Source organism: Xiphophorus couchianus, chromosome 2 (assembly GCF_001444195.1).
Source record: "Xiphophorus couchianus chromosome 2, X_couchianus-1.0, whole genome shotgun sequence".
Taxonomy (NCBI): Eukaryota; Metazoa; Chordata; class Actinopteri; order Cyprinodontiformes; family Poeciliidae; genus Xiphophorus; species Xiphophorus couchianus.
Genome location: NC_040229.1, coordinates 15,723,880 through 15,784,403, shown reverse-complemented (window position 1 = coordinate 15,784,403; position 60,524 = coordinate 15,723,880). Strand labels below are relative to the sequence as shown.

The following is a 60,524-nucleotide window of genomic DNA, read 5'->3' as shown; positions in this document are numbered from 1 at the left end:
ACCCTCTTCACAACACACACCAATGCAGATTCACAGATGAGCTCAAGACATGACCTAACTTGTAGGGAACTAATTGGAAATTTCTATTAAATCATATGGAGCATTACTTAAGTCCAGAGTATCTTGCGTGTCCATGTCCACTCTTTTGTGTCCATGTTCCCTCAGCTGTTTTTCTGTCATACATCAGGGAGGAAATTGTAGAAAAACAAAAAGTGTTGTTTTTCTACCAACAAGAACAAGTGAAAGTGTTTTTCACTTTTTATTTTCACTTTTTCAATTACAGATAGTCTCAGATTTAGCAAAGAACTTTTTTTTGCCTGGGTCTATATGTGGTGACTACACCACTGCTATAAACACCATTCAGAAGTAGGTCAAACAAGCTGGGGTGGTGTTTACGCTCACCACAATTACACGCAAATATTTACAAGAGCTCCTTTGCTTAACTGTATGCTTATCAGCATTGATGACCTACAAGATTGCTCTAAGATGTTTTTCACACATTTCTTGGGTATTTTATATTGATCTTAATTAGTTTTACTGGAAAAAAATTAACACAGAAATTGGTTCACCTTTGGGCTTGCTTGTGCTTACAAAATGATCTCTCTGTCACCATAGTAACAAGATAACAACAATATCCTATTTGAAGTCGTAAAACGGGAGCGTCCAATGAAAAGAAAAATAAGGGCACTTGCACATACACTGTACCATTAAAGCAAACAGTTGCTCACATTTGCTCACATTTGCTGGGAAAACATGGAACAATGACAAAAATATTTGTGTTAGACAGTTGTACAAAGATATTTGTACTGCTAGAGAGCAAGAAGAAAGCAATCGGAACTCATGCTTGTTACATCACTCTTTAGAAATATTTTTGCCAATTTGGGGAACCAATCAAGCACTAGGAGCAGAAGTCCCAGCCAGAATATTGTTTACAGTAAATAGGGGATAATGTGCTCAAATACTGTCCCTCAAACAAGCATTTTTTTTTTTCACTTACTCAAATCAGTCTTTTGGTGTGTCACAGCCAAGCTGCTGTGGTTCAGAGGAAACACAGTGAAACTTCCCTGAATCTTCAATGAAACCTTTATGAAACCTCTTCTGGAAACAAGAAGAAACTGACAAAACGCAACGTCTCTGCTGATCAACTTGTTCCACTTCATTTCATTTCAAACTTGTTCCACTTCACTCCACTTCAAAGGAGCTTGTTGGCATTGCAGTGTGGAAGTGGTTTGTGACACCTGTAACAATAGTTTAATCTGTATCACATTCTGATATAGCTTAAAAAAAACTTTTTTTTTACCTATAAAGGACTGATGAGAATAATATAACATGAAGTACTCTATAAATGTTTCAATAACCGACAACCTGCCCCACATTCTGTCACAGTACAACAGACCTTAATATACAGTATATTGTGAAAGAATAGCAGATAGTGGAAGGAAGGCACCATTTATTTCAAATATCACTGCATACATTGGTTCAACAAGTAAGTCTGAGTTCAAGCTTTTTAATTACAAAAATAAGTTTCCATAGTTTCTCATCTGCTGTGAAGCTGCTTGTTTATTGTCCAAAACTGAAAGCAGCAATCAAACTTTCCAAAACAATAAAACCTGTGATCTTCTCCAAGTACATTCCCCAAAACACCAGTATGTTTACGATACCTGTACTTTCTCACACAAATTGCAATAAGCAAACACCCTCACACATAACACAGCTTTATTAGAAATACAGGGGAACAGCATTAAGAAACTAGTGTAAGATGTTGACAGTTTGTTGTAAGTTTGTAATTTTCTAGTAATCATTTTGATTCTAGAGCTCAACTATCTGTATGCACACACATCCCTAAATTTTTGCACATCTGTTTCCTGCTTGAGAGTAGTTCTTAGCACGTTGGTCACTGTAGGGAGTATCCTCTTTGACGATGATGACCCTTTCCATGACTCATGCTATTGTTTTAGCACAACTCTCTTAGTCAGCCCTCTCCTGAGTTATGAGAAGTTACATAGGAATGCTTTACGTCTGTCTTGCCCACTTTTCTTGCTCAGTGTAAAGTTCCCTTGGGTTGTTTCATGCTTCTTTTCATTCCAGTAAACTTGCCATTATAGTTGAGCAGAATGTTCCTCAGTTCCTCCCTCAGAGATTGAAACAAAAACAAATGCCGTCTAGGGGCATTTTCTTGTCAATTTGCCCCTAAAATAAGCAAAGCAATCTGAGGTGACAGCTCATGATAAAAACTAGGGGTTTCAGTGAGCAGATTTAACAGAAGGGTGGCGGATAAGCAGATCCACAGACCCCTGAGTGGTAAGAAGATTATTCTTTATCACACAGAATGCTCAGGATATTCACTTAATGGCAACAACAAGCAGTAGACTGATCTGCTGTAATCAAAGAGAAGTGTAAACAAATAACTCAAATGTAGAAAAAATCTCAAACCAGATTACAGAAAACAATACTGGGTTGCAGTCAAGTATTGAAATAAATTGTACTTTTTCTTTTAGTTTCAGAAGCTATCAAAGCAATCAAGAGAACTTTAGGAAGGCATTATAGAATGATGCATAACCTAAACAAAAAATCAAAAAATGCCTTATTTTTTCTAATATGATCTGATTAATCTTAAATCACTGCAAATCGACTTCCTTTGCGATCTTGCTTTTTTTGCTGTTTTAAAAGTACTTTTGGATTTGGACTCTCAAAATCTAGAATTTCCCTTTACTGATTTGTTGTAGATTTTGAAAGTTTACCAAGCATGATTTCTTGCTATGAAGTTAAATAGTCACCAGAGGTAGCCTGACTGCCATTAGGTACCGAGATGAGATCCTCAGACCCCTTGTGAGACCATATGCTGGTGCGGTTGGCCCTGGGTTCCTCCTAATGCAGGACAATGCTAGACCTCATGTGGCTGGAGTGTGTCAGCAGTTCCTGCAAGATGAAGGCATTGAAGCAATGGACTGGCCAGCCCGTTTCCCAGACCTGAATCCGATTGAGCACATCTGGGACATCATGTCTCGCTCCATCCACCAACGTCACGGTGCACCACAGACTGTCCAGGAGTTGGCGGATGCTTTAGTCCAGGTCTGGGAGGAGATCCCTCAGGAGACCATCCGTTACCTCATCAGGAGCATGCCCAAGCGTTGTAGGGAGGTCATACAGGCACGTGGAGGCCACACACAATACTGAGCCTCATTTTGACTTGTTTTAAGGACATTACATTAAAGTTGGATCAGCATGTAGTGTTATTTCACTTTAATTTTGTGTGTGGCTCCAAATCCAGGCCTCCATTGGTTAATACATTTGATTTCCATTGATGATTTTTGTGTGATTTTGTTGTCAGCACATTCAACTTTGTACAGAACAAAGTATTCAATGAGAATATTTCTTTCATTCAGATCTAGGATGTGTTATTTGAGTGTTCCCTTTATTTTTTTGAGCAGTGTATATATATATATATATATATATATATATATATATATTGTATATATATACTGTATATATATACTGTATATATATAATATTATTATATATATTATTAAATGCAAGGAGATTGCTTAGATATGCTTTGGTTTGATAAGAGGTCTCTAATATATTTTACAAATCATCTGGTCTAAATGAGAATTAGAACCATATTTGATGGTAATAGGGTGTGATGCACTTTTTTTCCCCTCAGAAAAATAATATGCAGCTGATTTAAAACATTTATGAGATTTGAACATTTTTGGAACTATATTTCAATCATTCACACAGACGTACAGACTGGGACAAAATAGCAGCCCAGAGTTATGAAATGAGGTAATGAATTCACAAATCAAAACAAAACCTCCGTCACTAATTACCTTTATAATATCACACTTTATACATTAACTTTTAGGTGGAAATTTAGCTTCACAGAAAATTCGCTATGGCTTACTGCAAACAGTTATAGCTGCACGCTGGAGCTGCACGCGCTACATCTCCGCCCCGCCCTGAGCTCGTGGGGTCCCCCCTCTGATCTAAGCCCGCGAGCAGATGAAAGAAAAGAAGCCGTTAAAGGAGGCGGGGTCAGCTGATTGCGTCACAGAACCCCTCCCTCTCACTTTAAATTTACAATTTCTATGGGTTCTGCCTGAGAGTCCGTGTGTGCGGTGCGCGCTCGAGCTAATGAACAGTTTTCGCTAAAGGAGACACACCTCGAGCCGAAGAAGTGTTCCGGAGACGCACTAATGGTGCTCGAACCACTTTGTCATTTTAAATAATAAACGAGCAGAGTTGGGAAAGTCGCGTCGGGTTCTACTTTGAGGTAGGTGTGTATATATGTGTGTGTGTCTGTGGTGATTTTTTTTCCTCTATCGTGAGGGGTTGTTTTACAAGCGCACTAACAAAAGCAGCACGTTTCAGCTGTCTGTCCCACCCCGTCGCTATACAGAGTAAGACACCGGAGGTTTTGGGAGGGGGAGATTAAAAACCAAAAAGTGACGAGTTTGGATGGAGTAGAGGGAGAATGAGATGGCAAAACACAAACTCTTGCTTCATTGTCTGCTATTGTTGCGGCACAGGACTGTAGACACGGGACAGCAGAGCACAAACACTTTGGGCTGTTATTGTTCAGCTCATACAGACAGTAAGATATTTCTCCAAACCGGATGGCAGTTTAATCTTTAGGGGGGAAATGAATGGAGGAAAATTGGCTTGTTTACTATCTCTGTTAGGCAGATACATAGAGATTACATTAATAAACATAACATGTGGAATCATAGTTTAACTCAGTTCCATATATTAAGGAATCGTTTAGTTGGAGGTAAGTCATAAAGCTATATCCAGAAGAAAATGCATGCATATTTTTCACAAAAGGTTTATTTTTTATTCATCTTAGTCAAGTGGAGTGTGTGTTTCACAAAGCAATGAGTACTGCTCTCTGTCACAGAGTTGACAAGCATGTGCTGTCATCAGGCAGCCTGACCAACTGTCAGGTGCTGTTTCTGCATTGTCTGGAAGTTGTGAAATTTCTGTATGCTTTCTGTCAAACTTTAACACTGAGCAAACAAGGGCTGGAGGGGGGAACCCAACTTGTGCCAGAGTCTGTGTATTTTCTGGGTGGAGACTTTAGGGCATTACATTCTTGCAAACACTGGTAAACTTACTTTCAGGTGAAGTAGGTTTAAATCTGGATTACAAGGGGAGAAGTGGCAAAAGAAGAGGGTATGAGTAAGTTTTGAGCAGCGTGGTTGCACTTCGTCTGTGTGTTTAAAAAGAGGGGGGAAATTCTCGCACATGTGTTAGTCATTTGGAGAGGAGTTTGCTGAACGATTTACATCTGTTTTCTGATCTTTGAACCCCCTCCTTCCTTCTCCTTTCTCTTGTTTCTCTCGGCGAGCGTATCTTGCTTGTCCTGCGCTTCCAGTAAAGGCAGATGCTGTCACCGTGTGATAGGTGGGCGTTTTTCAGCCAAACTGCTTGTCTACTCTGTTATTATTATTGCACTCCAAGGAATTTAAATATGTGAATGAAACTGAATAGTTTCCTAGCTGAAAATGGAAAGCATTAATTTGTGGCTCTGGTGAATGTGTTTGCACAGAATTAGGGTTTAGGTTAGGGAATGTGACCTCGAGAAAAAAGTAGAAGTTCTAAGGTGGGGAATAGGTGTGTGTGCGTGTGTGTGCGCGCACGCGCGCATAAGAGGCGTATAACCAGCAGCCACACGTGTTGATGCTGTCCACCATAGCCCAGCTGATCTGTATGAGGGCATAACATTTCCATTGCTCAGCAGAAGGCCCTGATCCTTACAACCTGCAATGCAAACCCCAACTGTAATGTGTGAATGCTTAGGGTGAAGCTATGAACTTAGATTTTTGGTGACATTTTACGTGCTGGCAGTGAAAACTACCTTATTTTTGTTTATTTTCTCTTATTAGTGAGCGTGTAAATGTGGTTTTGACGTTACCCCACTTCTTCTGCCTGTTGGTTTGATTTGATACAGAAATACTTTGTGTGCAGACATTTGTTCCTCTTTCATCTGTTAAAACTGAGAACCAAAAGCCTGTTTTTCATTGATACCAAACTTGTATGGTTGATGCCAAACCTTTACATAGTTTTTGCATAAAAATACAAATTTAAACTTGTCTGCTGATTAGCTGCTAGATTTTGCAGAGACGGTGTGACAACACTATGTCATTAATTATCAAACTGTTGAATTTTTCTACAACAGATTGCTCGTCATTGCTCATTTTTCCCCAAACCAGTAAAGCAGGTTTAGTTTAGTTCGAAAATAGAAGTCTTTTCCTTCAATAATGTCAAGTTACAGATTTTGCGTAGAACATTAAGGCACCTTTTGATTTGTTATGACATAATTTTAGTATGTCTTTCTAGTTTCCTTCAGCTGTACTAGATCTGTGACCAGGCCTCACGTTTGTGGTAGAGATGCACAAATCAAGTTTGTTCTCCCCGTTACTGATTTCCAGTTTTGATTGACAGCTGGCCTACCAATTCCCTTTTTCTTCTTCTCATGACCATAACACATAAATTAGGAAAAATAATTGCTTCCACTTTCTTTGATTGAGGTAGTTGTTTTGAATCAAACAAATGAAAGAATTACAGGATCATCAACACCTGTGCATCATTTGATATTTGAGAAACCTGACCCATTCCAATCGCTGGCTGATTTACTGGTGCATCTCTACTTTGTATGTCAGTTGACTGAGACATGAGGCAACACAAATACAAGTGATGCAATGAAACCTCCAGCAGGCCAAAGAATCTGTTTACTTTAGTGCAGTTTTGTTGCTATGGTGCAAGATGATCACAATCCAGGAATTGATTGATGGCCAGCTGATCACAGGCTTCTCTGTGTGTTTGTTTGAATGCCTAAGCAGGGAGTGGGGTCAAACAATTCATGTAAAAGCCAGGCATGCAGTGACTTGTTCAGTTGATTAACTTATTGAGTAGATACTCAGCATGCATACAAAGTACTGAAGCCAAGGCATGGATGTGCGCACCTAAAGACAGTGATCTTTCCAAGAGAACTGCATTGATTTTCCTGCTCTTATGTCAGAGCTTCAATCACAATAAAGCTCCATTACTGCATTTGCTGGTTTTGCATCATGCCCACGCGTGGACTCTAAATGCTTCCCTCTTTGAGGCTTGTTAGGCTGAAGGGAGGTTGGGGGTGAATGCAGCTTGTATTGGAGTAAGTACTGTGAGAAAGAATCAAAATTTATGACTTCATGTACAAGCAGGAACATGCAACTAGATAAGAAAGTGCTCTCTTTCTTATTCAGAAGGCAGGAGTCTGACGTTTTCAGTTTTTATGTTATATTAACAGCAAGCGAAATCTGAATGCGGATTTAAAAAAACTACATCATTACTTTCTCTTTTAAATACTATTATAATTGTTCATGTCCTTTTATGGTGTACTTTGTAAGGCACAAAATCTGAGTGAACAAAGAATCTTGATGTTTGGTTTCTTTGTTACTTCACAGTCTGTGTGCACGTGCACACTTCTTGCACCCCTATATGTTTGTTTGTGTGTGCCTTTCAGGTTTGTCTGGTTGCTCAAGGTAACACTTGTTATTGGGGTTTTCTCTGCTGGCATGTAAACAAAGGAGAACCTTCCTACCACTCCCCGGTGTACCCTACAGCCAATGAGATTTGAGGTCCCAGCTGGGTTCAGCCAGTAGGCAGCCGGGATGGGCGGGACTCTGCTCCATGAGGAGAAAAACAGCAGTTAAGCACAAAGCTTTGAATCTGGAACTGGAAGACACAGCCATAACAAAGACTCTTTCCTTACAATTAAACAACCCTTCACACTCCTAAGCAACACACAACATGGCAAGAGAAATATACTACCCATCAGAAGTATTCACACCCCTTGAGCTTTTCAACCGGAATTATTTGTATTTATCTATAATATATCAATCTTTAGGACAGGCAGCTGAAATAGCTGCATGAGGAGGTTCAAAAAAATATTAGGCAATATTGGCTAAAAAACGTATCACAATATAAACATTTCTTATCAGTTGATAATTGATTAGTTTTGAACATCCAAAATACTGCCAAACTAGTTACGTGACCTTTTGTCTTTTATACACAATTTCCTCTTGAGCTGTTGTACTCGTTTTCTCCTTTCTCTCCACCCTGTTCCTTTTTATTTTTAAGCAGTTGTGGGGCATGGTAGCAAAACATAAAATTGCTCTGACGACTGAGGAGTACTGTATGTATTCTGTGAATCCCACAGACTCTGCGTGCAATGTCGGCGGATGGTTGACATTTCATAGTCGAGCGTCCTTATTACACAGATTTTTCATGGCAAATTCCTTCATTTCCCGCAACATGAATGGATGGCAAGTTTGAAGTTTGGGCGCCTAGCCCTGTTTCTTCTCCACTGGGGTAGACACTGCACACCTCCAACTATATTTCCCAGAATTCTATGAAACTCTCGATCAGAGTACCTTGATCACGTCTATCACAATAGATATCATTATTGTTTTGTCACCCAGCCCTTCCTTTGGAGGACTTAAGACAAATGTAAAAAAGACATGTAAAGCCTAATATTTTCCTTCTGATACATAGTTATGTGCTACTTTGTATTAGTCCTTTACTTGCAATTTAAATGACATACATGGAAGTTTGTGGTTGTAACATGACAAAATGTGAAAAAGTTCAAGTGGCATAACTACTTTTTCATTACAGTGCATTAATATTGCAGTTAGAAGCCTAATATGAAATATTTAAGCAAATGTTTACATCAAAGTCCACCTGTTTTTGTAGTGTTGTCCCTGTTTGTCTGGATTCAATGCAGTTGTCATGCTCATCTGTCTTCTGATGAATCCACCTGTTCTCCATAAATCTAAATATATATACATATAGGAGCATGTGTCAGGGCCAGCTGTGAAACGGTACAGAACAGCTTTTTGTATTTAACTCACAGTTGTAACCTCAGTCATCCTCCCCTCTTCCAAACTGTGACCCTTCACCAGTTATTCAGGACAAGTGTTTAAGCTAGTAGTTTGACTCCCACAACCAGGTCTATGCGGGTGCTCTTGTTTCTGTTCATGCTTGCTGTTGTGTGCCCACAGCAATAATCAGTATGCCGGATCATCACATTCCTTCTGTGTGACTCAAAGTCATGTCTGTGCCTTTTGAATCCATCCCATTCTGTCCATAATCTGCCTGACTGCGGGGCTTGTACATTCTTCACACAAGCTATTGCGTGAAATGACTTAAGTCAGCAATGAACTGAACTGAAATGCCAAATAGTTTTATTTTTAACTTTAAAAAAAATTGTGATTAAATTATGTTTGCCTGTGAAACATTGGAACAATAGAAGGTAAAGCTGTGGCATGTGATCATATCTGATAGACCTGCATGATTGGTCATCTAAAAACTACATGTGGTTGCAGTCAGGCTAAACAGATGAATGAAATTCTTCTGGAGTGGTAGAACCAGAGCTAAAATAACACAACACGTTACATAGAGTAAGACCAGTTACCCCAACACCAGGTGTTGCCAATTCCTAAACATCTGCATTTCCATTAACGGGTATGAAATGCTTGCATTATCAGTAGAAATTATAACCACTGACTTTCAAGAATTCCCCTGAAAAATCACGTTTTTAAGGTCCTACCCTTGTGCTACAATACCTAAATACTCAACATGCTCCACGGCTATGAAAAAGTTTAATAAAGGAGGTTTAGGGGTATGCTTTCGATCAAAAAGGGTGAATAGGTTGGGGTTAAAACAAAAGTTAATACAGTTAAGAACTAGTAACTAACTTACAGTTGAAACCAGGAAAAGCTCAGTTAAACATAAGAATTAGTCATATTTCCAAATGTGAAAGGTTGTTTAATTGGGGAACAAAATTTTATTTGCATGCAATGTTTTAAAAAGAGAAAAAGTAATGTTATAAATAAATGTTCCTTTTTCTTGGGTCTGTTATCAGAAATTTACAGATTGTGCTGTAGAACAGTAGAGTTTTTATCACTTACTATTTCACTTTCAAAGCTTTGTGACCTGATTTAACAATGCTCTTGACCTCTGCATAAAGACAACTTCTTACTCTCTACTTAGATCAACTCTATGCTGTTTCAAGAAATCTTATACTTAGTGTCTGTTTATAAAGGTCAAAACACTCAATGATGCCTTTTTGGCATATTTGAACTTATATCATCTGCACAAAAGAAGTTTTGGTCAAAAAAAGCAACAAAAGAAAAGTGTCTTTTGCAGATAAGTTCACAATAAAAAAAAGTCAAAGCACTCTGTTTTGTTGACTAACGTGGGTTTAAAAAAGGCAGGCGGGCAAAATTTGCTTTTTTGAATATAATAGGGCAGTAAAACAGTGCTGCGGTTGACCTTTAAAAAAAAAGAAGTCGTTAGGTTGAACAAAAGCGGGAACAAAAGAGTCACATTGAAGTCTCTGCAGGTATTGTTTAATTCTTCCTAATTTTCAATGGCCTTTTATGTTTATGAAACTTATGTAAAGTTTACCTTTGAGTTTGGAAGTATGACACGTCTCAAATTCTAGTTCTATGATTTTGTTCTATGACCAGCAACAAAATTATCTGCATCAAGTCTAGACATTGCACTGATGAGATAATGAAAATTGTTATTCTCACAATAGAAATTGGTAATGTTTTTTTTCCCCTAAATGGGCTTTCTGATATTTGAAATAGGTAATTTCTTCAGCTATACAGTTAAGAGCTGAAGCATTATACAATCTTATTGTAATGAGCAGGGATGCAGAAAGGTGCTTCCTTGCTTCAACCCAAGTGATTTCAATTGACAGGTATTTGCTGAACTGCAATCAACTAAATCCAATGTGCAGGGAAACATCTGAAACATGCTGGGCAGTGCGCCTTGAGGACCAAGGTTGGGAAACACTGATTTAAAGAACATCTGTTGATGTTGGTTCTCAAGTCATAAACAATCCCACTAAATAGCACATTATTAAGGCAAACCATCTACTAAGTCAGCATTTAAAAGCTTTGTTGTCAATTCCAAACAGCACATCTTGTAAGGAATGATGCACTGGCATGAAGATTTAAGTCCAGATCCAGTAGAAAAACTAAAATTGCATGTGAAGTCTGACAAAACAGTTTGCTGTCTAAAGTTAGTCTAAGAGTCGCAGAACTTTGCATGCTTTGACTGAATGCTCTTCAGCAGCAGGCCATAACGTGGCTGGGTTCCATAGCTCGCTATAAAGCTGCCCCATTGCTCCTTAAATACTTTATGTATCTCCAGACATAAACATACTCCACAGCTGGAAACTGAACTGTCACATGACTCAATGAATTATTGTGGGTGTTGCAGCGCATTTGCTTGTCGGTGCTCAGTGAACCCTGAAATATCGGACTGTAAATTTCCCACACCCCATTCATCTCCCCGGTGACATTGTTGCATTGTGGGAGAAGAGATGGCTGTTCTGTAGAGGTCAGTACATGACGAAGCCCACAGAATTCCCCTGCCCTTCTTCTCTATTGCTACATACCCCTAACTCTAAGGAAGGAAATGCAAAACAGATTTCATCCCCCAAACTCCCAAGCATGCTTTTGAAGAGACATATTTCTCTCACTTCCCCCCCACCCCTTAATTTTTAATACTCTATAGCCAAATCCAAATCTATGACTTTTAATACATTAGACAAAGATAACGCTAAATTTTGAAGAACCAATCCTAAACTTAAAGTAATCTCTACTAGAGTAGTGCTCACATATTATAAACAGCCAGCCACATTTCTTCTGGGACATGTTTTCACAGGGTAGTTTTGTGAATGAGCATGTATGAGCACAGGATTCTTGGAAATGATCTCATTGTTATGGCTCAGCCTTCAAATCTCAGTCACTCGTTGAGTTTTTACAGGACTCTAACTTGCATACACTTTTGCTCTCCTTCCTTGTGTCCCTCCTGAACTGTCAATTTAAAAAGTCATCTATCTGTGCCTCCTCTTATTTATGGCTCATTGGCCGCTTCATTAACGGACAGGCTGGGAGATGCATAGCCGGATCCGTCCAGTTTGTAGCACACAGCAAGAGGGAGGACAGTTTGTATGTGACACCTCAGGGAGAGAAAGAATAAGGGGTGGGGGTTGCTTTAGGGGGGGTTTGATGACGCATTTTCCCAGAGGGGGTGGACTTCCCATCTGTGAGTGGGTAGGCGGATAGATTAGGGGAAGACGGAGAAGGGATAAGAAGCAAGGGACTGAGAAAGTATAGGTAATAGAAGACATGTGAAACATGTTCTAAACTGATTCGTTTACCACTCAGTGTACTGAAAGTGTTTCTTTCTCATAAAACCTCTATAAACAAATGCATTGGTTGTTAAAATCTTCACGGTTGACTACGTGGGTGTGGTCTCCCATGTGTTCATGACCAATGACAGCTGACTACCCAACCCCACCCTTTGCTGATCTGTTTGTCCCCGTTTCCTTGAAGACAACTGTGGGCTCAGATGGTGAAGAGGGGCACAAACTACTCTCATAATCCTGATCCTCTCTGTTCTGGAAATCTGTAGAAGGAAGAAAAGAGAGGCCATTTAAGACTGAGAAAGACAGGCTTAAAGACAGTCCTTTTTCCCAGTCTGCCTACCCTGGCAGAGATCTCAACATAATTCCCTCATATAATTTATTTTCTCTTGCTTCTTCTTCCTATTGATCGACTTTCTTTCCTTGTGTCTCCATAGTTTTTATATGGCCAGTCTAGATTCTCATCTCCATCCTTTTTTTTTTTAGCCTTCCTTCCGATCACGGATGATCTGTGAGAGCAAAGAGTGCCTTTTTGTATTCATCATTCATCAGTTTCAGAATGGACATATAAATGCAAAAGACTTAAATGAAAATTATGTCACTCATTTCTGCCACCCTATAAAACTTTCTGTTTAGCAGGTTGAATTGGATCTCAGTGCAACTCTAAATGCATTACGGATACAGACTTCAGCAGCCATGATTTGCTCACTATGTGCATTATGCCAATGTAACAGTTTACTTTCCAAAGTGATTTAAAGTTTTACAACTAAACATGGCATCAATGATTGTTGCACAATATAATAAACTGCAAATGAAACTTACAGAAATGTGATGTTTGGAAAGTTCTATTTCAAATGCTATGCATTAAAATTGTGCTTTCCTGTTAGATTTTGCAATTTGCGTGATCTTTTGCATCAATTGATGTCATCGTTGCACAATGTAATAACACAATGATAACGCTATGTTTGTTTAATGTCATGCAGCACTCTTGGAGCTCAAGATGGATCCTATAGCTTCTGCTTTTGGTGAAAATAATGATGTCTGTTTTCTTTTTTTTAGATCTGACTTACTGATCCCCGTTTTGACTGATTCATTTCCCCCCTGAGGTCTACAGCACTTAAAAGTGAAAGATGTGCTGTAGGTACTTTGATATAGTTTTGAATTCAATTAAAAAATTAAGAAATGGCTAGTTGTTGGTTGATGTCAACAAGCTGAAAATGGTGTGAGTTCCCACTTTTTGCTATTTTTAGTTTAAGTAAAAGGGACATTGTACATAGAGGAATATTCTCTATGTACAGGAATCTCACTTGTTCATCTGGATTATGAACAAGTGAGATTCCTGTTCAGTTAAAAATCTAGACAGAAAATGGTGAGATACTTTGCTGAATTAGTTTTGTTTTCATTCTTTTAAGTCATACATGATTTTACAGAGAGATAATCAGTTGTGATTAAAAAAGCAGAATGTCCAAAAAAAAAAAAAAAAAAAAAATATATATATATATATATATGTATATATATATAACATTTTTGTATTGCTGAAACACAATCAGAAGTCTCAATACCAATGCACAAAAGTGTGGGAAGGTGCCAAATTGGTAGATTTTAAACGAATACGGTAGATGCTTAGTTGCTTTGCTTCCCTAAGCATAATGTTACTATCCTTTCAGTAGTCTAAAATCACTTTTTATCACCCAATTTACTCAACTATATAATGTTCTCACCTCCCAGAGGAAATGTTAGTAAGTCTTGTTAAAAAAAAAAAAGGTTTTGGTAGCAGCATGAAACGTAATAAGGACTTTTTTGGCCTTCTCCAAGAAGCTGAAGACTCCCAAGATATTTTATTAGCTAAAAGATTATATCAGCTCAGAGCCTTTTGCATTATGCACTGAAGTTTAATCTGTGGGGTAGATTAGGCAAATTAAGTCTTCCACAGTGTCTGCTATGGCCCTCACTGAAGTGTTGGAGCTGCACTGATCAGACAGCAGTCTACAAAGGAGTCAATTAAAGAAGTGTGCTTAAACTGCATGGAAGTAAAAAGACAGTTTGTATTACATGTTTTATAAGTACTTTAAAATAATCTCAAAAGTAATGTATTGCACATAACTATTTTATTTTCTCACATTGGTTTAAAATGGTGGACTAGGTCCTCCCATCTGATTGAATCAAACGTCAGTCACTGAGTTAGGATGCGGTGTGCAAATGGCAACGTTTCACTTTACCCACTTTAAAGTGGGTAAACACATTTTATGAGCTGCTACTCAGAATAAAAATAAACTGAAATGATCAGAGCTGTAACAATCACATAAAACGTTTGTGTAATCTGTAGCTGTTCTAGAGTCATTTCTGGTGGTGCTTTTCCTATATACCCATTTATTTATTTTTATTACTGGGAAACTTGATATAGTTTCTAGTGGTTAATCTTTTTTGTTGATTAACCACTACAATTAAAACACTTTAAGCTAATAAGATAGCCATTTTAAAAACTGTTTTTTAAGGACATTTATTTCAACTTAACATTTATAAAGTCATACATTGCAGCTGATTCATTTATCACTCATTCTTCTTTAGAGCTGTGAAATCGAATGAAAATATTAATAGTACTGTATTTCTACCGCTACTTTTAGAAGCACAGAAATTAGCATGTATGATAAATGTAGGCTGCTGTTGGCTCTTGCAATTGAGCTAACCACAAATGATGCAATCAGTTGGCACAGCACAGGCACTCTGCCCCTCTAAGATCGCTCCCTTCTATTAGCTCTAATGCAGACTGCAACCATTGGGCATATTTTCACACAACCACAAATGCAAAACCGACTGTTGATTTACTTCCTTTTCTATCAAACAACCTTGCTTTGTATTTCAATTTTATTCAGAAAGAACAGAAGAATTATGTTATTTAACTAACACCCTGGATGAACGTTTTGTAACTGTTTTTTCCCCCTTCTACTTCTGTTTGCGGTATTCAAAATAGGATATTTTCTATCATTAAACTCTTAAAGTTTTAAACAAGATCCCAGTCGAGTCATTTGGAGGACTGAAGGGAGGGTTTGAAATTAAACGTCCTTTTCTGTACTCGGTGCTGACCCACTTGTTCTTCTTAGTTTCTTTTGGTTTAACCTACAAACCATCTCGTCTTATCTCTGAATGCTCGAGCATAGTAAGTTATCTGAATTATCTTCTTTGTGGATATCTTGGAGATTGTCCCTTTGAAAGGCTCATTATATTTTTGCCTGTCTCTCTCGTTAGGGTGTGTCTCCAAAACTAATAAACAATCTATTTTAATGGAATCCTGGAAACTGAAGTAATCCTTCACCCACAACGTCTGCAGTTTTATGTACATCATAAATTGCTTTATTTAATGCATGGATTGAGTTTCAGAGAAGTGGAATGAAATTATATTTTCCAAATACAAACTTTTCTTGGACATTTTGCTGTTCAAAACGTCACAAAGCATAAAAGCTGTATGCCTTAAGAAGCCATCAAAAATTGTCTGCATGGACTTTTCTGTTTCTAGCGGCTAAGGGGCACCAAAAGGGACATAAAATAAAACATCTTAAACATCTAATTATAAGTCTGGCTTTAAGAATCGCTCCAATTTGAGGGTGCAGGTTCCTTTTGAACTCCCTATGTTACTTCCTCTCTCTCCCTGGGGCACAGAGGAAGTAGCAGCAGATGTGTTATGCTATAACAGACACCGTGACAACACTACTGGTCTTTAAGTTCCTTCTGCATTAACACAATCCACCCAGGATGTACTTCACAGCTTAATGAACTGCTACACATCCTCACCATCTTAGTTTTTCCTGTGACCACAATGTCTCATAATACAAAGAGGCAGTCATGTTTTTTTTATTAATTACAAGAGTTGAGATGTCTGGTTTTTGGCAACTGATGTAACATGTTCTAAACATAGTAATAAAAGTTTAGAGTCATGCTTTTATGATTTAAAGCTGTGGTTCCCAAAGTTTTATTACAAGTGTTGCATTGGTAAAGAGCATGTTATTTTTCCAAGGTGTGCCATCCTGACAAACATTTTTAAAACCTTCTCATTTTTTATTTTAGATGCATTCTCTAGTCCTGTCTTCAGATGTAAACTTAACACAGCACAAGTAGTTGCTCTCATTTGTTCTTGCTTTTCCACTATCTGTCTGTCTCCATACATGCTGGGAACCATAGAAATTTTCTACACTTTATTTTATTTATTTATTGAAGCTAACATTGGTCTGCTTGAACATCTGGTTTCTTTTGGCTTTTTGTTTTACATTAAACAAAGCCATTAGCTAAAGCCTGAGGTCCATCTGAGGAGTGATGAAGCTCAGGTTCCACCACTGCTACTTTCATCATAGTTTATAAAAACTTTATGGAATGAATTTGCTGAAAATGCATCAGAAGATTTCTGACTGAGGCATTTAAGACATTTCATAGAAACTACAAAATCATCGTTACCAACTGAAACAATATGTTGTTTTACTCACAGCATAAATTCTGTTTAGAACAATGATATTATAATTTACTTTGCTTTGTTCATGTTGGACTTTTTTGTTATGTAACCAACATGATTTAGTTGCTGTGATGCAGTGACAGTGACCTCTAGTGGTTTCTTTGTATCAATACACTGATCTTCTAAATCTAGGCCATGTTTTGAATTTGTGGATACACTCCCCCCTCATGCTTGTTATCAGCACGTGTAGTGAAACGCGTTTTTGGTTGAAACTGGCTGTGATTGGCCCGCTCACTGTTTGTTTTCAGTCTGTCCTCATCGGTCACAGACTGTGACCTAACAGAAGCTGCATGACGAGGCAACATCTTGAAATCACAAGCACTGGCAACAAAAATGCTGTTGGTTTTCAATGATTCCTCAGCCAGCCTGGGAACAGACTGGCTGACTTTGTCTGCTAATGAAAGATGGTTACATCTGATTTATACAGCCACTGTTTATGTTCTTTTAAAAGGAGGCTTTTTAATCACACCATGTCCAGTATTGTGCTCACCAACAGTTCTTTGTTGTATAAATCAATGACTGAGTACAGAAATAGTTTCCTTATTGATGAAGGATTGCTCCCAATTGATTGGTAGAGATGTCTATTGAAAGTGAAGGGGACAGAACAAACTAGGGCGGGAACAGAGACAGAGTGTGTGTTGGTGTGTGTATGCGAAAGAGAGGCAGAGAGAGAGAGAGCTAGCTATAAAACAGACTTTGGACTCCAACCAGCTCAGTCAGAGACAGCTGTGCAGAACGAAGCTCTGCTTCTACGCGAGGCTCATAACATTCTGACAAACGCAACGTGTTTAATTCCTTCTCCTGGAAAACAGATTTTTAATCAGAATAAGCCAGGATGGCGACCATGTTCAGATATCCTGTCTTTCCTCATCTGCAGGGTGAGTTACTATAGAAATCAGTTCTGTACAGTTTGTACATTTTGTTTTTATAGTATTTATTAGTGGATTTCTTAAATCTTTTGTAATGCTTTAATACATTTTAAAGGAGGAAACGGAAACTGACTTTTATGCTGTTCCATATTTAAGATGTGCAAACAGTAGCTTCAATAAAAAGTTATATATTGTGAGGTTAAGCATACTCTGATAAGGATAGCAATCCAACTTGCAGTAAAACTTAACCATTCTTGATTATATTACGTTTGATGAATAAATGAATGAGAAACATTTTCCCAAACACCAACTGTGTCGGTAATTGTTAAATTGCATAACTTCCACCTGAAAGTGTACAAAAAACTTTTATTTTAAATGTTTTTATAGAATAAAACTGTTAATTATGGATCTTGGCCAAATCTTTATATTTTAATATTTATGTATATGTGGGAATTAAATGGCAATTATTTTGTGTAGTTTATTTTGGCTAAAGGTCCATAAGCAACATCTGGAGTTTAAAACCTGCATCAAAATTTATTTGTATCTAATTATGTGCTGTCTGGGTAAATCTGTTGTGTTGCAGATGTTTCTTTTACCACATGACAGGAGAATGAAATGTTCAACCTCACCCAGTCTGGAACAATTATGTAATGTCAGCACCAAGTCCCCTGAAGTCAATTCAGAAACTTATGTCAGAGTTTTCAAAACAGGTTTCCATTAGGATTTGAAAAGATTGATTGGTTTATTTTTATTGATTTTTTTTTAGGGGTTTCTCTCTGATATTTATACACAATATTATGATGTGATTGCAGGACTCTGGTTTGCTAGAGAGCATGATTATTGAATACTCATTTCATTTATATAGGTCTGTGTTTATTGTATTAAATAAACCAAAAATGAAAGCTCAACTTTAAAATGTCTATAATCTCTATAGATTTTTAAGTAAACTAAAACAAAATCTCCATATTTTAAAATAAAAATATAACCTATATTAATATTATCATTATGTCTTATTATCAGTTTATATTATAATCACACTAAAACTTAAATGTCAAAAAATTGCTAATATGAGGGGTTTTTTTTTTTTGTATCTAAATCCTTTTTCCAGCTAGACTTGTCACAACTTGTCATTTTCTCATTATCCTCTGTCTCTGCAGATCCGTGTGATCCTGGAAGGAGTGTCATGGCAGAACCGGACTACCTGGAGGGAGACTGTGATGAGCTCATCCAACCCAAAAAGCTGATTAATCCAGTCAAGAGCTCCCGAAACCACCAGGACCTACACAGAGAGCTTATTATGAACCAGAAGAGGTAGGGCGATAAATAAAAAAGCTTCCAGTCCCTTCTTTTTCTCTAATGCCCTCATTCCTGTCTGTTTGCTTGTGGGTAGGAACAGCTTTTATCAGTTTGTGACTGCAATAAAATATATCAAATGTGAATCCCACGTATTTTAAAGATAGTGATTTATTCATTTATGGCTCAGTAAAACTTTCTAGTTGGTCATTACCTTGGTAATGCCATAACAATCATAAAACGGGGAAAAAAACATTAGACTGCATCCAGATCCTCGATAATTTAGTTTCATCTTTACTAATGGAGGATGACTGAATCCAGTTAACATCCCTGCTGGTGTTCTAATCATCTGCACACAGAGCTGATGCTTTTGCTGTGACACTTTGGCTGAGCTCACTGATTCAACCTCCAGCAGCATCGTTAATTGGCTTAATATGCAAAACTTTCACCAGATGTATTGCATTAAAAAAACGTATTGTCAAAAATAGTTATGTAAAAGTCCCACGCAAATGTAAAAGCACCTGATTGCTTGTTGTTTTAAGGCGATAAGAGCGCCCATATGTGTGAATGTAAATGCACATGTTCCAGCACCTGTGATCATCCTTTCAGCACTGAATGTTTTTTTTTTTCTCTCACTGTGCAGCAGTGGCCACTTTGTGCCTGAGCTATAAATAGCAGTGTAAATACTCATGATGCTGACAGCTGCTCCATCACAGCATCCCTGCTCTGTCTTTGAACAGGTCAAATACTGGGATCCAATTTGTAACAATGAAATTACAATAAGATTTAGTGGGAAAAAAAATTGTAATGCTATGTTGACTTTCTAAATGGTGCAGAGTATTGTTTCTATGGATCTAGACAGGCTGAAGTGGGATTTTTGGGGGAGACGAAATGGTTTGATTGGGCTTTTAGCACATTCTGATATAAAGAAATGTTGCCTTCACAGTGGATTAGTCATAGTGATAATGGTGTGGAGGAGAGGCAGGGAGGGGTGCGTGGATGGATGGATGCATGGATGGATAAAAAAGAAAAGAAAAAACATGTTATGTAATCAAGATTACAAAACAGTCTCCAGCTGAGTGCCTTTTCCTGCCTCTGCTACCTTGGTGACAGTGACCCTACCCCACAGAAACCCTTAAAGAGTAATGTGTGAGAATGTCAGAAATGGAGTCCCTTTTTGTTAGAAGATGTGCACTTGGATGAGGCTGTGGGTGGGAAAGGGGGGTTGAACGGCTACTGATTATGTAAAAGCAGAGTGATGTAAGTATCGTTACAGTCTGTCTGTCTGTACTGGAAACCTTAAAGCTGCCCAGTCACGTCTCTTATCGTCTGCTTCGCCTCAGCATTGCTAAGTGCTTTCATAAGACATGAAAAAACAGGCAGATTAACTGCAGCAATGACTCTACAGAAAGTGACGTCTTTTTGTAAATTAACTCCCGCTGCATCTTGGAACATTTTGAGCCCAGTTATGTAATCCGTAGGATCAAATCATGCATTTAATTAGGATGCTGCTGGTGCTGTACTGTGGGCAGGTAGAAAGACTTTCAGTCAGGACTCGGTTCAGAAGGCAAACGGTCATGAGAGAAATCTGATCATCTGAATCAGAAGGTTTTTAAATTAAAGTGACAGCTGGACTATTATGAAGCACAGTCTGTCACAGTAATAAGTGACAGGCTGAGCTTTGTGTGTTGTTTTTCTCTTTTCCAGTCAGTCTCTCTCCTTATTCTTCTGTTTAACAATCTCAGCTCTCCTCCCCCATGTTTTCTTTAACTTGGAGAAGTTTGGTAGATTACATAACTTTGTTCCTCTTGGCAAAATGATCTCACATTTTTTTAAGATGACTTTCTTAGTCATGTACCAATCCCTCTAGTTTCCCTTTAGCGTATTTGAGAGAATAGTAGGATAGTTTACAATATGCAAGCAACTACAGTGCTTTGCAGAACTATTCATACCCCTTAAACCTTTGAGTATTTTGTTGCTTTTCAACCTGAAGACTTTCATGTATTGTCAGGATTTATTGTGACCAACACAAAGTAATGCTTAGTTGTAAAGTTGAAGAAAAAGAATGCACATTAAAAAATAATTCTTCATAGAAATAAAATGTTAAATTATAGTGTGTGTAAATGTCCATATCCGCCACTTTCTGCATTTGTAGAGCTAGTAAAAACATACCCCAAAATACTACAAAAGCTTGATTCAAGGGAGTAAATATTAACCTCGAATTTTTCTGATTTTCATTTGTCAGAGATTCTGGGAAACAATATATTGTTTTTATTCATTCATGTCAATCAATTATGTGCTAATTTTTTAATGCATATAATCCCACTTAGACGCATTGAAGTTAGTGTTAATGGAATAAAACGTGAAAGAATTGAATGGGTGTGAATACCTTTGTTTCTCAGGCACAATCTCCAAAAATCAGAATTTTTTTGAAACATAATCGTCATGTAATCCAGATGATGTAACACAGATATAGTTTACTAACTAGAACGAGGTCATGATGTTCATCTGTTCTGAATAAATCTCCTGGAAAATCGCCCCCTAAATGCGGTCCCGAAATTCCATGAGCTTGTAGTACCACAGATTTGTTTAAGCTTGTTTCGTGAAACATGTTGTCTCATACTGATTTGTTGCTCTCTCTATCTGTTGTAAAGGGGCCTTGCTCCTCAGAACAAGCCAGAGCTCCAGAAAGTTCTAGAGAAGAGGAAGAGAGAACAAGTTATCAAGGCCCAAAAGGAGGAGCAGGAGGCTCACAAGAAGAGAAGCGACCTGGAAATAGAGCTCATGAAAAGACAACAGAAACTAGAGCAGGTAAATCTTCTAACATATACCTCATTTCTTTACCTCTCTAAGTTCATTATTAATGGTACACTGATTTATTTGGTTTCTTTATTTCCGTTGTCCAGCTTGAACTGGAGCAGCAGAAAAGTCAGGAGGAGCAGGAAAACACCCCTGAGTTTGTGAAGATGAAGGGCAACCTGCGCCGCACCAAGCAGGAAGCCGGCGGTGAAGAGCAAGCCACCTAAAATCCAGCCGGGGTGTCTGGGTCTGGCTGACTGAGAAGCCAAGGAGTGTGTGTTGTGTCTGTGGCAACACGATGGTAACCTGACCAAGATGAGCCTCTTGGCGTTCCCTTACCCAGCTGTTCCTTCCTGCAGCAAGGAGAGATACTTTAGAGACTAAAGACCCCCAACCCCTTCTTTCTCCCTGCAATGGACCGCCAGCACTCGCTCCTGTCCAGCAGTACGCAGCATCCCCACTCACAGGAGGCACCTAACACAGACATGTTACACGCTTTTCAACACGGGCCAGCAAGCTTCCAATGAGCTCTAGTGGAGGAAAGGAACCAAACCCAATCTGTCTTTGCTCTTTTTCTCCTCTGCGAGCTCTCGTTTCTATTTCCTGTTATCAGTGTTGTCATTATTGTTTTTGTTGCTCATATTCACAATCATAGAAAAATCAAAAAGTGGACACTGGATGGACTCTTAAAGCTGTGTAAAATAAAAGCCAAACAAATGTGCTTTTTGTTATTTATGTTGGTAGCTTTTAGCCCAGGTGTAGGGGAGGACACTTTTAGTCATTCTGTGTTTTATTTTGTTTTACAGCATGGCATATAAAGCCAGAACAGGACAAAGGGAGTGTGAGGTTGTGTGAAAATATGCTTTATTGTTTTGTTTTTTTTAATGTACATGATATTTCCTCAGCTAATGCAATTTTAAGCAATAGTAGAACTCCTAGGCATGAGAGGGATTTTTTTCTTTATATATTCTATTGTTTTGTATGAAAAAATGTGTTCCTTAATAAATAATTTACATTTTATTTGGCTAACATGCATGTTTGTGTTATGTGGGGGTAAAACCATGTGAGGTAGGTATTGGGAGAACCTGCTAATCCAACACAGGAGGGCCGCAAAGACAAAGACTCTTAGTTGACAGTCTCGTCTATTCACTTTGAAATAGGACACCAATCCCTTATAATCCTGCAAGGAATAAGTGGGTATAGAAAATGGTTAATTCTAAAATAAGTATCCCTAACAAGTCAACAGCCTGATGAACACTGCTGGTTTTCCATTTGATTTCACACACAACTGTTAATTATAGTGGAAATGGAGATTTCTTTTAAAAAATGTATCACAACTGTAGGATTTGAATCAATTATGTTCATAGTAAAATAGCATATACATACATACATATATATATATATATATATATATATATATTTAAAGAATATAATTTCTGTTCACTAACATGGAACTTAAAATCTGAAGAATTGCATTAAGCTTGGATTTGGGAGTTGGGATGGAAAAAAAATACGTTTCATAAATTGAGTTTTCTATGAAATTGGAATTAAATCTAAGATTTTGATACAAAGTATCAAATAAAACAAGAGTAATCAACTAAATTTTAGTAATTAACCTAGATTTTAATGAATTTAAAAAAAGGCCTTTCAAATCCAGTTTGCAGTAATGAGAAGTGTAAAATAAGTTATGAAATCGTGAATATATTTTCATCATAGGTGGTCGCAAAAGTTCAAAGTAAAATTTACACATGTAAAATATGTCAGCATATAATACTGTATCAACAAAAACACAATTATCCACTTTAGGCATTTTAGATTCCATAAAAAAATCTTAGCACTGCTTTAAAACAATGTTTACTTGTACCTCATCCATGGCCAGTTGATGGCAGCAAAGCGCCTTTGACATCTCTTAAGACACCGCAGAGTAAGTAGAGTCCCTCGCTCATCAGATAGCGGCAGAGATGGCCGCCTGTGGTTTGTTCCGCTCATTTTCTTCCAACTTTTCCACAGTTTGGCCTTTACTTGCCCGCTCACCGCTGCTCTCTCCTCTGAGACTGGCACCTACAGCTTATAATGGGAGAACACTAGCTTCTTCAAGCCGATTATCAGCAGGTATCTGTCCCTGGATTTGTTTAGACTAGCACGTTAGCCCACAGTCTACATAGCAGCACCAACAGGAGGGGGAAAGGACATGGTAGAATGTCAGCTCTGCTACATGTATGGTTATCACATGCACCAAAGATTACAGAGTCTGTTGTTTTGTCTTACAGCACTTAAATTCACAGACAAACACGAATGGATTCGAGTAGAAGACAACGGAACAGGTACAGTCGGCATCAGCAACTTTGCACAAGTAAGTTTCCAATGTCCCACATGCCCTGAAGTAAATGATTTCAGAGTGATCTTTGACCGTGTTGTCGGTCACTTGCAGGAGGCGTTGGGAGATGTAGTCTACTGTGGACTACCAGAGGTGGGAACACAGCTTGCCCAGCAGGGTATGAAGTTTTCTACATGGTTTTGTGAACCCAGTTGCAAACACTGGATAGTTTTAGCTGTATTTTTATTTTTTTTATTTTTTTTAAAACATCACATGTTTCTGCTTCATAGGAAACACCAGCTAAATGCCAGAAAAAAATTAATTTTCTCTTACAGGAAGACTTTTCTGGTAAATGGTTAAAATGACTGGTTGCTACCAGCCATGTTTATAATACTGGTTCTTGAAAGAGTCATTTTAGTTTAGATATGTCAATTATCTAAACTTGACATACTGCTTTTGAACTATATCAATGAGCTTACGTGGCACAGTTTAATGGATAAATCATGAATATATGTATAACTTAAATCAACTCAGAAACGTCTTTTAAATAGAACCATTTATCTTTTTAAATCATTTACAGTTCAAATAATTCAGAATAGAAAACAAAGTTAAAACTGTATTTAAAATTATTGATTTGTATTTATATTCATGTTTCGTTTATTTAAACAGCTTTGTTTAAATTTATTAGAGTAAGACCATTTTGTTTGTGCTATGCATTAGCATATGGTACACAAAATGGGCTACTGGGCAGGGATTTCCCTACAGCTAAGATATGAAAATAATAACTAAAAAGATTAACCATTTATGTACATATTTTCTCAGATGAGTTTGGAGCTCTGGAAAGTGTCAAGGCAGCAAGTGAACTTTATTCACCCTTGACTGGAGAAGTTGTAGAGGTAAACACACTACTGGCAGACAACCCTGGTTTGGTCAACAAATCCTGCTATAAAGATGGTGAGTATGCTCACAACCTAACACTGCACGTCTGTCTAGCTGACGCCTTAAGCTCTGTAAAAGGGAGATTATTGTGTTTAATGAAAAAGTATGTTGAGTTGCACTGTTTCTTTTTAATATGTGTAATTTCTAAATTGTTTCTCAGCTCTTGATGTAAAACATACCAATCCATAACACTGGAGCATTTAGTTAAAGTATATCTCAACTGAACAAATGAATGTGCTTTCTGAAACACAAGCCTGACAGTTTAGTTTTAGGTAATACTGCTGTGTGTTCAGGTAAAGAAAAAAAAACACATATCTCTCTCTCTCTCTCTCTCTCTATATATATATATATGTATATCATGTGGCCTCGATAAAAACAATATTTAGTAAAACATATATATATATATATATATGTATGTAGATATCTATATAGATATGTGTAGATATATATATCAAGAAAGCAAATGTTGCTTTTACTAAATATTGTTTTTCTTGAGGTCATATTATTCTTTTGTTGGACAATAGATGGCAGCATTGTACAAGTATATCATTTTACTAACAATAATAAAAACTTTCCTTTTTTACTCCTAAAAAAGGCTACATGAAGCCAGTTTGAAAAAAAAAAACAATGCAGTGTATTTTGCTCTGAATTATAATTTTAAAAATGTGATGCCAACTAAAACAAATCTCTTGGGTTTCTTAATTTCTTGAAATATATTTTAAGAGCTTTACTGTTTTGCATATGGAAGAAATATTTTTAACTCATGTCTCAAAAAGCAAATCCGTGCAACTTGTTGATGGTTAAATCACATCTTACACTGATTTCCTTTAGGTTGGCTGATGAAGATGACGATTGCAAAACCCGCTGAGCTCGACTCTCTAATGGACGAGGCAGCATATGAGAGATACATCCACTCCATCGAGGACTAACCTTAGGTTGTTTAACGGTTATTATGCTCCTGCGTTATTTCCATCATTACTGGCAGGGAGGAGCATTTGATGTGCCTCTCGGTTCCATCACAACGCTTAGCATCCAGCAGCAAAGGTGTACAGCTCTGTACTGGTGATCTGCCTGGGCTGTAGAAATGTGAACTTTAGAAAGTCTTTACCTACTGAAAACGACTGACTTTAGGGGACTTCTCAGTCTGCACTGACTAAAAATCCTGACTTCTCACAGCTGCACAATTTTTAAGCCGACGAAAAGAAATCAAGTCATTTAAAAAAGCTTCCAAGCATTTCAGTCAAACCTGAAATTCAGCCTTTGTATACGTAGACTTAAAAAGCACTTTGGTCTTTATGGTATTAATTTGGTTTGTGAACACTGTGGATATGGGACCTGTGTAATAGAAAAATAAACATTTCCTTACATGTTCAGTTTTTGTGGATTTTATTTCCGAACTTTCAGACGGTATATTTAAAACAAAATCGGTTTACAGTTTGTACATCTTTGGTTGTTGTTGTGGCTGCACCAAGTCATACAACAAAACATCCAGCTACCAGCATCATATAAGACGCATAAAAAATAGTTAATCCAAAATGCAACAAGATAGGAAAATAACCACCTCAAACTAGACCAAAGGCATCCAGCAGCTTTGGCTTTAATAATTGATTTGACAACAGAATAAACTGTTCAGGCTTTAATGCCACATTAGGAAGAGATGCATCTGTTGGTTAACAGGGACTATAGTAGCAGTTTATATTATGTGATTTTATATAATAGCTTAGGGAATCTTTGATTTAAAAAAATGCAGCTTTACCACCAATGGAGGAAACAAGTTCTCAATATTCTATCATATTTTTATGTGAAGAATCCACACAAAGTAACAGGTATTTGTAGAATGAAAGAGAAATTACTCACGTTTAATTTTTTTGGGTGCTTCCAGACAAAATTCATTGTGCCTTCAGTAGTCGTGTAAATGCTAAATAGAGTCCATCTGTGTTCAATCTTGGTATGAATATAGTTGTTCTGAGAAGATCTCAGAGGTTTGTTAGAGAAATAACGGTATCATGAAGACAAAGATCAAATTGGAATGCTTCAAGGACAATGTGGAAGATTTTAAAGGATTTGTAAATATTTTACAGAATATTGTTCACACTCTGGCACCATCAAACCTATCAAGACATCTCCAACCCCCTGAACTGACTGGCCAGGTAGGAGCAGTATTAAACAAGGAAGCAACAAAGAGGCTCTTATTAACTTTAATGGAGCAGCAGAGATCTGTAAGTCAGGTGGGAAAATGGTTGTACATTCCAAAGATACAACTTTTGTAGATAAGTGGTGAGACTACAGACACCAGATTGAAGAAGATGATGACACCAAAATTGGATTTCTGGCCAATACGTACATTATGCATGGTTGAAACTTAATATTGGACATCACCCTGAACATCCCATCCTCAGGGTGGATGGTGGTGGCAGCTTCATTTTGCTGATGCAGGAATAGGGAAACTGGTTAAAGTTGATGGGAAAGTGAATGGAGCCAAAAGCAATCACTGTTTTCCAGGAATAAAAGCTATGGGAAGTTAAAAATATCTTGAGATTTACAAGAGTAACCCCAAAAACAGCAAGAGATGCAGTGGAATGGATTAAATCAAAGTATATACACGTCTGAATGGCCCAAAGTTCAAACCTAAATCCAACTAAGAATCTGTGGCAACCTGAAAATTGGTCTTCAGAAAATTCGTCACAGATTCTCTTCATTGTAACTACTTTGCAAAGAAGAATGAGATTAAATTTCCAAATCAAAGGACTATGCATCAGTTTCCTTCGACTTCATAGTTGTGCACTACATTGTACTGATGTGTTACATAAAATCCCAATGCAGTACATTGTGGTTATAATGTAGAAAAATTTGAAAAAGTTTTCTGCTGTCTCAACCAACATTGTAGTGTGCATGTAGAGGGATGGAAGCTGCTTGTGGAGACAGCTGTTCACTGTAAAAAATACACCAGCAATGCATGTATTTTATGTACATTACAATTTTGTAACTTTGATCCTTGAAGTATTTCATGTTTCTTCTCTGGTTCAGTTCCTTGAAGCGATGGCACCACCGGGTACAACAGAGAACTTGTCCTTGGCTGTTGAAGTCCTTCTGGCCCTTCCGCGGTTTGATGGAGCCAGAGGGAGCCCCTCCATTCTGCGGTAATCCCTCTCTAGTCTCTCCTGTCTGTGTGCTCCCTCGCACATCACACTAGCTGTAAAGTCTGTCTCATTTAGGAACGCTATGGTCTCGTCCCTCTTGCGGCTCACGTATCCTTTCAGGACAGCGTTGTAAGGGTTTGAAGCAGCATCTGCGTCCGGGTCTTCCAGCTGGTGTTTGAATTCCATGCGGGTGATGACAGGCAGCAGGAACTGTTTCCCCTCTGTCACCACAGCCCCGTCCCAGTGAGACACACCTAGAGCCTCAGACACAAGGCGTTTGGGCAAAGGCACCAAATCACAGCCTGAGCGCTTGTCAACATACTGTTCAAACTGCTTGCGCACCAGAGCTACATCTTGTAGAGATTTGCTCCTCTGCTCCTCTAGATTGGTAACTATTCGTTCAGGATACGTCTGGCCAAACACCACACCTAAGAGGCAACAGAAAATATGAAAGTGAGTTAGGGCCCCTGAATCAGAAGTCGTTCAACCTGAAAACATTTGATAAATTTCTCACCTGTTCGCCGCAGGATGGATGCAGGACATTTCCAGGGTTTGTGTATGAGCTCGTCTGGCAAATCTGCAAGCTCAGGACACCATTTCCTGACATAGCTGCCGTACGGGTCACAGGTCATTGCTGCATCAACTGGATGCATCACGAAGTTCCAGTGATCCAGGCCACACATACCACCGTTCTGCCACATCATAGCATCGATAGCAACATCTGCATCCACGAGGGTGTCCTAAACATGAATAAATACTTGATGCAGTTCAGTAAGTTTAGGTAAGTTAGACTTTTTATTGTTTTACATGTTTCTCCCAGTCAAAGGTAGGGAGAGTAAAAGTTTCTTAAAGCTGAGTTCTGCAGGTTTGAAGATTTCTAATTATAAGGATAAAACCAGAGCTGATCAAATGCAGCTCAAGTTTATAACAAACCAATGAAATAGCCCTTACAAAGTTGTAAGCTACAAATCAAATACACATTAGCATTACAGCATTAGCATCATCATCAGCCACCTCTGGTGTATGAACAGCAATATTTTGTTGCTTTGTTCACCTCACCGGAATGAATACCTCATTCCTCAGAGCTAAAATATGCAATTGCTGAGTTATTTTATTCCTCAGTTTTTGTAGTGTATTCTGCCAAGCCTTAAACCCCAGGTTGGTGGGCCAAGTTCCCAACATAAGAAAACATTTTTGTATCTGCAAGATTCTTACCTGGAACCAGCGATAGCCCTCTTGCCAAGGCAGATGGAGATACGCAATGAGAAAAGATGCCACTACATGTCGCATGTAGTTGTTCATCCAGCCTGTCAGCCATAGCTGCCTCATGGCTGCGTCAACCAGAGGGTAGCCGGTTTTACCTTTCTGCCAAGCCTTTAGGTGGCGACAATCAGTGCTCCAACGTAAAGCCTGCAAGTAACAGAAAATTAATAATTCTTTGTAATTAATACAAAGAATTATATACATTGATAATGTGCTAATATAACAGTGTATCTTAACCTTGTATGGAGGTCTGAGTGATTCCCAGGGCAGATCAGGAAACAGTGTTAGCTGCCAGTATGCCAAATCCCTCCAGGCCAGCTTCCGTTGGAACTTTGGGGGTCGACACCTGGCTCCTTTGGCATCCCATAGAAGCCAGCGTGGACTGAGCTGACCGAAGTGCAGGTAGGGAGACAGACAGCTGGTGTTCGGAGCATCTGCCCTGCCTGACTCTTTTTCATATCTATACACACCTAGAAATGGAAAGAATAAACATACGCAACTAGTTAATAGCTTTCTAAGTAAAACTGCAATGCAATTTATGTTTACTAGACACAGAGACGCTTCACCATCATGAAGAAAAGCTTCCAGTCGGGCATGTGCTCCGTCTTCACTAAAGTCCCAGGACTTGCGAATGTTTTCAGCCCAGTCAATCTGTAGACAAAAATAAGACAACACCATCACATTAAAACTGCAAACCTCAATTTCATTAGAATATTAGGTGATAAACCAACACTAAGTGGTATGCTTTTTCAATCAGTAGGAAAATGGAGAAGGCTTCTCCATTTTGTTTCAGAAATAACTAAATAAAATCTAAAATTGTGATGTGTATCTGTGTTTAGTCCCGCTTTGCTATAATACCTCCAGGTAAAATCCAGTATAACCAATTGAATTCTGAAGTCACTAAATCATTAGAGTTGTCCTCTGTGTATTTTGATATCATCATAGCTGTTTGATAAGGTTTCAGAAGTTTGTTGGAATACATTAGTGTACAAACAGCATTATAAAAACCACTACCGATTTGAAGGACAGCTTAGTATTTTAAAAAGTGCCAACCTTTGAAAATCTCACCAGTTCAATTTATCATCTGAAAATGTAAGCACTGTGGCTCGTTTGTAAAGCTACCAAGACATAAGTTCCAGCTAAAAGGAGAGATAGGGCAAGGAAGCAGCAGAGAGGCTTTTTTAATTTTTGAATTGTTAACGAGTTATTTAGTTTCTCTGCTCACAATTGTGCCGTCCTTCCTGCGTGGCATGCGTGCGAGGCCAAGCTTATCCAATGGGACACCTTGTGGCCAGCGGGTAGGTGAAGGAAGAGACACTGGTGGGTCCAGAGGAACACCTATAGAAGCTCCTGGGTTTTGTCTGCAGCAGTTCATGAAATGAGACACTGAACCTAGGCCTACATCACAGAGAAAAAAAGTACAACCTGATCAAAATGTTTACATTTCATTTTAGCTTTAATATAAAGTGAATTTTGTCAGGACAAACCTCTGAGCCCCACACCCTCTGTGCTGACAGAAAACGGGTCTCTGAGACAGTACGAGTGGAACATTTTACATTCAACACCTTCTTTGTGCAGGGCTGAGAAAACCACATCATCCCTCTCCTTCAGCCATGGTTCGTACAAAGCATTAGCCATCACAGTTTGTGCCCCGGTCTCCTTTACTAATGTTTTCAGCGTATGCAGAGAAGATCCGTCTTTGTTCTCATCTCCACTGGCTTTGAGAAAGATGAGATGACTGCCAATCCGCTCCAGGGATGCACAAAAGCAAGACAAAGCCTGATGAAGCCAGTATTTACCTGTTACATAAAGGACGTTTAGTTAGTGAATACATTAGAGATTAAGATTGTATCAACTTTCAGCTGTGTGAAAACAAAATTATATTTAATTTTCACAAAATTAAATTAAACAGATATTTTCACAAACAAAATATCTGAGTATTAGGGCAACTTACAAGCTCCCCCCATAGCAATGGTGACCCCTGAACCCTCCTCCTCCTCAGGACTCCAAATAAAGACAGGAATGACAGGTGCACCCAGTTCAAGACATCTGATGAGTGCAGGGTTATCACAGAGTCTAAGGTCTCTCCTGAACCAAAGTAAAACAGGTGGTGGCGCTGATGGAGAATGTTTTAAACCTACAATCTGCTGGGCAGCTACTTTTCGCCGTTGCCGCCTATTTTTAGAACATCTCGGTTTCTTTGATAGATCCTCCTCCTTCATAACTTGGCCACTTACGGATGCTGTGTTTGGAATAGAAAATGAGGTAGAGGAATCTGGAACATAAAGAGCCTGGCTTGTTCCAAGTGATTTGTTATCAACACCTTCAACATGTGTACTTTTATAAGTTTGGTTCTCTCGGAAGTTTTCCTTACTACCAGACATTGACTGTGCCACAAAGGCACTCTTTTCTCTGCCAGGTACATCTTCTTGTTGGGTGCAACTATTTCCTTGAGTTTTTGCGTTTGAATTGCATAGAACGCTGCTTGCATTGCCTCTGACTGCAGGATGCAGGGTCATTTGGTTAGGGGTTGATATCTGCTGATCCTTCATATCCAGAAGAGAGAGAGCCAAAGCAAGCTCCAGCTCATCATCCTCCATCTAGAAAAAATACAAAAAGTGTGGGTTTTTAATGGAAACAAAAAGATTTCAAATATATTTGCATAAACAATTTTTCTTTTTGCAGGACTACATCAGAAGTGTTTGACTCCAATCATTAAGGGTCACTGATATATACGTTGTAGATGTTTTATGGTTCCGACACAGTTAATTCAAGTGACTGAAATACCTCCTCAAGTTATCCAGAGGCCTGGTAATGAGCCAATCATTAGTCAGGTGTGTTGATCTGCCACTAAGGCCCAAATTTAGAGACTTTGCGCTTCAAAGTCTCAGGTACAGTGTCCTAAATACACTGTACCTTAATTGAGCAAAGTAAAAGTAACAATTTTAGCACAAACAAGTTTTAATTTAGACATGTTCCAAATTCAACCCAGACAGGGGTCTCCATCTCCAATACTCAAGAGATACGGCTTGCAACTTTTACATACATCTCTGCTCAATCAAATGGTTGAATTATCTCTTCAGCATGCCATCAAGTTCAGCAAAGGCCCGGTGACGACACAAACATTTGGTTTAGATGTGCTGGAGCAGGGACGCATCTAAAAGCTGCAGAGCAGTAGCTCTTTAGGACTGTAGTTGGAGACCTCTGACCCAGACCATTGTGCTGTCAACTCCAACAGATGCTTAGAGTGATCACAGACGTCAGAAAAACAGTGTGCCAAAAGAAACTTTAAGAAAAACTGACTATCGCTGCTGACAGTTTCACAATACACACATTTAGTTAAACAAAAAATAAGTAAGCTGTGTGATGCTGTTTATGATGAGATGCAGCTCATGGGAGAATCTGAATTAACCTTTTGATAGGTACATACCATGAAACAGGTTCTACCACATACTGACTGATTAGGACTGAATACAAACACACGCCACACCTTTTAGAAATATTTATTTATTTATTTATTTTAATTAAACATGCAAACAAAAAAAGCAAATGCATTAAAAGTTTAAAATAATGTATAACTTACTTTACACTTTACAATTATTCACTCCTTTGTGTTGAATTAATACTTGAAAAAGAATTATTGCACAGATGTTATTGACGAGCCTCAATTAGTGGTAACTTTTTTTCTAGCTAGCAAGAATAGCAATAACTATGAAACAAAATCGATGAAAAAGATCAAAACTAACAAAACAGTTTGATGTTACTTAGTTGTAAATTTGTAAACTATAGTTGGAAAGTTTTAAACTTGCCTGTTGCTATTTTGCTCCGAGGTTAATGGCATTAAATTATTACTGCAACCCATTTATTAACTATGTGCCTTTTGAGTAACTGTTTGCTTTAATGTTGCTGCTTTTTAAACCCACATTATAACCCATTAGCTACTTCCATCTAAAAAGTGGACACACTTTTTTTAATGTAGTCTTTTTTTTCCCTCACTGACCTTTGAGAAATATCCCTGGTAGATGAAACTGAGGACAGAGTGCAGCCGGATGTTGGCCGTGGACAGTGGCTTGATGATGGACAGAAACTGCGAACGCGTCTCTTGGTGCCCCAGGATGGACACACACATCGCGAAGAAGCCCTCCGGATCTTCTCGACCCACCAGCACCTCCCTCAACATCTGTCTCACCGCAGCTTGGCCACCGGCGGCTGAGTGAGGCATCTTAGATGTGAAAAGTGACGGTATAGTACAAGTAAAAGTGTGCTAAAGTAAAATGTAACTGACGAACATTACGTTCTCTGCCACCGGTACTCGTTACCAAACACCAGCTGACTAGTAGTTACAAAAGCCATGTGTGTGTGTTTTATAACCCATGTAATAAGTTGACCCTACCAGTAGAGGGAGCAAAAACGTAACGAAAAGCAGACAAAAAAGACGAGTGAAACTGCTTCGCCATGTGAGTAACAGAAGGAACTCCTTGTTTACATTTAATTAATTAGACAGAAGGTAGAGCCGCATAGATGAATTTATGGTTTAGAAAAATCATTGTCTGCAGCATACTCGAGGTTTCCTCTGCTTCAGTTTATAAGGTATTCTTGATTTTAACAAATTACGCAGAAAGTTCATCTGGGGGCTCCAGAAGTCTACACACAATCAAACACAGTGTTGATAGATGTAATGTTGCTGTGAAATCATGTCCTTTGTGTTTTCTTTTATTATTATTATTGCGAAGCTTTAATCTCGACAAGCGTTTGTTCCTTTTTCGCTATGCACACTGTGATGAGAAAGCAAGAAACAAAAAAGAGAGAAAAAAAAAAAACAAAGCCAGGAGACAGTGTACCCAGCAGTGAATTTTTAATCATGGTCTGCATTCCCTGCTGTTTAAGGGTCGCTAAGTAATTGATTTTTCTAATGAGACAACGTGCAAATTTTGAACACAAGCAGCAGGGGGTGGTGCTTTGCCAGACTTGTGGACCAACTTGCAAAAAAAAAAAATAAAGAAGAAGATTAGAAGCAGTATCAAAAATGTGACTTTAGACTTCAGCACCAAGAGCCTTTTTAGTAACTTCCATGTGAAGAGCAGTGACAAGAGCTCTGGTATGTGAGGAAGGCAACCCAGAAAGAGAGGAAGAAGGGAAAAAGATTGAGAGAGAGGGAGAATCAATAGTGTTTAGACAGAGAAGTGGAGTCTAAGTGTGTGATCAATAGAGAGCAGAGAGGAGAGATTAGCTGCTTTTCTCCCTCAAACTAACACTGACAAATTGGTGAATTGGTGTATCGGCCCTTGGGCTAAACGGATTGACCTGCTGTTTCCATGTACCACCGTGTACTGTCAATAAAGATCTGTGTTCGTTGCGACTCTCAATGAAGAGAGTGAATGAAGCAGCAGAGGAGAGGAAAAGGCGAATGGACAGCAGGAAACAAAATGTAAGAAGTGCAACCTCAGGTAAGGCTGGATACACACAAAATGTCCTCACCTCTGTCTCATTAACAAACGCGCATTCACACGGGCATCCTCGTGCACAGCGTTATAAAACCATAATAACATCTCCAGGAAAATTAATGGAAAGACAGATTAAAAACTAAGTGAGGAGAAACGGGGCAGTGGTGTAGCTATTTGCAACTCATAAATCATCCTGACACACCCACGCGCATGTCGACACACACACACGTGTATACACACACACACTCACACACGTACTGTAATTAACCACAGGCTATTTACTCTCTCCTGCTGTAAATTAGACATGCAGACACAGTTATTACATTAGGGGAATCTGCCATGCAGAATGCTAACAGGAAGAGGAGGGTAGCGGGACACACAGGTACACAACACAAGCAGCTCATATAAAAATAAACACACACACACTTGCATGTACACAAGAAAGAAGCTATGGAAGAATCATAGACTGACAGGAGTGAAAATGAAGCTGCAGCACAGAGAATAGGGGCCCCCAGCTCTTTGTTCCCTGCTGCATTTCATTATCTGAAACGCCAGCCGACACACACGACTCACGCTCACACAGACACACGGAAACGCACCTCCCCCTCCCCTAAAGCTGTCTGCCTTCCACTCTATGCACACCGCATACACACATAAAAAAAGAAGAGGAAAATAGAGATACTGCGTCAGTGCCATTCACTGGCATCTGGAGTCGGTCATGACAAGCATGTCTGCATGGTCATCTTTAAATCAGCAAGCGCAGAAGCTGCTCTGAGTCTCCCTCATCTGTTCTTTAAAGAAAGCACTGTCCCATAACTTCCATTTTTAAGTACAGCAAAAAGATACGTGGGCTTGATTGAAGAAAGTATTGGTATTCTATCTGGGGGAGCTTTTAACAGTTTTTCGTTTTTTATTCTTGCAGTCTCTCTGTATGTCCTCTTGTTTCCCCTGCCTCCCTCACCCCTCTCTGTCCCTCTGTTTTCCCACGGTGATCGATAGCTCATTACAATCATTGACTGCAGCTCATCAGCACCTGTTAGAACTGGAGAGACGGAAAAAGGCGCACAAGGCGTCTCGAGATTATCGATAAGTAGTCGGATCTACGTTGAATTTGGCTTATAGTTTCGAATTGGGTATTTTCTATTGCACATCCATCGCCGCAGGTGTCTAGTTTGCCTCTGCTTTATGGTCCGTGGTCTTGGGGAACATCTTATTATGCAACTCACGTGAGTACCGTGGTTTGTTGCTATGGTGATTGCCAGGGGAGCTGGAGTATTATAAGTGTTTATCCTAGACAGGAGCAGGCTACTCTCTATCTATCAGGACATGCCACACAGTTTGGACCACACAATAAGATCAACACATGCAGTCACATGAGGGCAAATGAAAGACATATACAAATGCATTGATATTCCAAGGAAAAAGTAACCTTGTATAAACATAAAGTTGTTGGCTTAATGCGTTGATCCAAATGTTTGTTTTTGGAGAGAATAGATTGTGAGCTAAAAGAGGGAAACAGAGAAAAATGGGTCGAGTCAGAGAAGCTATTAGAAACTGCACACCATAGTTAAAAGCAATGAAAAATGTGTTAAAAACAGAATAAAACCTTCAGAGGTCCCCCATGGATTCACACTCAGGATGTGGTCTAAAGAAAAAAAGAATATTGGCGTGAGTGTGAATTTTTAAGGAAAAGTGGATATAAATGGGGGAACACAATGGCAGCTAGAAAAAAGCAGAAGTGTCTCCCTTCATGCATAAATTACACACATCATTTACATATTCATTATGTTTTGTGTTATAATGAGAGTATTTGCTTAATAGCTTCACCACCACTGGCAGCTTTTGTTTGACACAACAGAATTTAAAGAGTGCGGGGAAAAAAGAGGAAAAACAAAGGATCGTAGGTCATCTCTGTAAAGTGGGTGAGGTCAATGGTACACAATCAATTTTACTGATAATCGCATCAATCATAATGCTGTATGGTGAGAACAAGCACAACCTGCTCAGGGCTCTTAGAGAAGTGAAATGAAGCAAGGAGAGAGAGGGGGGTTGGTAAAAGTTAATTAAAACAACACAGCTTTCTCCAAACTCAGGGCTTTGGTCGTCCTTCTCTTGTCTCCGTGGAATAAGTAACCGCAGCTGTAATTACCTGCAGGGCAGCCACCGAGATCATTCCTTCAGGTGCTAAAATAGTCCTCCAGATGACAATGAAGGCAGACAATTTGTGTCGGTCCTATGGGGGGAAAAAAAGTTCCAAATGTTTCAGTGAATTGATGTTGGCTGTGTGGGCGATGATATGTAATAAACTGTGAGACTTAACGATTTAAAAAGTGAATAAATGAAATTAGCTGAAGAAAGTGGGACGGAAATATAGAGACAGGGGGAAGGGCAATGGAAGAATGAACTACAAATGAGAGCGATGGCGGTGGCAGGTTGGCACGGTGCCATCCAGTCAGGACTGAAGCAGGGGCGGGCATGGGCATGGGCGAAGGGGCGAGGAGAATAAGAGTGAAAGACGAGGAGAAACAGACCTCCACAGTGCTTCTATGATGCCACCTTGGCACAGGCAGAGTGGGGCATCATGAACGGGAAACCGGGCAGGGAAAAGGACAATATGGAAAAGACCCGGGTAAAGCGGAGCTTTGAAGTAAGTAAGATACCATCTTACACAGAATGACTCAGATGTGAATGAATGACAAAGGCATAAAAGGATGCTGAAGATGTAAATGATTGACTCTTTAAAAGTGACCATCTGCTTTGAATGTACGATGGATTCTGAAAATGCAATGATCATTTCGACTTTTCGTCCCGTCTCTCTACCAGCCACAGCGTGCCAGCCAGCGGGCAGTGTGCCAGTTTGTCCTCATGGCTTACCCGAAGCACTTAAAGCAGATGGCGGAGAATTGTTGCAGTCAAAGACAAAGGGACTCACCTCAGAGGATTTGCCTCTAATCACTGTTTGCTCGGACAAAGCCAAGAGGAAGTGCCCGGGCAACGGTTGCCAGTGGTTGTGATGGCATCTTTTGACGGTTTCGGGGCAATGGAAGAAAGGTGGCATGCTGCCAAGGCAGCGCATTTGTAAACAGAAACATCGATATGTTGAGCGGAACATTTCAAATGCCTTGGATATTTTTGGCAAAAACATTACTTCAAGGGAAAGGCTAAAAAGATAAATGGCATCACGCCAAACAAAAACCACGAGGCATTTACAGGCGCTGTCAAAAGCTATGCTAGCAGGTGGAGAATTGCAGCCCAAAAATAGTAACAACGTGGTACAACTACACTCACAAATGGAGCTTTTGTGAGTGCATGGCTCAAGAAGCCCATTGCCTTGATACCAACTCGACCGTGTGCCAACTGCTGCACTGAAGGGAAGGATGCTGGACATTACATGGAATGAAGAGAAGTGAATCTACCATTTTTCCTTAGAGAGGAAGAGAAATAATGAGCAAAAGAAGTAAAGGATGTGGAAGGAATTTGTGCTTAACGAAGAACAGTGGGAGTGGGTGGACAGAGATGATGAAGAGCCTCTTTCCTGCTCTTGCACATGTTCTTAAAGGGAAATCCCCTCAGACTGCTATATGTGTAAAAAGAAGGTATGTGTTGGCATCATCTCCAGGGTGTCAAGCTGTGTTTCTCCACTGCCATCCAGGGAGGGTGCTGCTGGAGTCATCAAGGGCGAGCAACAGTCTGGGCATCTCATCTGCAGCTAATTAACAGCCACACACTAATTCTAACAGCCGATCATAATTAGTGATTTAATCGCTCGTCAGCCCTCTCCCCCGCCCCCCTTAAATTGCGCCTCCTATTTGGACACGTGCGGATAAGCCAAAGAACGCTTGATCCCAGCCCCCACCTCCCTCCACTCTTCCTCGATGCGTCTTTTCTTCATCCTTGGCTCCAGACTCCAGTGGGATCTTAATTAAGCCTGGGCTTCATTATGCAAATGGAGTACAATAAGCGACAGCAGAGGTGGAGTTGGATACAGACTGAAAAGGAGTGATGGTAGTGGAAAGCTGGAAATGGAAAACATGTGAAAACCTACAAAAATGATCTTCTCGTGTTACTATGTTGCAGTAATTGTGTGTCGTTCTAACATGGATTTCTTCAGTGCTTGCGCTACTACCACATGTTGTCTGAGAGCAAACACCTCATGCAATGAAGCTGCATAGCTGCTGCCTAGGGGAAAACTTCCCTGAAACAACACTGGATATTCAGAATGTCATCTCTCACAAAGAAAATTCTCAAGGGAATCATGACAATGAACCTCTTAATATCACCAGTTGGCTGGATACGGAGAGAGATGGTAGAGATAGGGGGAAAGAAAAGGAGGCAGACAGAAACACTGACAGTGGCAGCAGCATGGCAGCTAATGTCATCTCAGTTTAATCATCGCATAGGATCATGGGGTTCATGAAAATTCATTTGCATATCATTAAATGGAGAGAGGTTATTTGGTGCGGGCCAACAAAATAGGATTGGAAGAAGGAAGGGGGTGAAAAAAAGGAAAATAGTTGGGCTCGTTATTAAACTGCAATGTTTTATAGTCTGCCAGCCGATTCATTTAATTTGAATGTAATTAAAATGTGTCAGGCTCAATCAATCATGCCAACAGGGATACTATCAATGTATCAGTCTGAAAAAGGACTAATCAGAGGATATGCACTTGGACACTTTCCAATAACAGTCAATGAGAGTGGGCTATAATCCTCTGGAAGCTTGACCAACCTCCTTCTTCAGTCGACTATGCAAAAGTGCAAATACTGTGTATTATGTAAAAGCTGTGAAAGATTGTGACATGTAGTGCTTAGTGAGAGGGTGTGCCACTTTGTTCAGTGTTGTCATATTGCCCTACATGTTTTCCTGCTGTTGTATTTTTGGTAGAAGAATTTTTCAGGTATGAAATAGAGCCATCTGCACCTGGACATTTCATATAAACCATGCATCTATTTGGAACCACCAGGTGGACATTTCGTGTAACGAGTTTGACAACAGATGATTTAAACTACGTTTCTAGTCTCTACTAATAGTCTACTACTGGGAAATATGGTCATTGTGACTGCAGTAATTAAAATATACAAGCATTATTGCTTCAGTTGTTGGTTTTGTCAGTGGCTCCAGGTCTTATTTCTGTAACAAATTCATGTATGGAAATTACATTGTGTAATACATTTTAAAGCTGTAAAGTATTTTGTGAAATTATGATGAGAAATGGTCATAAAAATATGCATATTTCACATTATCTCATACAGTTTTGTTATTTTTAAAATGGTATAATAGTGACACCACTCTTTCTGTTTACTGTGGTTCTCACCCCAGTGTTCCCTGTTGAATCTGATAAAATATGACAGACTGTGACCACTAATCAAACCAACTGAGGTTTACTCCAGCTCCTGCTGGTAAATATTCTTAAAATAAGGAAATATTATTATTTTACTACAGTTTAAGTTGAAAAGAAATTATATTTATTGGTTGTCAAAGGGAGTTCAAATCACCTCCTATATAGGTACACACTGATGTGTTGTTGATGTAAAACTTTCCCCAGAAGATGACTCTATTTTATAACTAATAAGTCGGGTTTGAAATGGTCAAAACTACCAGAGTATGAAATATTTTAGAAGAATGTGGCCCAAATGGGAATCACAATCAAAATAAGCCATAATATTGTGTAATAGACTTTTTTTCAAAAAATAAACATGTAAGTAATACAGTAAATTTGAGAATTCTTATACATTTCATAATTAAAATGTCTCACTACAAAGAGAAATAAACTCACGCTGCATGGTTTGAGTACATGAGTATAAAATGGTTTGTTTACAGGTGTGAAATAGAAGTAGAAAAGGACAAGAAATGTTAAGTATGTTCAAAATGGGGAATACGCATTCGCAAAGGAGGAAATTCATCCTAAGCTCGCAGTTTCTTTTTGTCCAAGATGTCCATGTTTGGTTTGTATGCGGATGTCAGTGTGCATTCCTCATTTGCATAAGTGATATAATTAGACCGCCCTTTTTGAAAGGAGAAAAGTTTGGCAACATGGCAATCACTCTCACATACATACAGTCATGCACACACGTAAACACACCCCTCTACACACTCACTGGCAAGACCACCCCACACCCCATTCCCAATATCACGGAGGGTCTGTTGTCTGTGAGCAAAGAGGGTAAAGATTAACATAATCCAGCTAATAAGTGTGAGTAATATTCACACAGAGACGCGTGGCATAGACACTCTCCTGCTGATGTGTATTTGTATCTCATTATACATGTAAAGTTCTGTGGCCGCCTGCCAGTGGGGTAATGGGGGTGCTGGTTTAGCATAGTGGGAGGCATGGAAAAGGGTCACAAAGTGTGGGTCACAACAAAAATATGTAAGTTGTCCTCTCCTACTTTTGAGAAGAACCAGTATAGTTTTTAGAGACCTAGCAGATAAATGAAAGAGAAGCAGAAATAATAATTAAAAAAAACTGCTATTCCTTTTTTTATTTCTATAAAGGTGCAGTGTCAGTTTTTAAGCAGAATGGAGGAATTATAAATAGTGTATTTGCGCTTGCAGGCTAGCTCTACAACATGATTGATTGGGATGGTGTGACGACCATTAAAAAGTCATTTAAAAGATGGATAGGGACCACATTTCTAAATAAAAACCACTTTATACCTGATGAAGTGCTGAACAAACTCTTCTGCAGAGACATTTACTGATTACTATTGAGGTATGAGTGAGTGTAATGTGGGAAGCTATGTATCAGCTGTGGGAGACACCAGGGCGACAGTCTGCAGCGCAGTTAGGTGGTGAATAGTGACACTGACTTTTATTAAAGCTAAATTTGAATTTTGTTTCAATCAAAAGAAGGACAGATATGTACAAAAAAAAAACATTGATCAAAAAAAATGGCACAAACAACCTTACAGCTATGTGCTTATTAAATTCTATCTGATAGTGCAATGGCTTCAAATGAAAGCTTATCCTCAGAAGCAGAAGGTGTGTCTGCATTTGAGCTCTGTCTCTTTAAGTCGGGGCTCCACCACCGCAGCATGCTTTGGGATTCATGCATAAACATGAGCTGGCCTTTCAAGCTCTCTCCTCACATAACCAATCTAAATCTAAATGAGCCCCCACTACAGATACACCAGCAGGCAATGACATTACCCCCCCCTTCCTCAGCCCCATCCCCAACCCCCTACTCTATTCCACTACCCCCAGCGACACATATACACCAGCAGGCAATAATTTCACGCCGTCCCTCAAAGCCCCCCACCACCACCTTCCACCTACGCTCCATACACACACATGCACTTGTACCCCCTTTTTGCCGCAACCCCACCAGCTGCACAGTGCTCATTTGATTAAGAGGGGAGGACAGGGAGAAGGAGAAATGGTGGGGGATCACTTTATCACGATGACTTTCTAAGATGGCTATCATCCAATACGAAGCTATCTCAAAGCCCTCCTGTGTGTTTACTTTGCTTTTGTTCTCCACATGTATCTGTTTTGTCTTCCCTCCTTGCAGCCACAATCAGATCATAACAGCTTCATGGTTACATTTTCCACGGTTGCATTTCTGTAGAGCAGCTAAATGAGCAGCCCTCTTTCAAGAGAATATGAGGCAGATACCAGTTAGGATTTGACTTGTGACTGAGAGAAAAGCAGCATTTCAGTGCTGCTGCTTCAACCATTTGGAAAGTTGTTTTTTTTTCACAAGAAAAAACAGAATAATAAAATCCACTGACTTACACTGTTCTCTTTGAAATGTTTCATATGAATATCAGTTTGTCCTAAAGGTGCTGCAGTATGCAATTTTTCCTCCCCTTTCTCCCAGAGTCGTAAAACACATTATCATCATCATCAGCAGCAGGAGCAGCAATGTAATTCATCCGAGGTCGTTAATATTCATCATATCATTTAGTCACAAAGGAAACTCATCTGGCTGAATGTCAGAGATGTAATTAATGAAGTGACCCTAGAGGTCAAGGCTCCATTCACGAAACGCCTTCCACACTGAGCACACACACATGCACGCACACAGGACTGCACACCAAATGCTTTTCAGCCAGATGTTCCCCAAAATCAAACACAGCACCAAAGACCCATAAGTGAGCTGATACCATTACATAGAACAACATTCATTCATGAATGACTTTTCTAAGTGAGACCAAAGGGATGACACCAGAGCGTGCACCAAAGCAGACTTTATTTAGCTCAGTGGAGTATGGAGGGGGGAGAGGGAAACACACAACAACATAGGAAAACTGGGATGGGGATAGAATAGAGACACACTAAACCACTGGAGCAGGACATAAGGACAGGTGCACATCACAGGTATCTTTTTGGTCATCACTATGGCAACAACATATCCAGAAACAAAATTTAAAGAACTGTTTTACCTACAGCAAGGTTAACAGAGTCTCTTTATCATTAAAGGACTCCAATATGTACATCTTACAGTCACTACGATCAAGAGAATACGAGAAAAATTAAATTTGAAATCATCAGTATAGAACAAAAAACTGCCTTGGTGGTATTTGGAATGCACATTTCTGCACAGAAGAAAGCTCATTGGTATTGTCGTAAACATTGGTTAGTTTAAGAACAAAAACATGACAGAGTTTTTCAGTCCATATCCTTTGGAAACTTGGCTGTGAAGTCAGTCGGAGTCAGCAAAACTGTTTGAGTTGGACTTACTGACCAAAGACTTTGCAACACAGAAAGACACCATACAAATGGAAGTTCTGGGGCTTAACTCCTTCAAACATCTATGCAGTATCTTCATATTCACTGAGAAGTTAATGCCCAAATAAAGTTTATCTTAAACTGGAGGCCTGAAAAAAATAATCCTAATAACATGAAATCTATTTTTGTCTTTTGAGTTATACGATACTGATCAAGAAACCTGATGGAATTGAGCCCCACAAATCTACAGTTGAAACCAGATGTTTGCATATGTTGTAGAAAAAGATGCCTGACCTTTTTTTCTCAGTGTTTGACATTTAATCAAACTAAATCTGTGCTACTTTAAGTTCAGCGGGATTACAAAAATTGCTTGGATTTGTCAAATGCCAGAGTAATGAGAGAGAATTTGTTTGCTTCATGGAAAAAACTAAAGGAACCAATCAAGATGTAAAGAAAATAATTGTGGAGCTCCAGAAGTCTGGTTCATTCAAGGGTACAAGATCTATGTAATATACTTTCTGTGGTCTGATAAGACTAATTGATAAGACTAACACTAACACACTTAGCTAAACACTTAAAAGTGTTTAGCTATAATGGCCATAAATACACTGTGAGGAAAAAGGGGGAGGCTTGTAAGACTAAGAATACCTTTAAAACTGTGAAGTCTGAGATGGCATCGTCATTTTATGTGGTTGTTTTGTTGCAGGAGAGACTGGTGTACTTAAAAAAGAAGGCATTATGAGGAAATAAAATTATGTGAACCTTTTTTAACAACATGTCAAGACAAACTTAAAGCTTGAACATAAATAGGTCTCCCAAGCAGAAAATGACCACAACCATACAGACAAATTAATTACTAAGTAGCTTAAGGACAAATGAGTGTTTTTAAACTGGCCACCACAAAGCCCTGATTTCAGGGACAGAAAGATTCTGGGCAGAGCTGAAAAGGTGGAAGTAAGCAGAGTGACCTAAAAACCTGACAGAGTTACAGAAGTTCCATAAGGAGGAATGGATCCAAATGTCAGCAAACTATTGTGAAAAGCTTATGGAAAGAAGCTGAAAACATATGGTCCAGATAATTCAGTTTAAAGGCAGATACTATGGAAATGTATGAAACCTTCTGATTTTGAAGAAAAAAAAGTTTAGTCTGGTGGAATCTCAGAAACTTTAAAACTAAGTTTTTTATAGTGTTTTTAAACATCTGGTTTCGACTGCATTGCATTTGAACAGAATGACAGAGGAGCATTTTATCAACAGCATCACAGGTATTACAGTTTGTAGTCATTAAAGCCTAGTGGTAAAGCGATCAGAGCATGCATCTTTCTACAATATCATTAGAAACTACAGTACATTAGCAGCAAACTGGACATCCTTAAGGGCTGAAGTTCAACACTATGGTATAAAAGAAAAATAAATGCAACATTTCTTAAGAGAAGTAAAACTCTTCAACCGCTATATTACAGACTGCCATGGCTCTAGTTTGGGGTTTTGGTTACAGTCTCCAGTGTGCTTATGAGAGGCAGAAAACAGTAGCTTAGATACAGGGACTCCTTCCTTCTTTAAAAACAGCAGTACATCATCAAGTAAACAGTAGCGCTTATTTTTGTAGTTCATATGGTTAAAGTATTATCACGTCTTTGGATTTTTGTCTTAAAGCATTAATTATTGTTTAGCTATTATTGTTATATTATCATTATTACAGGTAGAATAAGGACTGGTAGAAAATAAACAGAGAGAAAAAACAAAAATCAGGCATGTAGGGAGGAGACGAATAAATTAAAAGTACAAAAATAACATTAATAACATCCAAAGTGGGTTTTTTCCCCCCTCAACTTTGCAGAAAAGCTCAGTACATGTGGAAAAGAGAGCTACATGTGAAACATCCAATGAAGTCTCGAGTCAACCATACAAAAGCTAAATACTGTACATTTACCCCTCACATTATTAAACACTTTAGTTTTAATAGTTTTTTGTAACAATCTATCACCCATAGGTGAAAAGCTCAGATCTTTGAAATGCACAGGTGTTTGTGAAGATTTCCTGAAATGGTTTGTCCAAGTTATAACTATAGGCTTCTTTTGTTTTAGAAACAGATTATTACAGTTTGAAGATCACATCTAAGGAGGAGCCATTTTGATCTGAGCATAGAAAGCTTTACATTAATCACATAACATTGTTAAGCCATTGGTATATTCAAATAAAATGGAAAGGCAGTAATTTACCTTACCTGAACATATGAAAGCTTGTCTTAATCTTTTCATCATCATGACACAGTTATATTGAAGCAAGACAGTTTGTGTCAATCCATAAGATTTTATATTAAGAAACTATTACTAAACACACACAATGTAAATTCGAGTTTGGTTAGAGTTTTCATATACAGTATAATGGTTGAGTGCTATAAAAAATAGTTTACCCCTTTTGGGACAAACTGGCCTTTACATACTGTGCTATTTGGGCTGTTATCCACTAAAGGAACATACAAGGAGTCACATGTACAACAGAAGACTTATCATTGGCTTTTGGGAGGGTGAAGTGGTATTATAGCACCACATCAGTCTGTTGGTACTCACATTACCTCTGACAGCTGCAGATCTCACCCTCTCACCATACAGACGTCCGCTCTGCAGTTTGTTACTGAAAACAAACATGTTTAAACTAAATAAACAGACATATAAAATTTTGGTTATGAGCTTTGGAATCTGAGACAGTCTTTACAAAAGCTCTATGCAAATACCCACAGGTATTTCAAGGATATTATTCAGTTAATTTTCCTTCTTCCATTTCCACTGCTTTCTTTTCTTCAAGTTTTTTTTTGTTTTTTTTGGAGGTCTCTATTTACACTAAAATCTCTTTAAGAATTTATTTTCCAACCTTGACCAGACTGGAACTACATGCTACACAGCTAGTTATCTAGCAATGTCCGGTGGAGGGCCCACTGTGAGTCTGTCATGCAGACTGAGAGGTAGACTGCAGGTCTAGCTGGGCAGTGAGGTCACATACTTGAAGAATGCTCTTTGGCCTCTGTGGCATGGTGTTTTTTTCTTTTTTTCATATAAAGATGGAGTTTGGTGTAATAAGGATACTGGAGAAGAGCTTGTTTCAACAAGAAAGGACAGACTGGGGAATAGTTAAGGAGTAATATGAAAAGAGAAAAGCTCTGGTAAAGAGGACTTGGTTTGGGCTCTCCTGTACTAGTTGAGAGAGTTTCTCTTTGGGCCACTGTGGCTCTGCATCTTTGGGGTGTTCAGGTTATTGGTTTGGCAGCAAGTAGACAGTAGACTCAATGCGGCATCTGTGGAGTCAGAAGTTGGAGGAGGGCTTTTGCTGGGAACATATATGAAAGAAGCAGTCTGCCTTTCTAAGCCCGGTCTCTCTCCCCTGCTCTAGCTGAAAGCTCAGCTTGTTCCCTCTCAGCAGTGTCAGAGGTCAAACTCCTGGCTCTCTTCTCCTTCGCTCTGGCATTCTGGAACCACACCTGTAGAATTATTTTCATTACTATGTATCACATACTGAACTTCACAAGCTTGATTGTTAATCTTTAATATGATTTGGTTGCTTTTTACTTACCTGGACCACACGTGGGGGCAATCCCAACTCTTGGCCCAACGTCTCACACTCAATACGGTTTGGTGTGCGGTGGTTACTGTAGAAGTTTTTTAGCTGAAGTACCTGGAAGTGACTCATCTGTGTCCTTTGGCGCTGCTGCTGATGGTGGTGGTGCTGCTGCTGACTTTGTGTCTCACTCCAATCTGAGCCTTGATCTCCAGATATTTCAGGGCTTGAAGAACCTTGGTCAACCATACTGGAGCTCTCTTCACATGGGTAGTCGTCATCATCATCCTCATATTCATCCTCTTCTTCTGCATTTTTCAGGTTGGCGGAAGAAGAAAAAGAAGCCATTGGTGGCTTCAAGCTAAACTCTTTGTTAATCATGTCATAGCCAGGGTTGTGGATAGGGGTGGAGGAGATAGACGGACCTGGTCTTTCTGTGGCAGATGTCATCGCCATCACAGTCTGTCCACTGGATCCATTGGCTATTGACAGGTTGTAGCCTGCTCTTTCAGCCTCTGCCCAGTGGCGTGATCTCATATGAGCATCAAGAGCACTCTTAACTTTGAAAAGAGCTCTGCAGAATGGGCAACGCAGGTGGTTCAAACCCAAGGTGAAACTTGATCCTGGCCCCACTGACCTAAACTGTCCTTTTCTTTCTCTTGCCCGTGTGTTCTGAAACCATACCTGTGAAAAAATATTGGATTTCTTAATGTCCGGCATAGTCAACAAAGCAAAACAATTTACTACTCATCACTTAAAATCATACCTGAACTACACGTCTTGTGAGACCCACATCTCGTGCAATACTCTCAAGGACTCCTCTGGTGGGGTTAGAGTCCAAACTGTACCTCTGGTATAACACTTCAAGCTGTTCTGGAGTGATGGTAGTTCTCTGACGTTTATCCCTCCTGTGCTCATCTTCGACCTCCCTATTGCTTCTTTGGCCTTCAAAACTAGTCTCTGATATATGTTTTGAACTCTGCTTTGTGGGGCTCAAAGAATTGTTAAGGGTGTTGCTAGAGTGATCAGAGAATGTGTTCTTAATTTGGATATTGTTCAAGTGTGAAATCATGGGATGTGTGGGATTGGGATGTATCTGGGACATGGCCCCTGAAAGCATTTGACTTGCCATTAAAGTTGGGTTTGGATGAAGCATCATGTAAGGCATGGGTCGGTCTGTGAATCCAGAATGTAAAAGTTGTACCTGGGACTGAGCTGCCAGGAGATGCCTAGTCTGGTGTTCTTGCCACAGCTGAAAGGATGGCAAAGCCATTGGGCAGAGACTACACTGGAATTTTGCTGGGGGTTGAGGCTGGGTTTCAGTTGATAGGCAAGCTGTTGTATCAGGTGCCCAAGGCTGAATTGTTTCTGATTCTGTAGCAGTGGAGGGGCTTGGTGATGGGTCAGCAACCTTTTCACAAGGTTGGGTTCTTGAAGGACTGCATGGAGTCTCCTGGTCTGATTTAGCATTAGTCAAGACTTGTGTTGTACTATTTTGTAAAGCGGATGCAACACAATTCTGGGGTATTTCTGCCAGATTTCCGGGTGGTGAATCAGATACTGTTTTTAAAGTCTGAAGGACTTCTTTGTGTTGTGCATCTGCATCTAAAGGTGTACTTTGACTGTTCACCGAAGCTGGGCTCATGTTAGCCTGAGTAGAGGTTATTTTATCTTCCTGGTTTTTTGTAGCAGATGTTTGCTCACTTTTGGTTGTGTGAGGCTCATTGTCTGAGCAGTGAATGGAAGAATCAAGGGAAGGTGAATCAGGGTGGGAGTAATACTCATATGTCAAATCCATTGAATTTTCATTATGAGGGTTTACTTGTTCTCCATCTTCATAGATGTTATCCTGATGATCAGCATTAGTCATGTAACAACCATCTCTTTGTCTGTTGATGTTGTCAAGATTGCTCTTTCCCTCTGCTCCATCATCTGATCCACGGTCTTGATTCTTGCGAGCTCTCTGTCTTGCATTTTGGAACCATACAACAATAACTCTGTTAGGAAGGGACAAGAGAGCAGACAACCTGTCATATTCTTCCTCTCTGGGGTAAGGGGTGGCCTCAAACACCCCCTGTAGAGTCTCCAGCTGTTGTTCTGTAAAACGAGTTCTGGAAGAGCGTCTGCCTCTCTGTGGCTCTTCTATCATCTGGTGTTGTGGGGAAGGGTTTGTAGAGAGGGCTGGAGAAAGTGAACATGGAGAAAGGGTCAAACACTGCTTTTTGGTTATATCTTCTCTGGAATCATCCAGTGCTGTGGTTGGGGGATTGTTAAAATTGTAAGGAGAATCCTTGTCTCGCTGGCGCTCTTTAAATAGTGTGTTGCGAAACCAGTGTTTAATTACTTTGTGAGGCAAACCTGATAGAGTAGACATCTGGTTGATCTCTTCATCACTGGGAAGACTATTAATATCAAAGTGTTTCTTTAAAACAGACAATTGATCTTCAGATATTCTTGTCCTGGTTCTTTTAGCCTGGTGTTGCTCTGGTGTGCATGGGCTAACTTGGCTTTGCTGTCCTGTTTGACTATGCTGTGATTGACCAAGCAAACTTGTGTTAAGCTGTGGAGAATGGCTTAACAAAGCTGAGCTGGGTTGAGGTGGCTGGGTAAGCAAAGCTGGGCTAAGCTGTGGCTGTTGCCCAATGAGTGCTGAGTTAAGCTGAGGTTGGTAAAGTTTAGCCAGCTCTGGGTTAATGGTTGAGTCTAACCACGGTTGAGTTTGGAGAGCCATAGACTGCATCACAACAGGTGGAAGGAGTGGTAGCTCCATGGAAAAAGGAATTGGTGGAAGAGGAAGCTTCGGTATGGACAATGGGGGTATGGAAAGCTGAGACAAGGAAAGAGGAAGCATGGGTATTTTAGGCAATGGTAGAGTTATTGGAGTTGTAGAATGAGATGTAGCTGTACCAGATATATCAGGGATTGGAACCTCTTGCTGTTTAGGCTCTTGTGACTGAGAAGGGGAAGACTGAGTTGTAACAGCAGAGACAGTTGTTTTCTGATCTTTTGTTGTGGCACTTGCTTTATTTATTGGATCTGAAAATGGTGGAATTGGTGAAGATTCCAGTTTTTTCACATGAGTCTTAGAGTCTGTTGGGATTTCTGGTTCTTTACCTATGGTAGAAGATGCAGCTTGGGTGGAAACAGCTGAATTCTCTGCCAATTTATGCTCGGTAAGGGGATACATCTGGTCATACTGTAGTCTATATTCTTTGGAAAATTTCTCCAGAGCATCTGTGGGAAAAAACATTCTGTGAAGATACTCCTGGTGGCTTTTTAAAATCAAGGCATTAGAAAACAGTTTGCCACAGTTTCTGCACTTTTCTCCAGTTTCACAACATTTTTGCTTTGTGTTTGGAAATAAATAATCTTTATTTTGTATTTTCAAATCTATGTCTTTGTTGCTTTCTGTCCCTTGACAATTGTTATTCCATCCTTCCATTTTTTCAGTCTGTGCAAGACTAAATTCACTTTTTTCCTGGTCTGAATACTCTCCCACCTTGCTTATGTCAGCATGTTGTATAATCTGCAGCTGGTGTCTGTGTCTGCTTTGTAGATACTGAAGGGCCAGCTCATAGCCATAACTCTGGAGCAAAGCTCGTAAAGGCTCCCCATTCGCTGCAGCATAGGGCACTCTTGGAGGGGGACATTCTGATCCAAGATGAGTAAATGAGGAACAAGCTACTTCCTGCTTCTGATTCTCCTTTTCCACATGTAGCTCATCTGTTTCTTCCTTAACAATGGAACTATCTTGTTCCATTTCTGTTTTATTCTGCTTGTTGGAGGACCCACTGCAGATCACATCAACTTTTGCTTTACTTAGTGAATGGTTAGTTGACTGGTTAACAGTAGTATTTGAACTTTGTTTGGGGTTGGGTTTCTGCTCTGACTCGGACTCCCTTTTAGAATTTGTCTTAGTCTGTTCTTCTGGAATGACTTTAGAAGATATTTCGAGACCAAGATCTTGGTACTTCACACTTAACTCTGGGTTAAGCTTCACGTCTGACAAGTAAAATGGTAGGAGAAGTTGTTGTTGAAGGGAAAGCAGGTTATCTGGTGCCAGTGAAAAGTGCTGTTTAAAGAGATTTTCTGGTCCTAAGGGAAGGTGATGGATTGCCTGGGACTGAAGGAGTGCTGTTTGCTGTTGTAGTTGAGCCTGGACCTGTGCCTGAGCTAGCTGTTGCTGCTGTAGTAACATCAATTGATTTCTTGATGCAAGAAGCTCTGCCACTCTCTTTTTTGCTTGCTGAGACTCTGCTGGGTCAGAGAGGGTGGGTTGAGTCTCAGTGAATAAGCTAGAGCCTACTAAAGATGACGTTGAAACACTTATCCCATCTGGGTTTTTGGCAATAGGCAAACTTTTGGATGTTTCCTCTCTGGTAGTGGCAACCTGGGCAGTGGAAGAAGAGACTGACCCTGGAAGAGCTAAGCTTGACTCTGAAGTCTGTGTTGTTGAGTTCTGAGCAGCACGAGCTCGAGTCTGATGAAGAACAGAGCGAAGATGTATGTCCAGTGTAGAACTCTGGCTATAACCTACTCCACATAATCGGCAGCGATAAGGTCTAGGATCTGGGCCACGAGGGGCCTCAGGAGCTGTAGAATTTGTACCAGAGTCTTGCAGGGCTCTTCTGGCACGATGGAGATGAGATACAGAATTATAATGCACCAGAAGAATTGTTTTCTGAGTAAAAGATTCAGAGCATATGGTGCATTTATAAGGCCTGGATGGATCTAGATAACGATCCATTGTTGGGTTTGAGCTCTTCTTGACAAGAAGGCTAGAACTAGGTTCTGAAACAACCTCCTCTGGTGATCCTTTCTCAAGCTCAGTTGAATTCTCCTCAGCTTCATTAGCTTCATGGACAACCTCCTTCTCTTTAACTTTATCTTCTTTTTGTTCTTCCCTCACTTCAATGCCAAGGGTTTCTTCATCTATCTTGTCATCATCACCCTCTCCTGCTTCTTCCCCAACTTGAGGTGATAAACTGCAATCTTGCTGTACTGAATTCATGTTATGTTCCGTATATGGCACAGTGTGTGGTGCTAAGAGAGCATTCTGTCCCTGTGTGCTGTCCTGTTGCGTGTGCGTGTTTTGAATGTGTCTCTGTAGGGCCTCCTGACTGCGGCATTGTCTAGAACAAAGGGGGCACTCTGTCGCCGCCCTCATGGCATGGTACTGCCAGTGCAGCTGGAGCTTCTCCTGAGTGGGAAACGCCAAGCTGCACCTGCTGCAACGAAACCGGTAACCATGACGATCCGATAGGGGAGAGGGGTCGCTGGGAGGGGAGATGGGTGGAGAGGAAGGAGGTGTCTGAGTTGGGGACTGAGGAGCCAGAGTGCCATTTGAGGGGTGACTGGCGTTGTCTTCTAGGGGTGGGGTAAGCAGTGCTGTGACATCTTTGGGTGCGGCAACATCTCCCTCGGTGTTCTCTACTAAGATACCTGTGAAATACATAAAAAAAGATGACTGTAAAAATTTAGTCCAGAAGAAAGTTATGAGAATAAGCAAACAGCATTTTTTTTCTATAAGAGTTCTAAACAGTTCTACACATTGTTTTACCAACCTCTATCTTTTTGTGAACAAACAATAGACTCTGCAGTATGGGAGCACTTGGCATCATTGCTCTTCTTAGTTTTAGTGTTCTGATCGTTGTTAGTAATCAAATCCTGTGATTCTGACTCCAGCAGAGGCTCAAGCTGTTCCATGGATAGTGTTACCTGGAAAAAAGTAACACATTATCAGTTGTCATTGTTTCTAATTTTCAGGCATTCTAAGAGGCCATTTACCAAGTGAAAATAAAATGAATGTCTGGCATTGCTGTGCTTTTTTAATCTAGCAATATGAATAAAACATGTCTCATTGTAGAGTAAAATAGCAAGCAAATACAGAGTTGTACAAAGACAGACGCATGAGATTACTGTAAAGATATCATAAAACATTCAAACGTATTGTTAAATCTTGCACCTCCCTCTATAGCAGTGCAAGAAGCAAGACGCATCAGTTTGTTAATAAAAATACATGGTTGAGATATGTGTCTCTGCCCTTCAGTTCCAACACCACATGCCCCAAGGGTTTAATAAAACTTTACTGAGCTGAATAATTAATTTATTTAAAATAATTCGTCATATAGGAAACCCCATTTTCTCTGCTTCAAGCATTGAGGGTAAATAGTATATCTATGCAAACAGCTAGCCACCCTGAGGAAAGGACAGAGAGCCAAAGATGAGATTTACATGACAAGTCTTCACTGCATAACAGCTTCATAGCTGCAAAAGAGAAGAACAACCACACATACACACTGCAGAGAAAACTGAAGGTCAGACTTAATCTAGAGAGCGTAATTGGAAAGCAAGGTACATAATGGCCATCATCACCTCAGTCTGAATTAATGAACCTCAATTACTATCAGAGAGAGTGAGGGAGGGGAAGGTGTGGAGGGACGGAGGATTGGGGGGGCCAAAGGGTGTAGAATATGAAAAAGCGATAGAGCAAGGAGAGGGAGAAAGTTAGGGGGCAAAGAACACAAAAAAAAACGCTCTGGAGAAAGACAGTGAGCAAGGGAGGGGGTAATGCATAAAAAATTGAGAGAGGGCTTGGGAGAGACAGCAGGAAAGGGGCAGGACAGAAATTGCAGAAAAAGAGTGATTTGTGAAGCCGGGTGTGGGGGGGGACAGCAGAGGGGAGAAAGGGTGAAAAAAGCAGTCATGAAGAGGAGGGAAGAGAGCAAGAGACAAAGGCCACTTAGCATACAGGCCAGGGAGATGGAGGATGGTGATGTGGATAGATGACCGGTCATTGTTAGTTGGAGAGACACAGTAAAAAGCACGGGGGCCCCTTTTTAGCTTGACTGCACTTCTGGTAATAGAGGGCTACTTAAACATGCATTATAGAAAGACTGGCTTTTCCTACACTCACTCACTCAAACCTACTCTCTTTCCACTCTGCAAGACGCACACACACACATCCACAGAGAACACGCGGCTGCATCAAAGATGATAGCGAGGAGCTACTTAAACATGCATTAAAAAAAGCGCCTGCCTTTCTCTCTGGTGCCTTCTTAATGGAATTGTCTCCCTACATTTCAATCGTCCCCCACCATCCCCCATTGCTTCAGCTTCTCATTTTATTTTACTTCCTGATGAATGAAAGCAAAACACATACACAGTTGCACACCCCTACCGTACTGATGAGCTTGTCTACGCAGTCTTGCGCCACACTGTGCACGTGTGTTAGATGAGGTCGAAGGTGTGAGCACGGGAGTCTAACCTGGCACAATGGGCATTGGACAGTCTGAAAGAGAAAAATAGGAAAATTTAGCAGGCGCAAAAATTTATCTATTTTATCAGAATTAGTAACAAAAAAGGCGTCATATTAAGTGTCCATGAAGTGTTATAATGAAGCACTGCATTATTATTTGCATGAGCCCTTTCAAATTATTAAACTATATTTCAACTGCTTACCTGCTGGTTCTCGTTTTGCTGGTGTATTCTGGGGCGTTTGGTTGGGATGGAGGTTTCCATTTCTTCATATACAGGGGACGACCGCTTTGCTGGAGGCATTGGATCTCTTCTTTCTTGTTCTTCTTTTGCTTTTGCTTCAAGTAAAAGTATACAAATTTGAAATGGCTTAAATTTGCTATGAACTATATAACTGTTCTATAAGTTGAGCTATGTGTGAAAGCTTTGAAGAATTTGTAAGAGCAGCAATACCTGCTTCCTCAGAAATCTTTGCCCCTAAATTGCTTGTGTCTTTGGTTGTGTCCAAGGGATCAGTGCTGCTCTCGCTGAAACTCTCCATGTCCTCAATAAGCTCTCCTAGGACAGGACAAGTAATTATGATATGCAAACATATTGCCTTATGTAATATGCTATAATAAACAGGCTAATTGCATGTATATTATTCTCCTAGCAGCACCTTTCAAAAAGACCAATGTATTTGAACCACACTTCATTCCTCTTGCTTGTCTGCAAACTCTATTGATCACACATTGATTCTGCATTAGATTCTCTCAGAGGTGGAGCAGACCTAAAATGGACTGGCAACACACAATCTCGTCTCAATGAGTCTTAATTTGCAGCGAATCAAATCAAAGGATAGATTCATTTTGCAAATGAAGCATTGAACTACTTATTTGAGGAGTTACGCAGTCCACACACTCCAGACAATATAAATACAGCATTTCATCTTAAGCAGTCTGTAGAGTAACGACTAATCTCCGCCCGCCACAGTCTTTTTCCAGCTGATCTGTTTTAGTCCATTGATTAGCAGGTGCTAGTTAGCTGTTGTCAGGGGTGATTGGGGATATAACAAGGATGTGTATTGACTAATCGCTTTGTTTGATCAATATCCCAGCAACAGCCATTGCTCATTTTCTCACTGTTTTCATCTCAATCCTCTGTTTACCCTCTGGAGTCAGCAATGGTTCAGAGCATTAAATCAAAGACACCCTCAAATAGGCATGGGCAGGTTATCAGTATCAAGGTATACCAAAATAAAAAATAAAAAATAAATAAAATAGGATTTCAAACCCTCTTCAGTGACACAATTTCTCTGGATATAAGGGCTTTTGATTAGAAGTCATCAAAAAAAGCTGGAGGGACTGGAGGACTGTAGATCAGCTTGCTGAAAGAGGGATACTGTACTTTTCCATTGGTTACAAGAAAAACTAAGTTGTTCTTTTGAAAATATTTTTAGTTAAAAATACAGTGGCAAGGAAGCTAAAGAAATGCTACCCAACAAGCTTATTGACCCATAAGTATCACCCCAAAAAGACTTACATGTTATCTAATGGATCATCATGCTGATTCAGGGGTTAAAGTAACACTGTTTTAAGGCCACAGTTGACAAACTCAAAGCAACATCTATGTAGAACTTCGGACTTTACTGGAGCTCAGCATTTTAGACTCACACACTTTCTCCACAGAGAAATGGCAAGTAAGTAGAATATGCTGCACTATCTGCCTGTTTACTTTAAAAACTACTACCAAATTTATCTAATCTGTACTAAAAAATCTGGATTTCATGCAAGTACACTTGAGAAGATCTGTGCTATTTACACACACCTTGCTCGTTGCAACTGAGGCAACACATTTGGACTCAAATGTGTTCATTCTCAATCATAGAGTGAAGTAATTTAATTACATTTGTCATGTAAATGTGTCATATAGTATATGTATTATCCATATATTGACATGTCGTACAAATGTGTACCTTAAAAGTATCACAATTAACCTGCAAATACCACATGATAATGTATTAATAAAGTAGATGGTTATTTGATAAATATGGTGATAACTGTAAGCTGTAATTTCCAGCATATATGTGTGTTTAAAGGTTTATTCCTATTTCCTATAACATATTTAATTTGCCTATAATTCTCCAAGAACTTTTGGATTTATATTTCCAAAATGTTCCACCTTAAAGATGCAGTATACAACTTTCATTAAAAAAAATATGTTTTCTATATATTTGTTAAAATTATCACCATGTAATGAGAGCATAGCATGAGGCAAATGATCTGTGAAAAAAATCAAGCTTCTCTACCTTCTCCCTGCGGTAACATCTCTAGGTGAAAAACGACCAATCACAACCAGGAAGAACATCTGAGAGCTGTCAGTCATGGTGGTGTACTTGGTGTTCAATGTGCTAATGAAGACTGTTCATCCATCGTCATTGATGGCTATGCTAGTTAGCTTGAGCATTCATGGCAGGCTCTGCTATTGACAAGTGTAGCAGAGAGCAATTGGTAAGATGTGAGTAGCACCTACACAGGCATGATTGACAGAGCCGAGATCGTCCCAGCTCTGAATTGTTGTTTTTGACCAGGTGCATTTCTGCAATTACCACCGGGAACACTAGGAAAAGGCAGAGATCATCTGCCTCATGCCATACTGTCATGCCGTAAATAAAAAAAACACTTTTTTTTTTTAAAGTTACATACTGTAGTTTTAACTTCCAATGGAAATTTGCCTTAAATTTACCAGCCTTTTGCAACTCTACTATGAAATTATTATGTTTTTACTGAAAATTAAAGTGAGTATCTCAGCATGACTACCCACACAACTCATAGTCTCACCTGTGATGCCACGTTGGCATTTTCTGATGGTAAAAATGGCTGCCAGCTCTTCCCCACCCATTGGCTGCAGCTGAAGTATCCCTTCTCTTTGTTGATGGGCTGACGTTTGACTGTGTTTAAGTACTTGAAGTTTAGAAGAGGAGGAGTGGTTGCATAGAAGACAATGGAACAGCCATGAACCTCCATCAACCTCGCCATCATACTGCTGCAGGAACTAAAATTGAGATTGAAAGAAAACGTGGATTTTTTATTATGATTATTACTATTGGAAAGCAACATGCTAATTTATTTAAATGAAAGATTTGCTAATTCTACTGCACAGGGATTTCGGTAGGAATACAATCAAACGTGTTTTTGTGTCTTACTTTGTACACTCGAAAGCTCGCTCCATGTTGTGAAGTGAGAGAATGTCCCTGTAGCTTCTCCAGACTGCTTGTTACCAAGTCACATAGGTTGCACCGTAGCTGGATGGGGTTACCCTTAGCAATGAGGGAGGCTCCCTCCTGACCTCTGTCTCCACCCTCCTGTAGATGAGCAGCAAGCTGGTACCGGGTGCGATGTCTGTCAGTCTGGCAGTGTAAGGAGAAATTGGCCCTCAAAGGGGTGGTATAGCCACACAGTCTGCAGTGGCAACCACCTGCAACAAGGGAGCACCACTCAGACTGAGGCAAAGAGCGGGGAGCATTCAGGTGTTTCTCTACAGACTCTAAGCTGTCGGAAGAAAAGCACAAGCAGACAAGGCATTGGAACACGCCCTGGGAGAGGGGTGCAGTAGGAGACATAGACGGGGCTGGGGGAGGAGATGGGGAGGGAGAGGGTGATGGAGTGAGAGTAGACCCAAGTGTGACTGGTTGTTCTGGAACCTGCTGACCAGTCAGTCGCATGTTCAAGGTAAGCTCAGCACCTAAAAGGAAGTTAAACAATTACCCCACTTTATAGAATCTCATGCTTAAAGTATGTTATGTTAGGATATATTAAGCAACACATTCCTCACCTGTGTTTTGTAGGTGTTTGAGATGTGGGGCCAAACCCCTGCAGTGTGACAGGTAGTACCCTCTCTGGAGCCGCAGCATGTTGTGCGTGTGTTTCTCACTAGTGGTGTGTATGCGGAGGTTGCGAGCAATGCTGGTTTCATAGTCGCATACATCACATCGCCACCGCTTACCATGAGAGTGGGAGTGAGCAGGTGATGGGATTTTAGCAGGCTGGGCTGTGGTTGTTGGAATAACGAGGGTGAGCTTGCTGTAAGGTTGCTCATCTACTGGGTGACCACTGGATGAGTTGCTGTTGTTGGTACTGAGAGTGCTTTGCATTTGACTATTTGCATGTCCCCCATTTTGAACATTATTTAGATGTTTATCAGATTGCATGTGAATGCTAAGGTTGCCCTTCGATGAAGTAGCATAGTCACAGACCTCACAGCGGTAGGGCTTGTAGCCGCAGGCATATGTTTCACCTCGGGCCAAACGAGGATGGGGTTTTCCCGAAGTGCAGTACCCACACAGACCTTGTGTTCCGCCACCACAGACACACTTTCCCCCAGAGGTGCCACACACACACTGGCCTCCTGTCTCTGGATGTTTCTCCTTCATGTGAACTTGTAGTGTATGCTGAGACTTGTAGTGCCAGTTACACTTTGGGCATTTGAGAGTCTTGCAAGAATTGCGTGAGTGCATTATTGTCATGTGACTGGTCAGGGAGTTATTAGAAATGTCTTGGTTGAGGTTTTTAGGGACACCTTCTTTTTGTTCTTCTTTGTCTTTTTCATCATCCACCCCTGTGTCTAACTGACTGTCGTTTGGTTCTGGAGCTTTGGCACCATTTCCAGTAGAAATAGAAGAGTGAGGAACCCCTGCCAGTACATCATCCTCTGTAGGTGCACCAACAAGATCTGTACCTGCTAGTGGAAAAGCCATAGAAGACTGCTGGGATCTAAAGCTTTGTGGAAACCCAGAAATCCAGCCCTGATCTCCCTTAATGTCTTTTAACTCTGTCTCGCTCAGCAGGGCAGAAGAGGATGATGGACAACTGAAGTGCTTTGGAGAGACTGAAGAAAAAGGGAAGGGCTTTGGACAAGAGGAGGGAGTATGGGAGGACTTTGGAGAGGCGGCTGTTTTGCTGTCGAGTGTGCCACTGGCCTTTGCAGTGCTGGAAGAAGAGCTGTACTGGCTCTGTTGAGGTAATAAAGAACATTTGGATTTGGTTTGACTTTGGTTTGAAATGGCCTCCTCCTTTTCCTTCCCCTCCTCCATGCCTCTGCTGCTGAGTGCCGTTGGGAGGTCCCGTGTATGTGATGCCTCTACCACACCTTCATGCACCTTCTCTTCTTCTTTCCTGTGCCCTGATGAATATCCATCCCCAAAGTCTTCTTTAAACGCATGCATTTGATGCAGTCCTGTCTCCGGCGGATGTCGGCATTCTTCTTTCTGCTCACCTCCCTCTCCAGCCTTGGACCCCTCTGCGCCCTTCTTCCCCTGTTGAGGCGGGGTCAGGGATTCTTTGGCAGGGGTCCTAGCTGAGGTATGAGAGGATGACCCCTGCTCAGGAATGACTTCCAGGGTCAGGAGAGGAAGAGATATAGCCTGGGGACTGAGGTCAGCATCTCTCTCTTCTCCCCCCCCTCCATCCCCTCCTCCTCCCTCACTGGTGTCCATACCAAAGGCTACAGCTGCCGCACATTACCAGACCACCTGTGTATTTTGGATAGATAGAAGACAGACAGAAAGATTGGAAAAAGAGAATACACGAGTCATCTAAATAAAATTGCATAACTGTGAAGTCATTGATTAGATTCCTTGGATAGCATCTGTTCAATACAACATTCACAGTGCGCAATCCAAAGGCTGGTTACCCAGGGGTTAGCGTTAGCCCTTAATGGAAAAATCAATAGCATGAGTGCTAAACTGGGTAGAGGAATGCGGGTAAAGGCTACACAGGAGGTCTATAATATTCCTCAGAGGATAGGATTAAATAAAGAACAGTATGCTTCAGCGCTAGAAGGCTTCCATGGAATTGCCACACAGAAGATAGCCAAACAGTTTTTAAAGCCATTATATTAGTCTTTGAGTCTTTAGAGTGCATCAATGAACACGTACTGTAAGACAACAGAATCTTTTAGAATTAATTAGTTAACTCTTTACACATTTTTTTCCAATAGGCTTGCTTTTGCTGAAGTTGACCAGGTTTTCCACTTGTCCAAATAAAATAGAAGATTGCATGTGGTCATGCAATATAATTACATTTTTTTTGCATTTTTTATGTAACATTATATATATTTTTTTCACAATATGCACTCATGCACATGAATACTATGTCCTGGACTTAGTATTTATCATTCATTTTCACCCAATTTATATATTTGTGATACATAATCGAACATCTCATAAGAAAGGTAAAACAACATCGACAAAAAACCCCGGCATACTGTAAAACAGCTTTCCTTCCAGTTAATAA

At 39.8% G+C, this 60,524-nt stretch overlaps 4 protein-coding genes and 1 long non-coding RNA gene across 7 annotated transcripts in view; 3 read left to right on the top strand and 2 right to left on the bottom strand.

The window, feature by feature from the left end:
• Positions 1 to 4,089: 4,089 nt before the first annotated feature.
• fam107b (family with sequence similarity 107 member B) lies at positions 4,090 to 22,685 on the top strand. Of its 3 annotated transcripts, none has more exons than XM_028042075.1 (4): positions 4,090 to 4,273; positions 18,733 to 18,886; positions 21,523 to 21,679; positions 21,775 to 22,559. In XM_028042075.1, the coding sequence occupies exons 2-4, from the start codon at positions 18,759 to 18,761 to the stop codon at positions 21,892 to 21,894; spliced, it is 405 nt and encodes a 134-aa protein (XP_027897876.1). In that variant the 5' UTR covers positions 4,090 to 4,273; positions 18,733 to 18,758; the 3' UTR covers positions 21,895 to 22,559. The 3 variants fall into 3 exon arrangements, with proteins under 3 accessions (XP_027897876.1, XP_027897868.1, XP_027897859.1); XM_028042067.1 differs by lacking the exon at positions 4,090 to 4,273 and adding an exon at positions 5,156 to 5,178 and having other exon boundaries at positions 21,775 to 22,685; XM_028042058.1 differs by lacking the exon at positions 4,090 to 4,273 and adding an exon at positions 17,404 to 17,584.
• Positions 22,686 to 23,590: 905 nt separating this feature from the next.
• On the top strand, positions 23,591 to 26,296 carry LOC114161618 (glycine cleavage system H protein, mitochondrial-like). Its single transcript, XM_028045014.1, has 5 exons — positions 23,591 to 23,779; positions 23,938 to 24,020; positions 24,099 to 24,162; positions 24,807 to 24,938; positions 25,755 to 26,296. Exons 1-5 carry the CDS (start codon positions 23,629 to 23,631, stop codon positions 25,850 to 25,852), a joined length of 528 nt encoding a protein of 175 aa, XP_027900815.1. The 5' UTR covers positions 23,591 to 23,628; the 3' UTR covers positions 25,853 to 26,296.
• A 666-nt stretch (positions 26,297 to 26,962) lies between these two features.
• LOC114161607 (deoxyribodipyrimidine photo-lyase) lies at positions 26,963 to 34,061 on the bottom strand. Its single transcript, XM_028044984.1, has 9 exons — positions 33,327 to 34,061; positions 31,281 to 31,926; positions 30,814 to 31,125; positions 30,552 to 30,724; positions 29,893 to 29,977; positions 29,564 to 29,796; positions 29,279 to 29,473; positions 28,578 to 28,803; positions 26,963 to 28,491 (listed from the first exon to the last, which is right to left on the bottom strand). Exons 1-9 carry the CDS (start codon positions 33,546 to 33,548, stop codon positions 27,947 to 27,949), a joined length of 2,637 nt encoding a protein of 878 aa, XP_027900785.1. The 5' UTR covers positions 33,549 to 34,061; the 3' UTR covers positions 26,963 to 27,946.
• Positions 34,062 to 35,282: 1,221 nt separating this feature from the next.
• Positions 35,283 to 40,485, top strand: LOC114161631 (uncharacterized). The gene is made up of 2 exons (XR_003599058.1): positions 35,283 to 37,417; positions 37,594 to 40,485. It is a non-coding gene; the product is annotated as an uncharacterized LOC114161631 (long non-coding RNA).
• Positions 40,486 to 42,944: 2,459 nt separating this feature from the next.
• The window catches only part of LOC114161601 (zinc finger homeobox protein 3-like), a 19,511-nt gene continuing 1,931 nt past the window's right edge, over positions 42,945 to 60,524 (bottom strand). Inside the window, exons 2-11 of the mRNA XM_028044971.1 lie at positions 58,066 to 59,761; positions 57,437 to 57,975; positions 57,072 to 57,285; positions 54,706 to 54,810; positions 54,457 to 54,590; positions 54,176 to 54,286; positions 52,560 to 52,713; positions 47,762 to 52,437; positions 47,011 to 47,679; positions 42,945 to 46,918 (exon numbers count right to left, since the gene is read on the bottom strand). Coding sequence (XP_027900772.1) covers positions 46,802 to 46,918; positions 47,011 to 47,679; positions 47,762 to 52,437; positions 52,560 to 52,713; positions 54,176 to 54,286; positions 54,457 to 54,590; positions 54,706 to 54,810; positions 57,072 to 57,285; positions 57,437 to 57,975; positions 58,066 to 59,725 — 8,379 coding nt within the window. The 5' untranslated portion in view covers positions 59,726 to 59,761 and the 3' untranslated portion in view covers positions 42,945 to 46,801. The remainder of the gene's footprint in view (positions 46,919 to 47,010; positions 47,680 to 47,761; positions 52,438 to 52,559; positions 52,714 to 54,175; positions 54,287 to 54,456; positions 54,591 to 54,705; positions 54,811 to 57,071; positions 57,286 to 57,436; positions 57,976 to 58,065; positions 59,762 to 60,524) is intronic.

Coding starts and splice junctions, on each gene's coding strand:
- LOC114161607 (XM_028044984.1), bottom strand. CDS start 33,548: ATGCCTCACTCAGCCGCCGGTGGCCAAGCTGCGGTGAGACAGATGTTG. Junction 30,725..30,813: donor AGAGGGTGTGGGGCTCAGAG/GTTTGTCCTGAC, acceptor TCTGTGATGTAG/GCCTAGGTTCAGTGTCTCAT. Junction 29,797..29,892: donor GGAAGCTTTTCTTCATGATG/GTGAAGCGTCTC, acceptor TTCCATTTCTAG/GTGTGTATAGATATGAAAAA.
- fam107b (XM_028042058.1), top strand. CDS start 17,542: ATGGCGACCATGTTCAGATATCCTGTCTTTCCTCATCTGCAGG. Junction 17,585..18,732: donor TGTCTTTCCTCATCTGCAGG/GTGAGTTACTAT, acceptor CTGTCTCTGCAG/ATCCGTGTGATCCTGGAAGG. Junction 21,680..21,774: donor GACAACAGAAACTAGAGCAG/GTAAATCTTCTA, acceptor TCCGTTGTCCAG/CTTGAACTGGAGCAGCAGAA.
- LOC114161618 (XM_028045014.1), top strand. CDS start 23,629: ATGGCCGCCTGTGGTTTGTTCCGCTCATTTTCTTCCAACTTTTCCACA. Junction 24,021..24,098: donor GCATCAGCAACTTTGCACAA/GTAAGTTTCCAA, acceptor GGTCACTTGCAG/GAGGCGTTGGGAGATGTAGT. Junction 24,939..25,754: donor CAAATCCTGCTATAAAGATG/GTGAGTATGCTC, acceptor GATTTCCTTTAG/GTTGGCTGATGAAGATGACG.